Here is a 56,334-nt window from a genome sequence, read left to right as displayed (position 1 = left end):
AGGTAAAAGTAAAGGTCTAGACCTTTATATTACTTTATTAACTTTTTAACTATAAAATTAACTTTTAAGTTATATTTCCTTAGTAACCTTTCCTTAAAGGGTTTATAGTAAAAAAGGTATATTTTTTAAGTTTATATAACTTAATACTAAGTAAAAATTATAAAAAACTAATATTTTATTACTAATAGACCCTAAATTAGAGATAGCCTTACCTTTAGACCTACTAGTTATATTATATTAAAAACTTATATTAAATACTAATTAGGGCCTTACCTATTACTTTTAAAAAACTGCATCTTGTACATAACATTAACTCATTAGAGCTCAAGGCTCGGGGGTATCTTATTATATATAACTCTGTATAGCCTTTCTCTCTCTCTTTCTCCTTTTTATAATAACTTACATATATAATTTATATATATATTAGCAAGGTCATGCTCATTAGGTTGGAGAAAGCTTCATCCCTAACATAAATGTAAAGTACAGATATCAAAACATACTCTCAAATGATGAGACGTGACGTGTTCTTACAAATTTACAATGTCCCCGGTCTTAAGCTGTTCCCAGGCTGTTAGATGAGAGGGAGGGGAAGGAATTTCATCAGTGTCTTATTGAAGTGCACTGCATATTGTTCAGGATCATCGTCATCATGATTGTTCCAGCTTAATCTTCTCTAAAGTAGCAGCAATCATGCCATTTTGACTTGTATGTTGTGCAACCTCTCTGGTTGATTAAAAATGTGACTGGCTTTCGTCACTCGGTCCCCCCATATCAGTACCTGCTACGGGATTTAAACAGTTTGAGTACCATATCCGCGAATTCTCTCAGCAAAGGCCCAGCTCTGAGCCTCGAGCTGCAGACCATCGGTAAGCTCCACTCCCTCCTTTGTGACGACAGCCATCGAGTAAGAGTCCAAACTGCGGGCATCGCGGTAGTATAGAACCTTCATGCATTCCTTGATGATCTTGATAGCCTCCTCCTTCTCCAAGTTCTGAGCAGCCTCCTCGTCGGGAACATGACGACGCATGATAGGCTGGGCTAGCATGGAACCGAAGCCCGTAGCCAGACTGGGGGCACTGTAGGTACTGCCGAGCAAGTCGGCAGCGGCAAGGAATGGCTTGTCATCGTCGTCGAGGCCAGCAACAAGGAGATGGTTCCACAGGGGGTCGAACTTGGAGCGTCGGCGGTAAAGCAGCTTAGCGAGATAGCGGTGCAGGTTTGCGGCATTGAGACGGGGAGCGTCGGGGGATGTGTAGGCCTCGTCGAGGGAGAGGTCGATGAGATGGCGGTCGAGATACTGCATATCGGAAATGTCGCCGCTGAAGCCCACGACCGAGGACTCGGCGAATGAACGGAGTCGCTTGACATCGGTGAATCGGGCCAGAGAGCCGTATGACGCTGGGGAAATTAGCTTCTATTCAGGTATCGGTGCGAGACAACCGACCTAGGTTATCAGCAGCCATGACAACTCCATCCTTGAACTTGACGGCGATGACGGAGGTACCAGTGACGATGGGCTGTTGGGTGTTTTGCTTGGGACCATTATCGGTCATGAAAGAGGCATCGTAGGCACCGTAGACATCGTCTCTGGGCTATTAGAGGTCAGTTTATTGTAATTGGCCATGCTTAAAGGTGTAGTATATGGGAGCACATACACGACCCCAAGCTTGCGGACGGTGATCCATGGTCTATGTAGTTGAATGAGTTGGGAAGAGAGAAATGTCGCAGGTATTCGTTACTCTGGTGAGAGGAAATAAGACCTTCGGTAGTAGAGTACAAATTTCGTCGCCTTCAGTGTTGATGAGTTGATGATGGAGTTGAAAGAACTAATGTTCGTTAGTCCAGCCTTGCTTGACTTGACCTCACTCACTGTCGCGTCCAACGGCAGCCTGTGACCAGCGGATGAGGTGAACGTGGAGGGGCGTTACATAAGCAAACTCTTGGATGATGATTGGTGCAGCGGCCAAGCTGCAAGAGCTGTAGCTCGGGAAGTAGAGAGTACGTAGCGTGCTAGCTATAACGCAAGCGGTTGAAACGTACCACTACCAAGGCAGCTCTCGCATGAAGTTGAGCCCACTCTCGCACCTGCCCACCTGCCCACCTTCCATGGCCGGCACTGGAATTAGAAACTGCCCGCCCGCAAAGCGCAAAACATGAGGCAGGCACTGTCTGTCTACCTTAGGTCAACACCATCAGCCTCATCTCGACTAGGCGAATTCCTCACCGTACACAAACTCAGCCTTGCAGTCAATCGTCGCCGCCACTGTAAATCGCTTCGCTCAAATCAATTCTCTCCAAACCAACCGTAACAAATACCAAAATGCTCACTTCCGTGGGCCGGGCCGCCGTCCGTCGCGTTCAGACAGCCCGCCTTTCTGCTCCCGCTCCCTCTGCCGCTCAATTGCTCTGCCTCCAGTCGGCCGCAAAGACTGCGCTCCCCATTCGAAGCTTCACCGTCTCAGCATGGTCCCCCTCTCCTGCCTCCGGCGATAAGAAGGCCGCCAAGAAGACGACCACCACCACCACTAAGAAGGCTACCCTCACCACCAAATCCAAGTCTAAGGCGACTGATAGCAAGTCCAAGTCCCAGACCAAGGCGAAGCCCAAACCCAAGGCTGCTGCGCCAAAGCCTAAAAAGACCAAGAAGGAAGTTGATCCGGAGAAGGCCAAGAAGCTCGAAATCCGGGAGCTCAAGAAATGGGCGCTCAGAGACAAGCTGGCTATGCTTCCAGCCACCACTTGGACCCTTTTTACGTCCGAGAACCAAGGGAACCTCTCAGGAAGTGGTGGAATCACCCAGCAGATGACTGAGCTGTCTGAGAAGTTCCGTCAACTGAGCGAATCCGAGCATGAAGTGCGTCACGCCCTCCCCCCTCCCTTCATTGCGTGAGCTAACACAAAGCTTAGGACATCCATCGCAGAGCCGCTGCCAATCGCCAGAAGAACCTCGCGACCTATAAAGCTTGGATTGAGACCCATGAGCCGGCGCGTGTTTACTTGGCTAACAAAGCCCGCCGCCGCCTCGCTTTCCTAACTGGCAAGCCTGTCAAGCAAATCGCAGATGAGCGTCTGCCCCTGCGTCCTACAGGCTCTTACTCTCTTTTTCTTGTCGACAACTGGAGCAAAATCCAAGCTGAAACTAGCCAGTCCAAATTCAAAGAAATTGGCGAGTCTTGGAAGGACGTGAACCCTACTGAGAAGGCCCTATATGAGCAGCGCGCCGCTGATTCATCCGTCAAGTACAAGGCCGAGATCGAGAAGCTTGGTGCGCGTGCAAAGGTCATCCAGGAAACTGGACTTGCCTAGGGAACCGAATATCAGGGGCTGCCACTTAGACTAGAGAGAAATTCTATGTACAAAGGACTGTTTCGTGAGTGATCGCTGTTGTGCAAGTTTAGGAATTCAAGGTGTTTATGATCTATTTATGGTATGGTACTGATCATAAAGGCTTGGGGGTTAAGGGAATGGTAACGGGGGCTTTGTCTGGTCTGGTTTTTGTGTATTTTTGTTCTTGCTTGTGTTTGTACCGGATCGTGTAGGGTACGACGGCCCTGGTTAAGACATGACATACCCCAGGCTCAGCTGAGCTGGTAGTCGCTTGGGAATAGTTGATAATCAAAGGCTCGTGTAACGTGTGTTTTGTCTATTCATGCCGCCTCGTAACATCGAAGGACTAAGCTTTGTAGCTCTATCTAGTTGCCATGATTCGCAACCGTTATCTAGACCAAAGAAGCAGGAAAAAGAACCGACAAACGCCTCGCTTATGACACGAATATTCAAGTCCTCCCAGGATGCCAAGTCGAGTGAAATATCCAAACTGAAATGTGGTACGAGCAGTCATCTGACTTATCCCTGCTTCTCATAAGGCGGGATTTCCAGAGCAACTTCACCATCTGCTCCATACCACTTCGCGCCACTTGTCTTGACCTGCCGTCCACTTGCAAGGTACAAAAGCAAGTAAGTATGTTTCGCGACATGACCCCAGCAATATAAGCGTATCCAGTCGTGGGTTTTGTCTCTACGGCACCAGGTTCCCCAGCCCGCCAAACCACTCTTGAGATAATTGGCGAGAAAAACCCAAGCATCAAACCGGACATCTGGGTCCCAGCTACTGCAGTTGATAAGCCAGTATCCTCGTTCGAAGGCTTCGATGTCGCGTTTTGTCGTCGGACGATATCTCGACGACAGTTCACGGGCGAGTTTTGCGAGCTTCTCAGATATCAAATCTGCAGGGTCGATGTCGTCAACTCCCACGGGTGGCGATGGTGGCCGGATTTCCAAGCTACTGCTGACTTGGTCCCCCGGCGAGTTTCTCGTTGACAGAGCTGGCCCTGTATCGCTAGAGCTTCTGACTAAATCACCATGCTCCAAGTGTCCAATCTTGGGCCGTTTTGATAGTGGGGGCTCTGACCCTGCACGAGGCGATAGAGCTGGCGAGTGACTGCTAACTATACTGCCAGAAACATGAGTGACATCTGGGGCCAAATGCTCGAAGGCTATCATCTCTGTATTTGCCGAGGGTATGGGAACCTCTGCTCCTTTGTCTGCTTGTGGCGTCGTAGGTACGATATCTGTGATCTCAGGGGCCTCGAGAGGCCAGGTTTCTTCTTGAATGTGAGGTGGTAGGGAAGAGGGGATTTCGACGCTGGTTCCAAAATCTGGTACCGGAGGACGCTTCTTATGCGCAGTTGGCGACGAATATGGTTCCTGCGATGACTGAGTTCTTCGGACGTAGCTCTGTAGTATACGTGACGGAGAAACGTCCAAGAGCGCAGCATCTGGCATGGGATACGAGTCACTGATTTGACTCGCAGGCGCACACCAGGAGTTGATTGACCCTGAACTAGTATGGTCCGACGAGGGGATCGCACTCCGAGCCAATGCCTCACGCGGCAGACATGGTGATGATCGATTGTCTATAGCTCCTTCGAAACTTAGATCTTGGGATGTGATCTCAAATGATCGTCCAAACGAAGTTGTTACCCTGGTCTGGCTTGGCGATGGCGCCCCTTGATATCTGTCTGGCACACGCTGTTGTTCCTCAACTGTCTGCGGTTCTACCACAGAAAGTTGTGTGCGCACGTGAGGCTCAAAGGCTAGATAAGCTTGGGCAAGTTGTCGATATGAAACATCATCGGTTGACCGACTTGGTGCTGTGATGTGGACAAGAATCTCTACCCCGTCCGAGCTGTTCCTTGCCATAGTTTGAATGCCAGTAAAGCATGTCGACTGCTTCTCGCCCAAAAACACTGTTTCCCAATAGAAAAGGAGAGGAGATGAGCAATCGTGCTGGAGAGTAAAGAAAATGTTGTCCACAAGGTCGATATTGGATGTTGTTTATATCCAAAGTGGTTTAAAATAGCAAGTAAAAGAGAGAGAGCACGAGCCAGGTGAGACAAGGGTGAAGGTATATGGAATGAAGTTGTAGGCGGGTTGAAAAGAGAACAAGAAACAAGAATAGTGGTTATGGTATTCCTGAGGAGTCAGGAAAGGCGAGAGAGTAAAGAGGAAGAAGTGAAGTCTCGTGACACACGATATCGATTCACGCCGTAGACGTACAGAGGTAACTCAGTTGATGAGGCCGCTGAAGATTTAAGGAGCTGATACACTGATTGGTTGCTACAGTAGGCATCTAAAGTTGTGGAGGTGCTACAACCCCCACCATATTCCCATTAGCCTAAGATATCAGCCACACAGAAGAGGACCCCTGCTCTCACCATCAAATTAGCGCTATCCCTACAGTGGCCATACCCCAGGATATTATCAAGAGACTCTCTCGCTCTGGCTTACCCTTCCCACCTCCTCGACTCGTACTGCTACCGCACTCTCACATCATACGCAGGCAGAGCAGACACGCACCACAGACGATGGCTGAAAAGACAAAATCTAGAGGTCCTCTCGGGAGAGTTATCGTCATTGGCGGCAATGGCTTTCTAGGCCATCACATCGTCAACCAGGCCCTGGAGCAATGGACAACCACTGCCATTATCGGCGTCGACTTACGATGCGAGCGCAATCGCAATCCCAAGGCCGAGTACCGGGAATGCGACATCACCGACCCCGAGAGGCTTCTGTCTCTATTCGAGGAGCTCAAGCCCGACGTTGTCATCCACACAGCCTCTCCTGTTGCTGTCAACCCCAATATCGGTCATGATGTGTTCAAGAAGGTCAACGTCGATGGTACACAGGCTGTTGTCGATGCCTGCCAAAAGACGGGTGTCAAGGTTCTTGTGTATACAAGCTCTGCCAGTGTCATCAGCGACAACGTTACTGATCTGCTCAACGCTGACGAGAGGTGGCCTTTGATCCGTGGTGCGGCGCAGACTGAGTACTATTCAGAGACCAAGGTTTGCTCACGCCACATTCATTCAGGTCGTCCAAGACTGTCTCGCTAACAAGGCACTACCTGCAGGCACAAGCAGAGGAGATCGTTCTCAAGGCCAACCGCCAGGAGGGCTGCAAGCTTCTCACGACCTCCATCCGTCCCGCTGGTATCTTTGGCGAAGGCGACGTCCAGACTCTCGCAGGCATTCTCAATGCCTACAAGCGCGGCAAGCACACAATTCAAGTCGGCGCCAACGAGAACCTCTTCGACTTCACCTATGTCGGCAACGTCGCCCATGCCCACCTCCTCGCTGCACAGCTCCTCCTCGCCACCGCTGCCTCTCCCACTATTCCCCTTGATCATGAGCGCGTTGACGGCGAGGCTTTCTTCATTACAAACGACACACCTGTTTACTTCTGGGACTTTGCCCGTGCCATCTGGCGTGCCGCCGGTTATGATAAGGGTACGGAAGGCAATTGGGGTCTCAACCGCGAGGTCGGCATCGCCATCGGCTATATCAGTGAGGTTCTCGCCAACATTCTCGGAAAGACCCCCACTCTCACTCGCAAGTCTATCATTATGAGCTGCATGACCCGCTACTACAACATCAACAAGGCCAAGCGTGCTCTGCGCTACCAGCCTGTCTGGTCCCTGAAGGAGGGCATCGATCGTGGCGTGAACTGGTTCCTCGAGCAGGACAAGGCGGCTGCTGCCGCTGCCGCTGTCAAGGCTTAATTTTACTAGTAATGAGAGAAATGAATAAGAGGGGGCTCCTATCTAAAGGGAGAGAAAGAGGCGAATGTGGTAAAAACTTCATATCAGGTCACGACAGCATATTTCGGCCTAAAATATTCAATATGTGGTATCTTTAATTATATATCGTTTAGTCTACGTACGAAGATTCAGCTTCAAGTACATATTAGACTTGCCCAACAAGACACATCAGCGTGACATGATTCAAGTAGCCGGACGTTCAGTTAGAATATAGTATCTTATAATATCAGCGCCAGATCCCATGGTTTGAATAGAATAATTCTAGTTTTATCCAAGCAGGTAAGACCAAGGTCCAGTCATTCAGTCGTAAGTAAGTATCCAAACGGAACATGCCTAATCTATTGTTCCTATCTCGCTTGTCGTCACTTAAATGCGTGACCAAGATCCCAGAATGAAGCCAACATAAACTAAGGTAGCTTACATCCTCACATCTGACCCAGCACACACGCATGCACTTTTTATTTTGTACGAGGAGTCAATGATCCTCTTCACCTAGATCTCGCCTCGCTTCGCTTCGCCTTGTCCGGTCTCAACACTCCAATGGGAATCAACCCGCTAACATGGTTTACTCCATCCAACTCAGGTATAGAAGAAGGTAGAAAGAGAACCGAAGATAGAAAAAGAAAAAGCAAACATAACAACAACCTCTCTTAGTATCCCCTTTTGTTTCCTAAGAAAAAGGTATAGACCTCCAGCCCTTCCCCTGCCCAAAGAACAAACACTAAACCCAAGAGAAGATGGGATTGGCAGACATGTATCTCTCATGCCATTTAGGTGAAGAGAACATGCATGGCATGAAGTTGAGTGTCGAGAAGGGAATAGTGATAGGAGCGAGATCATCATCTCAGCTTCCCAAAGAAAGAAGAAGAAAACTACCAGGGTTGTCGTGTGGTGTGGTGTAGAAAACGATGAATGCCAAGGGTTCTGTGATTGGTAAAATGCCTTTTTCCCTGTTTGTTCGACAGTTGTATGCTCTGATATAGGTAGCATATATAAGCCTGATGGAAGAAGCGAAGAGGAGCGCCGTCGACTATGCAAATAACTCTCTACTCCCAAATCATACCTCCTGAACTGCATGTAGAATAACGAAACGAAGCTCGGCGCTGGGCGTTTCCGGGCCCAGCTGTAATCAAGAATGTCATTGCAAAAGACAAATATCATGAGTTGCCGGACACACCAAGTCCGCTGCCTTGACGTCCCATACCAGAGTTACGCCATTCTCGCCTCCTGCTGTGCTCGGCGCTATCGAGCTGACTGTCCGACTGGTTGAACTGGTTGACCCCATAAGGCGAAGCATTGCCCAGATCGTTTCGTCCTCGGAATCGCGACGGGGGAGTGCCATGCCCATTGCTGGGGTTAGGCATTGAAGGGTCTTGTATCGTGCGAACAGTGGCTTCACCCTGCCAAACTGCTGGGTCAGTTTCTACTCGCCGAGCTGGTGGTCGGGTGGAGTTATCCTGACGGTTGTAGACCTCGTTTACATCAGCAATAGAAATCTGTCCCCGTCGATCTTGGAATCGCTTCAGAATATCCTTCGTTGTGAGGTCTCCACTGTTGGTAAAGATATAAGGGTCGTTCATGAGACCAAGGATCTCATCGGGAACCTAGAAAAGGTCAACATAATGGCCACCACCCTAGAGAATGCCGATTCTTACCTGGCACATTTCCTCGATATGTGTAATCATCATTTCCACGGCATCAATAACATACATAGCCTCGCTATCTAAAGCAGGTGCCCTATTGGGATTTGTTAGGATATTAGGCGCAATGACGGTGGCAAGATTTCTCGTATCCATCTTAGAACCAAGGTCTTCATCCAGCTGGTGAAACGTTCCAGCCCACTTCAGGAAACTGAACAGAATCTCAAGACAGTCTCGGTGGCTCTTTGGTAGGAGACAGCAGGTCAAGTGCAGGCACCGCTTTCTCTTCTCAGGGTCCGAAATCTTGGCTGCACTGATCCATAGCCTGTATAGCTTGTGAGTCATCAGCGGATCTGGGAGATCTCGCAGGTAACGTTTGAGAAGCGCAGCAAGCTGAACGACGGGCTGCTCCATAAAGTTAACCACGTCACAACCTTCAGCGTTGATGGTATCCACCAGGCCTTGCTGCTTTTTGATGTTACCGTTCTTTCGGAACACGCCCTCAACCGAGAGATCCATCTTACGCATCGACGACACAATGTCATCGATAACAGCTGGGATTCGAAGCGTGCCCGGACCAACACCGTCTGTCGATTCCGCACCATCCCTCTCGATGATTATCTCGAGAGGTACACCGAACACACCTTTTTTCTTGACGTTCTTGCTCTTATCATTCTTAAAGGCTTTTCCGATATTCTTCCAGAAAGTCACCCCCTGTTTACGCGACTCAATGAAGCTCAGTAGTTCATCCAGTGAGAATTCTTGCTCAATCATGGGCTGCATGGTGAGAACGGCAAGATGGCGGACGTTGAAGTACTCGAGACCAGAAAGTTCAGAGAAAAACCTTCGCCCAATTCGCTCTTGCACTGTTTCGGTGCGCTCTCGGTCGGCTGACTGCGTCCGCAGATGACCCTGGTCTGAAGATGATGGATCTAGCGATCGATCTTGAAAGGGCTGTGGTGCTTTCTGCTGCAGATCTCGGGACTGCTCGACAGCAACTATCCGTGAGATATCATCTAAAGTGATACCATCATTTTGTCCAAACATAATGTCGGTCGAGCCTTGTGCACCGTGACCCTGCCCGGCATCACCAGATGAACCTGGGCGAGGGCCCTTGCCATCAGTGTCCATCACTCGAGAGCTTCGGGCTTGTCGAGCACTGGACGACAGGTGCCTATCCAGTCGCGTACTGCGTAGCCTGCGTACATCATTAAGAGTGTTCTCATAAGACGACTCTCGTTTGCTGCCACCGGGTCCACGTGACTGTGAGTCTCCTCCTCTTGACCTCGGGTCACTTCCCTGACCATCGCCTGTACCATATCCGTTATTATCGGTGTCATCTTTGGATCGCGGGAGAGTTCCATTAGCTTTAAGAATATCCAACAGCCGAGCCAATGCGACTCGAAGTAGAAAAACATATTGCTGTAGTTTTGAGACGTGCTCGAGTGGTAAGGCGTTGGCTCCAGCACAGTTGGTGCAATATATCTTTCGATCCAATGCGTTGAGACAAGCCTCTTGTAACGATCGTCCAACATCTCGCCCGCACCTTGTGCACTTAACACAATTCAGGTGCCACCTCAGGTCGCCATTCTTGGCACACTCGTCCTCAACAGACCTGTGGCAAAGAGAGCAGTGGTCAGAGTCGTTGGCAGAGAGCTTTCCGCCGCTTGCAGTCACCGACAGCTGACCGTCATCATTCTTTACTGCGTCAAGGTCGCTCAAATCATCTAGGAACTGGTACAGGCCTGTGGATGCGCTAGCTTCGCGCTCAAGACGGAGGGCACCCTGAAGGCAGATTCGAATTAGAAGCTTGAGATAATGGGCAAGACCTGTGACAAGGGACAGCAGCTCTTGTGTGACACCGAGTTTGTGAGTAGCGTTGTCTTGTGTCTTGGAAAGTAGAGAGAAGAAGGAAACGATCTTCTTGCATAATAATTTGGCTTCCCGCCCGTATGACATCCCTAAGCACAAAGTCAGATCTCGTGCATCTCACATTCAAGTTTTGAGACTGTACCTTTTTCGTTCAAGCCCACCATAGTCTCATCCAGGCGATCTGCTGACTGGAACAATATTTCAACGTGCCAGATAAAGCGCTTGGCAACAAAAACACCCTCAACATATGAGCCATTGCTGACATGAAGCAGCATGTCAGAAATGCAAGCAGCAGAGGACTCTTCGAAGGTCGACAGGACGCTCCATATACGGAACACCTTCTCTTCCATGCGCTCTTCCTCCACACGGATGAGGTCTCTGCCCGCAGCATCGTCCGAACTTTCCAGCGCAGGTCGCGCGTCCGTGGGTTGCGCTAACCGCACATTCCAGAATTTGTGAATCATGTAGCACTCGGGGTGCCAATGCTGGTTTTGGCCATTTCTGAAGATCTCGACGAACTGCTTTAGAATGGCTGTTTGGCAGCCATTGCACTGCTGCGCGAACTGTGTGGAATAATGATAGTGGCAGTAGACGTTTCCGTCATGTTCGTAATAGCTATCCTGAGCGCCGAATATTGTTGAGCATAATGAGCAAGTAAAATGATCGACGTGGTACTTTCGGTCTAGGGCCGTGATATAGGATCCGCGGAGCGCTCCCCCGCACTGGTAGCAAAGGAGGCCAAGTCGACGAAAGTAGTCGGTTTCGCACAGAGGATATTGTCCCCGGCCATTTTCATCTTCGGCAGGGAAGAACTTTGAGGCCACTATCTCCCCGCAATCCTATTAGTCAAAGATTAGTATCTTGCCGTGATCGAGGAGAACAGGGTCGGCCTGGGGGTTCGCACCTGGCACTTGAAGCAATCAAGATGGAATGTTCCATCAAGAGCTCGCACAAACTGACCCGTCAAGGGCTCACCGCACGCCTGGCACGTCCTTGTCTGGCCGCTGGCGGATCTCCCACTTCGACCTCGCGACCTGTTCCGCTCAGCACTTTTGCGGGGCGGCTGGTCCTCAGTCCATCCGGGGGGGTTCGGTGTACCTGGTGCGGAGGCGGGTGGCCGCGGTCGATAGCTGCCGTTGTCGGGTGTGCGAGTTCTGTATATTTGACCACCGTTCTGCCAGTTTGAATCGGCATGCGGGGGCATGTCCTGGGCGTGATAGTCGTGGGAGTGGTCGCCATGGCCGTGGTCGCCATGGCCATGCTCGCCGAGCATGGCGTCGTCGTAGCTCGACGCCATCGTGAAAGCAATGCAGGACGTCGCTATAACACAATTCCCCCTCCTCGCTCCAAACCAGTCAAGCACGAATGGCCTATCGAGACCAAATTTCCAGCGCGGGTCGACAGGCGTTTGCAGCGGTCGGCATCAGCACCAGCTGAGAGAAAAGCAACGACGGCAGCAACAAGGACTTGATCGACCAATTGGCGAAGTCGGGCGACTAATTCAACACGGTGAGATTCTGTATCGTTGGTGGGATGGGAAAGATCGAGCACTATCTGGTGTTCGCGTGACAGTCGAACAATAAGCCCACCCAGCTCGGACTGGGATGATGAAAGGCGACAGGAGGAGCAAGTCGGTGGCAGCGAAGAAGCGATGTAGTGTGGTGCGGCACAAGACAACCAAGACCCGATCGACCTAGTCTAGTTGTACCTTAAGTGAGGCTGGAGCAGGCACTGCACCGTACCTAGGTAGACAGTAAGGCTGAAGCGGAGAAGGGAAAAAAGAGACAATGGAAGAAGATGCGATCGATACAAGCGCGGCGCAGCGCGTCTGCGGCAGCGTGGGATGAAGGAGCGTGGGAGATAAAAGTCGAAGCCTGTCGTGAGAGTGTAAGGTAAGGCATGTAAAGTGAGAGAGGTATGGATACGGTGTATGGAGTAGAATATGGAGGTAGCAGCAGAGCAGGAGGCGCCTGGCGGCAGGGGAGCTGAGGGCAGTTGTGGTGATGGTGGTGGAGAGCCCAGGGCCCAAGGATACCTACTAGACACGCCGTGAAGAGGTACCTCCAGCGTGTGCTGCAATAGGGGATTAGAGGTCAGATACTTTTAGATTGAAGCATTCGACCTGGACATTCAGGACCTTACTATACTTACTACCTTACACATTTCCTACTAGGGGCAAAGGTCGGGTACCAGTGGAGGCAACCTTGGCGGGGGCTATTGGTACAGTGCCTAGATGAGACTGGGCGACAGATTCAACGCCAGATCAGCTCCAAATAAGGGACGGGGCTAACTAAAAATGGTCTCAGGAGGGACAAACTGAGCACTAGTACCTGGGCGACCGGATAGCAGCATCAGCTACGGTCCAACAGATAGTCATGAGATGGACTTGAGATTCGAGCACAAGAGAAGATGAAAAAAGTACTCCGTATCTGGCTCAAAGACCCAGGACCCAGGGTAGTCGAGGAACAAAAGTGCATCGAGTCAATGACAACCGCCAATGCGTGCAGTGCGTGCGTGCAGCAAAGCAAGGGACCGTTGCCTTATGCAGATGCTGGGCTTGACACAGTCCAACGAACGAAAGGTGAGATGCTGGTGGGCTCTAATGGGAGGATGGAGTCCAGGTGGGCCCTGTTTGTATTGGGGGCGTTTGAATACATCGAAATATTAATTTACTGTAATTTCCAGGCGATGAGGATCCACGTCTGAATCCGAGGGACATGAGATTTAGTGAGATCCATTCACACTATAATAAAAATAAACGGTGAATCCATTGTTTCGAATCTTGCTTCCATCCTTCACTTGTTCAGGTGCAGGTTCAGCGACATATATATATATGCATGCATGTCTCCGCCAGCACAGCCCTCGAAGGATTGATACTGGGTCGTTGTTAGGCACTTTTTCTGTACTAATATAAGATATCAAGGCAGTTTCATGCTATTTTCTCCCCCTTCAACCACAGGATGTTTCTCAGACAAAAAGAAGAAGAAAAAGGAGGAGGGGCCAGAAACAACAATTCCATATCGTCAGCAAATATTAGGGTCCATCCCCGAGGATGTCACTCAAGCAACTTTCGTGTGTGTCGTTCTCAATATGGAGTCAGAAATTACAGTGCATGCCTCACCTCTCAAGTCTCAACTAGGTACAGTACCTATGATCCTTGACTCAAAAAGTGACAAGACTGAACCCATGCTTGTCCACTGGGCGTTGCTGGGAATGTCTCCGCCTGAAGTCAGCCTGAGCCTCTGACTGGGAGCTGCAGCACTAGTAGGTAGGTGAAAGGTCAAAGCTGGCCCTGCCTGGGTAATAGACATAGCACGGCTTACTCTATTAGTTAGTCTCTTCAGCACCCAGCACTACTTTGTTTCTCACCATCTGAGGTTATGAGGTCATTCCAGTCCCCAGATTCCCCCTTCGAGCCCGGAAACGAAACAGGCTAACTATCAGCAGAGAGACATAAGAGGGGGAGGAGATTTATCGTCTCACTACGGAGTAGAGGATCGAGGAAGCACAGTCAGATTCCTTCTTTCATAGTACGCTACTGCAAATAACCTTGCCGTGTTGGAAATTGCTCCGATGAAGATCTTATCACGTGTAGTAGGTGTGGAGGAATAGTTGGGGGGCCACGTCCAAGAAACGCCAACACAAGCCATGCACTAGACAACTGTACAGAGAATGTGAAGTCGAATAAGAGGGCTATGTGCGACGGAGGTGGATGGAACTCATGGCAGTCGCCTTGATAGTGTGCGTAGCATCGGTATCTGGAGATTGAGGCCAGTGTCAAAGCGATAAAATGAAATGCTGTGACGCATTACCTACCTATGAATCAAAACACTCTTGTTGTGCTGTGTCGTTTTGCTTACCAGCCTTTGGCTTCACGTTCTGTGTTGCTCGACTGGTATTTTGATACTGAAATAATTAAGTTATACGTATACATGCTACGGCTGATTGCCAGTGATCACAAAATATAATGAAGCCATAAAAACATTCTTGTCGTTTCAAGGTGTACATCAGAAAAAGCCAAGCCACGCATTACTGATGCTCATGCACATACACATAGTCAATCCGATCCTTGAAAAATGCTCCACAAGTTTCCCGTCAACCCCCAGTCTCATGAGCATCATATCAACCCTGGCATCATCCTCGAGGTCTCCAGATGCTGATAGACAAGGCACGTGCAGGTTCGGCTGTGTGTAGCATCTGAAGGAGATTTCCAACATTAGTTATCATCAAACATTTAACAATTCTCAAGCATGCACTAGCTCCTTGAGTCTCTTCTCGATCTTCTGTCGGCCCTCAAGTGTCCTCCAAACCTCATGGGGTGCTCCATCGACGATGTCCCAGTTCTTGAGGTTCTTGGTCAACTTGGTCAGGTCTCGCTGTTTCTTCTCCCATGTATGGCTATCCTTGATGTGCTTGCCGGAGCTAATAACAACAAGCGGCGTATCCTTGTCCTGGATCTGACGGCTGGTCAGCGCATCTCGCCGAGTGAACGAACCAGCGACCAAACTCTCCTGCAGTTTAGCAAAGATGAACTTGCCATTCTGCTGGGCCGATCGTCCGTACACTCGGTCGCGGCTCGTTCGTCCGTGGAAGATGGCACCGGGGATTCGGTCCAGGCCGAGTGGGGAGATGACGCCCCAGAGCCAGAGAACAAATCCTCGGCCGGGAGATGCAACGTCGTCGAGAAGATCCTCATGTAGGGGATCGACGAGGAGCAGACCTTTGATGTGATCCCCGTGGCGGGCGGAGAAGACTCTTGAATAAATCGATCCGATTCCGGCACTTGCGAGGATCCATGGCCCGCTCTCGCCAGCACCAGCCAGTGCCTCACCGAGGGTATCAACCACGAAGCCTGCTGATGATGGAGAGGGTGCGTTATCCGACCAACCGTAGCCAGGTCGATCGGCGAAGCAGTACCGTGAAATGGAACCATTCTTGACGGCGTTATCCGCAAAGCCCCAGAAGTCGTATTCTACGGTTCGTTCGCCGGCTTCGAACAATACGGTGGGGAGATCGTTGCCCTTGGAGTCGGTCTTGTTGCCGTGGCAGTAAACGTGAATGCGATATTTCCCGTTATCAACCGGATACAGCTTTCCTGGGTGTGACACACCGGCGTCGAGGGCTCGTAGGATAATGGTTAGAGTGATAAGGAACACAGCCACTGACATGATGGCGTAGGCGACCGTTGAAATCATGACCGCGGACCATTCGAACAAGGTTCGTCTCGTCTCAGCCCGACCTGTCAAGCGTTCCTCTTCTTCAGCCTTGCCCCATTTGACAGTTCGATCAACCACCAGAGTCCAGAGACTGGTGAGTAGTGCCCAGATGACAGTAGCAGCACCGACCCAGCCCTCTTCATATCGAGTCTTTTGAACGGACAGGATGAGAACCATATCGAGGAGGATAACGCCCTATCTGTAGTGTGAGTAAGCATGGCCAAATGCAGCAGTTCCAATTGTGCAGACTTACGGAGATGAAGATGGCAAGAATCCTGACAGATTTGGATGGCACCTCAAAGAAAAGAAGTGTAAAGATGAGATTCGCAAGTGTCCACGTCGCGAATCCAAAAGCAAACCAAGGACTGCCACGAGTTCCAATGCCAGGGGGCGTCACAAAAGTAGAGACAAGAAGCAGAATCCACCAAACGAGTGCTATCAGGGTGAAAGCAATTGTCAAGTATCGCAAAGCTCGGATGCTCCAGAGGTTATAGGGCGAGACTGCGGGATCATCGGGGGCAAGTAGGCCAGGCTGAGTTGAGTTGACGCGGTTCGGGAGCAGTCGAGTGTGCTCATCTGGCACAGCCTGTTCACCCTCCTCGGGGTCGTTGATACGAGCAGATCCATTTGTACTGTATGGTCGGTCTTCGCTTGAATCTTTTGGGGATGAGAATAGAGGCATTTTAGGAGTGAGAACCTATATTGTTTGTTTCTCAGTTGATGGCTGCTGCTGGTTGAAGGTCTCAGTGTAAGAGTGTAGGTGGGTAAGTGAGAGAAAGGTGTGAATATGGATGCAAATTATCCTGTCAGAAATCAATCGCTAGTGACGCATGCAATACAACATTGACAGAAAAAAGCCCAATTCATTTCTAGACGTCTCTCTAATCTCAAACTTGTCCCTGGGTTCTATATAAACCCATGGACCAGCCAGGTGCTAACGTAAGGTATCCATGATGAAGAGGCTAAAAAGTAGAATACGTCATAGGCCAGCCATTTCAGCTCCCGGATTGAACATGGCCAATCACCATCGTTAATCGCTCACCAGGGAGTACTAGTGCGGACACAAGCTCCGGGAGATAGAGTTTGGAGCTGAAGCTTGGCTTTTCCCCAAAACAATTGCGGTTTAACATGGCCACTTGATCAAGAGTTTTGCGTTTCGGATTGCAAAAACAGGGCAGCAATTGAGTTAGCCATCACTGGAAGGGAGGAAGATCGCAATGATGCGCCATAAAGCGACTTGGTCAAGGTCCTAATTGTGAGGTAGTGAAGGATAGTTCCGTGCATTATTGATCATCACATGCTCCAGATCATATGATAGATAGACTTCTTCTTTACAGCTCCAAGTCAGTATTAAATAATATGTAATCAGTTCTTGGCTGGCCGAATCTTCTCGGCATTTGCCATCTTACAAGTTACCACGCCCCCTGCTGGTGCCCCCAATGACGGTTGTATAACATCATCATAACACAATAATCAAGAATATCTTAAAATAATTTCACTACGAAGTCCACCTATATTTCTGCTCCGTCCATGGCGGCAAAACTTATTAAATTCTTGTTTATGAGACATTCACATCGTTCGTTCATTGAGATGATGGAAAACTAGGAGGTGTCTTTACTCTACCCCGGACGTCTTGGAGTATCACTTCTTGGTCCAGTTCTGTCAATTCAACTCTAGAGTAATAACGATATGAAAGCCATGCGCCTAAAATAATTCATTAAATTTGTATCGTAAGTAGCAAAATGAAAGTGACAATGAGCGCGCCAAAATTATCCATCTTCCCGCAATCGTGACAGGGTATCTCTGTATCTCTCGTTTTTGACCCTATTCCAGGTGAACTTCCCGCATCTACGACGGAGGACATTAACCAGCGTATATATCCTGATCTCCTTATTTCATACATCGTTACACATTACTCCATAACAGACATTGCTTCTGACCTCAAGTGTCCCAAGGAGTAACAGGATTGTATTCCTTGGCACTCGGGACTGTACTGATACTGCTCGATACCGAGTGGGACGCTTGACTGAGACCTGAATATGACTGTGTCTCTTCTCGTTGCTGCCGTGCACGCTCGAGTGCCTTCTCGGGGCTGGGTCCTCGTGTCGAAGTGATGGCGTTGTCGGGTATTTTACCAATAGGCAAATGCAGCTTGAGAGCCGCTTGAGGGTCCTTCATGTCGATATTGTGCCGTCTGTAGGTGTTCTTCTTTTGTTCCCTCATGGCTTGTGCTGATGGCTCAGCCACTGACAACCAATCCTTGACTTGAGTGAACCATCGTGATTTTTCCTTCTTGGACTTTCTCGTGTCTGTTGATGACATGGAAGTTCTTGATCTATCGTTCCCACAGAGAGACGGGTCATATTCAGATTGTGGGTGGCGTGGTATGAAAGCTAACGACCTGGGACTGACAAGTGTCTCTGTGGTTGATCTGGTAGAAGATGACATGATTTGATGTATGGGAGGCTCGTGAGAAGCACCAAGCTGAGTGTATTTCAATAGTCCAGTTGGAAATTTGGTGAATGATATGGATTAGTGGAGGGCCTCTGACATATAGGCCAAGGCGTCGATTGGTTTAAGAGATCCAACAGCCTGTATAGGCCTGCGAAGGGATAATACGCCACCCGGTATTTTCAGGGTATGCCTTGAATAAATGAATATTTTGAAAAGCCAGGCGTATCTAGATTAGGCATAGTCCTCAACCATGTGATGCTGGTGATCTTGGAGATGTCGCCTCTTGAGACCTCGATGTCGCAAGAAGTATTCTTCCCTGGCAGACGACAAGGAGTTCTGAATTCGATACTGACAAATGCAGGAACAGATAGAATAGCTATGATTGTGTGGCCCCAAAGCTTTGGCGTTGGACGTCAACGGCGGTAGTGGCAGGACGGTGCAAGTGCGCGAGTCGTGCAACGCATAAATGGAAGCACTGCCGACGGCAGCTAGAGGATCGCGGGCTGGATGGAATGTAAAAAAGAACTATTACTTCTGGAAGAGGAAGAAACAAGAAAAGGAGCAACGAGAAAAACTATTACAGGGGTTTCTGAGGTTGAGAGAAAGGGTGATATATGATGGATGATGGAGATGTCAGGTCAGAGAGACAGAGGTTATCGTCATAAATCACGGGGTAGAGAGGATTTCAAGTAAGAGTCGAAGAGTCAAATACCCTTCAGCTATCCAAAAGTACTGACCTTGTTCCATGGCATAAGAAAGAAAACCAATAATCAACCTTGGCAGCGTCCAATAGTACAAGCAGAGGTACTTGACGTGCATTACCTTACCCATCCATCCATCCATCTATCCATCCATTCATCCTTGTCACAAGCCTCCAGCGTCACTTCAACTCCATCACACCCTCACAAAGTGGTCTACGATTTCCGATCTTGGTCTAGGTTCTATGTCGAGCTGAAGAGCCAACACGAAAATTGCTCACTTGGGCTACTGATTGGATGAGAGTCGCTATGAAGCCAGGGTCCCTCTCGCGGGACAATGCAACGGCGAGACCTTGAGGCTTGTGGCTTTGTCTTGGTCTCTGCAGTAGTTGGAGCTGTCTCCGAAAGTTTGACGGCGAGTTCAACAGGTGAATTGGCCCTGCTTGAAAAGGATGGGCTAGTGCTAAATGCCGAGGCACCCTTTGTCAATTCCGTTCTTGTTGCGAGGCCGGCTCTTTTGAAAGGCGTCAAAGTGTAGACTATCTTCTCAACACGAGGATACCGGTTTCTTCGTTTTTATATAACGCAAAAGTGTTAAACGCCTCTACTGACGATCATTAACCAGACCGGAAATCTGCAGCATTGTATTCTGCAGCATCTCACGTTGATGTTTTGGGTGGCAGGGTGGCTGGCTGGGCCTCAGATCAAGTGATACAGAAAAAGCAATTAATTATGCGGCCTACGGGTATTCATGGCACTCGACTTGTCGATCAGGTCGTCAAGCTATTGAAAAGTCAACAACCCTCTTGATGAAGCACATGCTGAAGTATGCTAATCATTCACTCAGTACAGTACTTACTACTAAGCTACCCTAGCTCATGATGTTTGCTAACAGAGTTCACTACTGCACGACACCAACGGAACTGTGCTCCGTTAGCTGGAGGCATTTTCGGATTGCTCTACACAGCCCACAGCAGAGTTTATCGTCTTCCGCTTTTATTTCCCATGCCCCTGACTACCAGCAACGTCTTTTACGAAGGCTTGGTAGATGCCGTGTCTCGGTGCACAAAGCCAAAGCCAAAGCCATCTTGGCTGAGCGTCAGGCCGCTAATGCACAAAGGCTGAGATGGCGCTCGAATATCAAGCCAGAAGTCTGACTCTCTCGCTCTTTTTGGACGCGGAAGTATGTCTGAGACCTATTGTGTTCAGAAGCTTTCCGAGAGCTTGGTACAATGGGAGTCGAGACCAAATGATCGACAAATCTCGGTTCGACGTTGAACCTACCTAACAGGCTGGATGACTTGGCTCGCACGCGGGGAGATAGCAACGTCACCCATCTTTAGCCATCTTGGCTGAGCGTGGCAAGAGGCGAAAAGACAAGTGCCCAAGTGCTCAACATGACGCTACCAGATAATGCATACGTCCTTTGACCCCAGGCCATGTTACTCTCATGACAAGCCTTCCCTTCTGACCTCCATGAATGCTCAGACATCCTCTCTTATTCAGTAGTCCCTTGATGCTTTTCTTCTTCTCTGTACTCCGTACACATGTGCTCGTCAACAGTCGAAAAGGGTAAAAATCGCCCCCCACCACACCTCTTCATGGCTGAGACATTGTACCTCTCGAGTCTCGACAGGGAGCAACGATGTATTTCAGCCTCTTAGGGCAGCTTTGTGATGTCAACTCCACTTTAGTGCATACTGGCGCATGATAAGAGCTCGTCATTGTGATTCTGTGAGACCATATCCCTCTGAAGACGCGCGCCCCTGCAGCAAAAGGAGCCGGCTTGTCCCTGTTCATTTGTGTTTGTGCCTTTGGAGAAACGGAAGTGAAGTGAATGTCTCAGATGGCCAAATTACAGTTGGGATGGTCTGTGCTTACTCGCATCGGAGCTGGTGCCAGATCTTGTCCGATCGTTAAATATTTAGGGAGATGTCTACAGGGTTCATCCTAGCCATCCATACCTAGGTATGCATCCATAGGTATCTTTACTGTTTCAAAGCCACTGTGGTCCACTCTTTCACTGATTCACCGAGACACAACCTTACTGAGCTGAGGCTGAGACGCTTGGGAACCTCACGATGCCCTAGTAAATGGAGAAGTCCTGGCGCCTTCTCTGAAAATAAACCTACTTGCCACATTCATGCGCTTAGGTCTCGCTCTGTATCTGTGCATAGTTAGACTGACCTTTTACCCTTGCACGATTCTTCCGAAACAGAAATAGACCGCTACCTATGTATATGCATCTGACGTTACATCCAAAAGCCGCACCTTGCCTTAGCTAGGGGAGGAAAGAAAACACAGGACCTTAACCCTAAGCGAAAAGAATATTTAGGCAAATCTAGCCTAAGTTTAGGGGGCTCTTTTCTAAGTTTATTTTAACACCCTATATCAAGGTCCGGTGTTTTCTTGCTCCCCGAGGCTTAAGTACCTTAGTTAATCAGACTTAGCTGACCCCGCCATAAGCTGCTTCTTCAGAGGGGTCACGACAGCCCGATTACCTTGTTGAGACACCTGACATCCGTTGCATGTCCTGGGCTGCTTTTACCAAGCGTCCCGATTCCGTCCCGTCCCGTCCACTTCTCTTTGCATTTCCCTCATCTTCGGTCCTGTGTCCCACGTCTTTGTTCCTATTGGGCCATTTTCACTTCCTCCTCCGCCGTTGTCCGGAGCTCTCTCCCGTGACGTCTCCGTTCTTCGGTGCCTAGCTCACAATCAACCTGCGCAAGAGCTTACATCTTTGTCAGAGTCAACAAAAGCAATTTCTTCAGCGGCGCAACTCGATCATGCCCGCCCTCACAATCAACACCGACAACCCTCCCAGCAACAATCCTCCTTCTCCGACTCGACCGCCTGTTTCCCCTATCACACCTCCCTTGCGTCCTACCCAACGCCCGGCGACTGAAGCTACAAGCGTAAGCGCAAGCGCCAGCGCTGGCGGTCGTCCAAGCCTTACACATTCACAGCCCGACCAGACTGCGATACCACCGCCTGCACCTCAACCAATAGCCTTTGATTCCAACCCAGACGTCATTGCGCTCAAGTCGGCGATTTCCATTTTACAAATTCAGCGACAGCGTGCTACTGCCGACATACAGGCTCTCAGTCGCGCAAAAGATGAAGCCGTCCAGGACCCTGAAGCTTTCATAAAAGACCTTGTCGCAGGCAAGATTAATGCGCCTGAAAATGATAGCGCTAGCGATAGCGAAGGTGAAGATACAGCGATGAGCGGTCAAGACACCGGCAATCAACAAGACCCCGGTGAAGGGTCCTCCAAGCAGCGCATCGCTACCCAGCCACCAGCATGGACGAATCTTCCCCAGCCGCAAAATGTGGTTCGCTGCCCACCCATCAACTGGTCGCAATACGCTGTGGTCGGTGACTCCCTCGACAAACTTCACAACGAACAAGTCGCACGTCCCAACCAGGGTACACCGGCAACGATAGGCGCAAACGGTATGTACGAATTCAGAGGTGAAGGGAAGCAAGAGAGGTACCAAGGTGTGGCGGCGCCCTATAACCCAACCCAAGAGCGCCTAAACAAGAAGCCCAAGAGTAGGAGGTCATGAGAAATAACGGCACCATGATTTACGAAAGAAATCGCATACACAGATTCTAAATATTGTCTTTTGAGCGGAACCTTGATGCAATGGATACATGTTATTCAAATATTGGCGTTAGAGGATAGATAGATGGCGTTTCATAGAGTGCAAACAATACAACCCGGCACTTTGATTATGCCGATCACTTATTCTGGTGACGGTGTAGTATCTGAACCTCTCAATCAAGCTTGTGTTTGAAGAAAACACCTTCATTGTAGGAAGGTCTGTGGTCTCATAACCCTAAATCAAGAGTGAATGGATAGGCTTTGTGGGACAAGGGAATAGAGTGACTCGGTTGGTATATCATATGTCTGGTAGCCTTGTGTAGATTATGCCACACATGTATCACAACCTGGCCACGGCAAATCAAGTCAACCGCATTTTAGAGAAATGGTCTAATCCTCAGACCATGTCATTTCAATATGAACCACAGGCCCCAACGCCATGTAAAAACAGATCAATGCCCCCGATGTTGACCAGTACGCCCTCGTGATATTTTCATCTAAAATCCTGGTATTAAGCCTGACAGAGCATGTGGGTTACTCTGGGAAGTCCCTGTAGAGGTCGGTTAGCTTGCACATAGAAACGACTGCAGAGTCTTGATTAGGTACTGACTCCATGCTCTGCTGTACGGATCGGCGAAGCCGTCGGTTGTACTTCTTTTTGTCGTCTGGGCTTCCTCCCCAGTACATCTTGGTCGCTTCCGGGTTCACAATTTTGCGTGGGTCATAGGCTGGCTCATCATCTTCAAGGATCGCAAAGATGGCATCAATGTGTGATCGTACATCTTCCCTTTTCATTGGATTTGGAGTGTAGCATGCTGTACCGTCTGCAGCGATGTGGTGGTGAAAGATCTTGGTCTCGAACTTGACACGAGGTTGCTCTTCGGGGAAACGGACGCTGAAGTTCATTTTAATTCTGAACAAACCACCGTCGAGGTTGGTCATAGGACGTCCGAAATAGGTTATGACCCAGACGAAGGGGTTCTCGTTCTCGAGAAAAACGTCATGTGGCATATCGCCTCGTTTGAATACTTCAACAACCTGCTCGAACTGATGCTGAAGATTAACAGCAACAGTTGTCTCCTTCTTCTTAGCTTCCAGGCCCTCCGCGGCCCATCTCTCAGGCTCAGCGTCGATAGCAGCCTTGATGGTGTGCAGGCGGGTTCCGAGCTCGGGATAGTTGAATTTCCCATCCATTGAGTTGTTTCCTGGCGACTCGAACGGCATTCTTGCAAAAGGCTGGTTGGGCTTGGTCTCTGATATGCCTTTTTCGATCGCAGCGAGGTATGATTCGTAATACCAAAGAAAGCGGCGTTTGCACAGGTCTCTGAAAGGCTCGAAGGGGACGGTGGCCTCGTCAATGTCATCATCATCCATGTCATCCGCTCCTGGAAGACTGTGCAACTGGGTGCCACCGGGGTTCATTCCAAGATAGCCTTCCAGACGTTGGATGACACTGATACGTAGTGTCTCGTGTCGAATCTACCAGGGTTAGAGGTTCCCCTGTAATTTGAATTGGCAACAGACCTTTTGAATATAGTCCTTTTGGTTTTTCTTGTCGCTTTCGTCGTTGGCATCCTCGAAGCCCGGTTCGTTTTCGTAGGGGTTAGACGATAGGAGACTTTGGATGGATAATAGGATTGATTCAAGTCCTTGCGCAGATGACCACTCCTCTCCACGCTCCCCACGCCATGTTCTAGCTATTGTCAGTTCAACCCTCTAATCTTTGACACAATTACAATACCCTAGAATTGATCTGACCGTGTTAGCGCATGAGTATAGTGAAGTTGCAATATCTGATTACTTACAGACAGACTTTCCCATTGCTGTATACATTGGGGTTGAAGCGACAACGTCCCCCGTTTGTGGTGATACAAATTACACTCGGGGATCTGGAAGGGTATTCTGTCATCGAATATGAGACTAAGTTTTGTCATAGTAACGGGGGGTGTCTACCTTTGTGGAACCGAATGGCAAACTGTCGAGTTGAGTAAGCCCATCTTTACATAGACAAGGATAAATGCAGCGCCCACGACATACCTCGAAGAACCCAAATTCATAGGGAGTCTCATGGGGACCCATGATCAGGGCCTTTACATTGCGAACATCGATGTCGCGACATGCTACGGCGAGCGCTGTAATAAAAGGTAGTCAGTCGCGTGGTCAGTTTCTTCTTTCGAATGCGTGGTATATGCCATTTGGCAAAAGGCGACATACACAAGTCACAGTTCTTCTGGATGTCACCCAGCTCCTTGGCATAGTGTTAGTATCTCGAAGGTGGGATCGTGAACGAAGGGATGGGAAATGCCAGCGAATGCGGGGCAGCGAACCTTGGAGATGCGAATGATAGACTGGTCCATAGCGCCTCGTATGTTGCAGTCTAAATGTCGATGTTTGAGGACGAGCGCTGACTGCAGAGCGCGACGCACATGGACAAGTTCCTTCCAAGTTTGAGGTTATCGATGTGACGTTTGGGGTGGTGGATGTCAAGTTACTAAGGTAAGGTAAGGTAAGTGAAGTATAACGTAAGGTAATGTAAGGGTAGACGTTGGAGTCTCGAGGTGGGTTGTGTGAGCAGGTATCAATCATTAAGACCGTAGGAGGAAAGTGGGGGAGGCGGGAAGCTCATCGGGGCTAGCAGCACCTATCAACCGACAGCAGAACTTTACGTATTAATACTCTGGTTCTAAAAAGGCGACATTCATTACCTACTATAGTACCAAGGTAAGTAGAGTAACAAAAGGTGGGTATGTATGTTTGTTATGTAAGTATCAAGGAAATGCGGTTGCTATTATTCACTTTGTTCTACTTCTCAGCTATTACGGCCTTTACTACAGCAATCAGGATAAATATTTGTGATTCCCACATCAAGTAAACCTCAATTCAGCACCAACACGACCATAAGTACTTAGATATATTCAGTGTCTTGGATTTTCCTAAACAAGCGTTCCTGATCATCGTCATGTTATAAAAACGAACAGACGTAGAGCGCTCCTGAGATCGTTGCCTGCTGGAACCAGCTTGCCCCTTAACTGTGAGATACCTTATATAATGTATTTGCTGGTCAAGGGTGTGTATCCTGACAAATAACGGGATAAAAGAAGACTCCCATGCTAATTTCCATGTCTAATCCCTTCATTTGGTGTTCTGATTCCCTCTCCCCTCCCTATTCTTCGTAAAGTGAAGCGATAAGTCTGGGTACTTGGTTGATTGCGCTGGGATCGAAATGAGAGTCGGAGAAAACAGTGTATGTAACTATAATGCAAGTATGAGGTTTCTTTTTTTTTCTTTATTTTGTTTCCCCTGTGAAGGAAAATAAATTCGAAATAAATACCCACAAGAAATGCAAAACTGTAAGCAGTAAATGCGTATACACACTTGAGATCCTGAACGCCAACAATTATCATTTACATCGACATCAACTACCTTACCCGGGAGCTCAAAGAGGTGGGCCCAGCGGGCGGGGTGAAGTTAGGCTACCAAGACCCTTGCCTTAGTGCCATGGTTGTGGTTGCCATTAGTGACGCGCTGCGCGTTTCTTCACGCGTAAATTGGTTTCCTTTAGTTCCCATCAAAGGTCGGTGATTTTATATCACCATTTCGCAAACTGTTTCCTCCGCTCTCACCTGCAAGCTCAGCCGCGGGCAGTCCAACAAGCCAGCATATAATTGAATCAAGATGGCTAGCTTTTTCGACCTCAAGGCCAGAAAGGCAGCAGCGGCAGCCAACGGTAACGCTGACCAGAAGCAAGATAAACCTTCAAATGCTCGAACACAACCCTGGGTTGAGAAATAGTACGTGAAACTCGAAATACACCATGCTACTCTAGACTTAACACACCCAGCCGGCCAAAGACCCTCAGCGATGTTACTGCTCAAGATCATACCGTTGATGTGCTCCAACGGACACTGCAGTCCTCCAACGTACAACACCCCCTTGCTCTGAACTGCAAGAAGCTTCAATACTAATACTTCATAGCTCCCTCACATGCTGTTTTACGGGCCTCCCGGGACAGGTAAAACTTCGACAGTTCTGGCACTCGCTAAGGAACTATACGGCCCCGATATGATTAAATCGAGAGTCCTCGAGCTCAATGCCTCTGATGAGCGTGGTATCTCCATCGTCCGAGAAAAGGTCAAGAACTTTGCGCGAATGCAATTGACCAACCCGGCCCCCGGCTACAAGGACAAATACCCTTGCCCTCCTTTCAAGATCATTATCCTCGACGAGGCCGATTCCATGACACAAGATGCCCAAAGCGCACTGCGACGAACCATGGAAACATACAGCAAGATAACTCGATTCTGTCTTATTTGCAATTATGTGACTCGAATTATCGACCCGCTTGCCAGTAGATGTAGCAAATTTCGTTTCAAGAGTCTCGATCAGAGCAATGCAAAGAAGCGACTGGAGGAGATTGCAGAGAAGGAGGGCGTGGCACTCGAGGACGGCGCTGTTGATGCACTCATCAAATGCAGCGAGGGTGATCTTCGAAAAGCCATTACTTTCTTGCAAAGTGCTGCTCGACTAGTCAGCGCTAATGCCCTCGACAAGGAGGCTCAGGGTGACGAGGTGATGGATGTGGACAAGAAGGCGGTCACAGTCAAGATCGTCGAGGATATTGCTGGTGTCATTCCGGACACGACCATCGATGATCTCGTCAAAGCAATACGTCCGAAGAAGTCAGGATCCTCCTACCAGATCATTTCGGATGTTCTTGAGAAGCTAGTTGCAGATGGCTGGAGCGCAGGTCAAGTGGTCAACCAAGTAAGTCTCATCCTTCATATCACTGAACTACTGCTAATAATAACTCCTGTGACAGCTCTACCAAACCTTGACATATGACGAGACGATACCCGATGCACAGAAAAACAAGATTGTGCTGGTTTTCTCAGAAGTTGACAAGCGATTAGTAGATGGAGCAGATGAGCATCTCTCCATTCTCGATCTGTCAGTGAGGATATCGACTATCATGTCGAAGAAGTGAGTTATTGGCTCTGTATCTAGTGTGCTGCATCAAGAAATGAGGGCGGAGTCATGGCTAGAAATGGGTTGGCGTTTTAAACTGGCTCTATATCACCAGACATCTATTGTACTTGTCGCTGTTACTCTAACCCTGAGCTGTGTCTCCCTGACCAATTAATCCGAGGTTACCTTGCAGACTAGACCAGGCATCTTTCGGTTCTGTGATTCTCTTCTCTGTATGCCTTCTCGCCTTGCTTGGGGATTTGGGACCTGCTTCAAGCCAAACGTCATCCCCCGTAGTATCAGCCTGTGTTTCTTCCTCCTCGGCCGCCTCGTCCTGACCCAAAAGCTGGTCAATCTCTTGTAGAGTCTGCATTGAGTTTACCAACGCAAGCTGTCCACCTTCAATCTGCTCCGCCACATTTTCTAGGGTAGTGATCTTGGCCGAATCTGCAGCGAGAACCCAAGGCTGGACCTTGCCTGTCAGACCTGAGCGTTCGTCCGAAGCAAGGAACTCTCCCAGTCCAGACCTCCTCCGAGACGTTGGTGCCACTGAATGAGATGGAAGCAGTTGACTTTCTTCTTCCAAATGACTGAGCGACTGACAGTTATCCTTGATTTCTTTCCCAAGTGTCGTATTTACATGTGCTTTTTGTGTTATCATGGCCCTCTGCTTTTTGGAAAGTGCAAGGAGAGTCTCGATATATGGTGTCAGGAGAAATGTACTTGATGCAGGTTCCGGTTCCTCAACTTGTCGCTTGGTGGAGGAGGGTGCCAGAACAGGAACAGCCGATGACTCAAATCGTTCACCCGCAGAAGCGAGGAGGGACCGCCTCTTTGCAAGATAATTGGCGTACTTCTCTTTGATGATGCTGAGATGATTGTTTATCGTCGCTTGGTCCGCTGTTGATTGGCTATGGCTCTTGGAACCGTCCTCATCCCCACTCTCATCCCCTGATGCCTTGCTCAACTCCGTCTCAATCCAATTGATAAGCTCATTCCTTGTTGTATTAAGAGCATGTAGTCTGATACCATTGCTGATAACATCTGGTATGGTCTGAGCATTTGCCCTCGTTTCTCGAAGTAACTGCTCCTCTCGTCGCAGAAGGAGTTTAGCCCTCAAGACCGTCTTTTCAAGCTGTGTCACTTGCTCTGTTAGGTCCGTCTTCTTAACGCTCTGTTGTGCGACAAGACTGTTCACCACCTCTTTTGGGACACTCGGTAGACTGGTAGCATCGTGAAAAACATCCTCAGGGTCAAGATATTCAGGAGCAGCGGCTGGCTTTTGCATGAGTGAGTCTAGGTGAGTTTGGACGGCTGTAAGTCGCGCTTGTTTCGCCTGGAGCTTAAGAAGTGAGACCTGCTCTTCTAGTAGCTCATTGCTGGATGGGAGCTCTTTGGCTAATGACGAGGAGAGAAGATTAGATTGGGCAGCATCTTCGTAATTTCGACGGGCATCAACATTTGCCTTTAGAGCCTCAATATAATTCTTGTAGATTCCCTTCGAACTTGAATCCAGAGTTACGTCGCGTGTTGGATCTGCCAAAGACACAGGCTGTTTGACTGGACCATCATGAGAACATGTTCCGAGATGGAGAGCCAAAACTCGCCGAATGTAGTTGACTTGTTCTCGTGGCTTGATATATGGATCAAGTGTCTTTTGAAATGTCTCAGCAGTCTCAGAAGAATTTGCCATTGTGAATCATGGTTTGTCGGTGAAGGAATCCCTGGCCTAGGTTTGTTGCTCTGGTCTCGGTGAAAGTAAATAGACGAAATATGTTAGTCCATGGGCAGCGTAGACAGTGAGGTAGGTACTCAAGTGTGGCTAGTAGGTATCCCCCCTGAACCAACAACATGGTCACCACGCAATGAATTGATAATCTTGAATTACTTCTTTACATTGTAACTCGAGTTTATAACGCGAACTCATTCTCTTTGTATCCGTACTCTTGTAAACACTCAAATTCATTTAAGAAGCAGAGATTATGACCTGAGTTCTGGGCCTATAGTTATGCATTTGCGCCACACAAGCTCTTATCCGAACCGGGACTAGCGTAGGGGCCTGCTAGGCTGAGATCCGAAATTTACGATCGCGACTTGAACTTTCAAACCTTTAGACAACTACAAACCTTTTCGAAACGACTGCGCACCAATCGCAGACTACAGCATATTCAGGCAACGGCTATATATCCGATTTAGTCGCGTCGGTGACAAACTGATGGTTATTTAAGTGCCAAGCGCCCTAGTCTTTGTCGAGAACATCGACGTTCTCTATCAATTACAACATAATAATAATCTAGCCATCATGTCCGACGCAAATCGAGATGTGTCGCAGTACAAGTACTCGGCAATGTCGAACCTGGTACTCCAGGCCGATCGTCGATTCGTTACAAGACGAACTGATGAGGCTACTGGTGATCCAGAGTCGCTGGCCGGTCGCTTGAGTATTCGAGATATGGGTGCTCGAGTTGCACGCGATGACGCGCCAAAACCGAAGAAACAGCCTGGACTCCCCGAGATAGAGCGAGGAGGCCTGAGAGAAGGTGAAGATATTCTGGCACGAGAACAGCGTAGACGGAAGGCAGAGGCGCCTCAATTGACAGGTATCCTCGGCGCCAACGAGCTTTTGGTGGAAGGCATCATATACCGACCCCGAACCGCAGCGACACGACAGACTTTCGATCTCATTATTACCCTGATAGCAAAAATCCTGGGCGATGTACCTCACGATGTCGTACGTAGCGCAGCGGATGCCGCCCTGGAATTTCTGAAGGATGATGATATGAAAGATCTGGATAAAAAGAGGGAAATCGACGACATCTTGGGTGTGACACTAAACCCCAAGGAATTTAATGAGTTGGTGAACCTCGGCAAGAAGATCACAGATTACGACGCCCAGGATGAGGACGAGGACACTGCAATGGGTGGTGCCGATGGCGAGGACGCCGAAATAGATGAGCGCCAGGGCGTCGCGGTCGCGTTCGATGAAGACGAAGAGGATGACGAAGGGGGCCTTGTTCATGAAGTCCGTGACGAATCTTCAGAGGATGAAGAGGAAGAGGAAGAGGAAGAGAAGGCAGAGAGTGCTGAAGGCAAGGAAGAAGATGCTGTTGCTGACGTTGGGGATGAGATGATTCTCGACTCGGCGCCTTCAGGTGGCAAACAAAAAGAGAAAGACAAGCATAGCATACCAGCCCAAGACATCGATACATTTTGGCTACAACGGCAAATCGGCACACTATACCCCGACGCTCACGAGCAAAGCGACAAAACAAAGGAGGCTCTGAAGATCCTGTCAGGAGAACCTGGTGAGGATGGCGAGGAAAAGTCCTTACGTGACGTTGAGAATGATCTCATGGAGCTGTTCGACTACGAGCACCATGAGTTGGTTCAGAAGCTTGTTGAGAACAGGGAGAAGGTTTTCTGGCTTACAAGACTAGCACGAACACAGACTCCTGAAGAGCGCGCTGATGTTGAGCGTGAAATGGTCTCAGAGGGTCTTCAATGGATTCTCAATGAACTCAAGGGTAAAGACACTGCCGAGGGCAAGAAGGGGAAGATTGACATCAAGATGGATATTGATGTCCCAGCTTCCTTTGCCGCGGATGGAACCAAGGCTGAACGTGCCGAGGGCCAACTTGTCGGAGGGCTTCAGCCTCGAAAACTCATCAACCTCGATAATCTGGTCTTCGATCAAGGAAATCACCTTATGACAAACCCCAAGGTCCGGCTACCAGAAGGCTCAACCAAGAGGACGTTCAAGGGCTATGAAGAAATTCACATCCCTACTCCTAAGAAACGCAATGAGCCCGGCGATGTCTTAATACCCATTTCTGATATGCCAGAGTGGTCGCGAAACCCCTTCAGTAAGAATCAGTCCTTGAACAAGATTCAGTCCAAGTGCTATCCTTCAGCCTTCGATGATGATGGAAACATGCTTGTTTGTGCTCCTACTGGTAGTGGAAAAACCAATGTTGGTATGCTCGCTATTCTCCGGGAGATTGGAAAGCATCGCAACCCTGAGACCGGCGATATCGATCTAGATGCCTTCAAGATCGTCTGTATCGCTCCTTTGAAGGCTTTAGTTCAGGAACAGGTTGGCAATCTGGGTGGGAGGCTTGAGCCTTATGGTATCCGAGTCGCAGAATTGACAGGTGATCGTCAACTTACCAAGCAACAAATCGCCGAGACGCAGATCATCGTCACAACCCCCGAGAAATGGGACGTCATTACTAGAAAGTCCAATGACTTGACCTACACCAACCTCGTGCGCCTCATCATCATCGACGAAATCCACCTTCTCCATGACGACCGTGGCCCTGTTCTGGAGAGCATTGTTAGCCGAACCATCCGCAAGACTGAACAAACTGGCGAGCCAGTTCGAATTCTTGGTCTTTCTGCCACCCTGCCTAACTACAAAGATGTTGCGAGCTTCTTGCGAGTGGACACGAAGAAGGGTCTCTTTCACTTTGACGGATCTTTCCGACCTTGTCCCCTCCGACAGGAGTTTGTTGGTGTCACTGACCGCAAAGCCATCAAGCAGCTAAAGACAATGAACGACGTCTGTTACAACAAGGTGATCGAGCATGTAGGCACAAACCGTAACCAGATGCTTATCTTTGTGCATTCCCGAAAAGAGACTGCCAAGACTGCTCGCTACATCCGCGATAAGGCTCTTGAATCAGACACAATCAACCAGATCCTTCGTCACGATGCTGGTAGCCGTGAAGTCCTCAACGAAGCGTCTTCCCAGGCAACCGACCAAGACCTCAAGGATATTCTGCCATATGGTTTCGGCATCCACCATGCTGGTATGAGCCGAGCTGACAGAACAGATGTCGAAAATCTTTTTGCACACGGTGCTATCCAGGTCCTGGTGTGTACTGCTACGCTGGCTTGGGGTGTGAACTTGCCTGCCCATACAGTTGTCATCAAGGGAACACAGGTGTACTCCCCCGAGAAGGGTAGCTGGGTTGAGCTCAGCCCTCAAGACGTCCTTCAGATGCTTGGACGTGCTGGCCGACCCCAATACGATACGTATGGAGAAGGTATCATCATTACGACACAGAGTGAAATGCAATACTACCTCTCTCTTCTGAATCAGCAGCTTCCGATTGAGAGTCAGTTTGTCAGCAAGCTGGTGGACAACCTGAATGCCGAAATTGTCCTTGGTAACGTGAGGACTCGTGACGAGGGCGTCGAGTGGTTGGGCTACACATACCTCTTCGTCAGAATGCTTCGTTCGCCTGGACTTTACCAGGTAGGCGCAGAGTACGAAGATGATGCGGCTCTTGAGCAGAAGCGAGTTGACTTGATTCATTCTGCCGCCATGGTTCTGCGAAAGTCAAATCTCACCAAGTATGATGAAAAGACTGGAAAGCTCCAGTCAACTGAGCTTGGTCGTATCGCTTCGCATTATTATATCACATTCGGTTCTATGGAGACTTACAACAACCTCATCCAGCCTTCTATCACCACGATCGAGCTCTTCCGTGTCTTCGCCCTCAGTGCTGAGTTCAAGTATATCCCAGTTCGACAGGATGAGAAGCTTGAGTTGGCTAAGCTGCTGGGCCGAGTCCCAATCCCTGTCAAGGAGAGCATTGAGGAACCCCACGCTAAGATCAATGTCCTCTTGCAGGCATACATCTCGCGCCTCAAGCTCGATGGCCTCGCGCTCATGGCCGACATGGTGTACGTTACGCAATCCGCTGGCCGTATCCTACGCGCTATCTTTGAGATCGCAATGAAGAAGGGATGGGCATCGGTTGCGAAGACTGCTCTGGACCTCTGTAAAATGGCCGAAAAGCGGATGTGGCCAACAATGTCACCTCTTCGACAGTTCCCCTCTTGTCCTCGGGATGTTATCCAGAAGGCTGAGAAAATCGATGTGTCTTGGAGCAGCTACTTTGATCTGGATCCTCCCCGTATGGGTGAGCTTCTTGGCCTTCCTCGAGCCGGCCGTACTGTATGTGGCTTGGTCAACAAGTTCCCGCGAGTTGAAGTCCAGGCTCAAGTTCAGCCTATGACAAGATCGATGCTGCGTGTCGAACTGAGCATCACGCCTAATTTTGAGTGGGACGATTCTATCCATGGCGCTGCAGAGAGCTTTTGGATTATTGTTGAGGATTGCGATGGAGAAGACATACTTTACCACGACACCTTTTTGCTGCGTAAGGAATACGCCGAATCGGAGCAAAATGAGCACATTGTCGACTTCACCGTTCCTATCACAGATCCAATGCCTCCAAACTACTTCGTTTCGGTTATCTCTGACCGATGGATGCATGCTGAGACCAGGCTTCCTGTTCCCTTCCATAAGTTGATCTTGCCTGAGAAGTTCCCTCCTCATACAGAACTTCTTGAGCTTCAACCTCTCCCCGTTTCTGCCCTCAAGGTATCAAGCTATGTTGATCTCTATCCTGCATGGAAGCAGTTCAACAGAATCCAAACGCAGACTTTCAACTCACTGTACAAGTCTGATGCGAATGTGTTTATTGGAGCTCCCACAGGTAGCGGCAAGACTGTTTGTGCCGAATTTGCTCTTCTAAGGCATTGGACAAAGGGCGATGTTGGTCGTGCTGTGTATATTGCTCCCTTCCAAGAACTTGTTGACTCTCGCCTCCAGGATTGGCAGAAAAGGCTCAGCCATCTCCATGGCGGCAAAGAGATAGTGAAGCTTACTGGTGAGATGGCAACAGATCTCAAGCTGTTGGAAAAGGGCGACCTGATCTTGGCAACCCCAACTCAGTGGGATGTGCTATCAAGACAATGGAAGCGACGCAAGAACGTTCAGACAGTCGAACTGTTTATCCCTGACGAGGTCCATCTCCTTGGCAGTTCTCAAGGTTATGTATACGAGACTATTGTCTCTCGTATGCATTACATTCGCACACAGACAGAATTACCCCTGCGAATTGTTGCATTGAGTGTATCGCTGGCGAACGCTCGAGACATTGGTGAATGGATCGATGCAAAGAAGCACGACATCTATAACTTCAGCCCACATGTCCGACCGGTCCCTCTTGAGCTTCACCTCCAGTCATTTACAAATACTCATTTCCCGTCCCTCATGCTTGCCATGGCCAAGCCCACATATCTGGCCATCACACAGATGTCTCCTGACAAGCCTGCCATGATCTTTGTGCCCAGCCGCAAGCAGACTCGTGCAACTGCCCGAGATTTGCTGGCCGCAGCCTTTGCTGACGATGATGAGGACCGTTTTCTTTTTGCTGAGGTAGAGCAAATGAAGCCTCTGCTTGAACGCATCAACGAGGAGGCTCTCGCCGAAGCCCTCTCTCATGGTGTTGGCTACTACCATGAGGCTCTTAGCCAGAGTGATAGGCGAATTGTTAAGCATCTCTACGATAATGGTGCTATCCAGGTGCTTGTTGCTTCACGCGATGTTTGCTGGGAGCTCAACAGCACAGCACATCTCGTCATCGTTATGGGCACACAATACTTTGAAGGTCGAGAGCATCGATATGTCGACTACCCTCTCAGTGAAGTGCTGCACATGTTCGGCAAAGCTCTTAGACCCTCCAAGGACGGCAGAGGCCGAGGCGTCCTCATGCTGCCCCAAGTCAAGCGCGAGTACTACAAGAAGTTCCTAAACGAGGCCCTTCCTGTTGAGTCGCATCTGCACAACTACTTACACGATGTCTTTGTGACAGAGATCAGCACCAAGATGATCGAGTCGGGTGACGATGCGATCAACTGGACTACTTTCACCTACTTCTACCGAAGGTTGCTTGCTAACCCAAGTTATTATAGCTTGACAAGCACAACGCATGAGGGACTCAGCAACTACATGTCTGACTTGGTTGAGACAACTCTCCGTGAGCTCAGCGAATCCAAGATCATTGAGTTTGACGAGGATGACGGATCCGTGGCGCCTCAAAACGCAGCCATGATTGCGGCATACTACAACATTTCCTACATCACGATGCAGACTTTCCTGCTCTCTCTGAGCGCTCGCACAAAGCTCAAAGGTATCATGGAAATCGTCACTTCAGCAACAGAGTTCGAGTCGATCCAGATTCGACGTCACGAGGATGGTCTGTTGCGACGCATTTACGACCGAGTGCCTGTCAAGATGTCTGAGCCAGTTTATGACTCCCCTCATTTCAAAACATTCGTCTTGCTCCAGTCTCACTTCTCTCGTATGCAGCTGCCAATTGATCTTGCAAAGGACCAGGAGATCCTGCTGTCGAGGGTGTTGAGCCTTCTCAGTGCCATGGTCGACATTCTGTCTTCGGAGGGACATCTCAACGCCATGAGTGCTATGGAGATGTCACAGATGATCGTTCAGGCAATGTGGGATCGGGACAGCCCTCTTAAACAGATTCCTCACTTCTCACCGGAGGTTGTGAAGGTGGCTAATGAGTTTGGGTATGTATTGAGTGATGGATTGGACAGACCGTCAGCTAATGTTGTTCGCAGAATCAAGGATATCTTTGATTTCATGGAAGCCATGAACCCGGATGAGAATGCCGATTACAACAAGCTTGTTAAGCGACTTGGCTTGTCACAAAACCAACTGGCACAGGCCGCAAACTTCACAAACGACAAGTATCCTGACCTGGAGCTTGAACATGAGGTTCTTGACGAGGGTGAGATCAGGGCAGGTGAACCGGCCTACCTGAACGTCAAGATTGCTCGCAATTTGGAAGAGGAGGACGGCGATTATGACTCTACCGTACACGCACCATTCTACCCCTCCAAGAAGATGGAGAACTGGTGGCTGGTTGTTGGTGATGAGAAGACCAAGAGCCTCCTGGCGATCAAGCGAGTGACAATCGGGCGGGAACTGAACGTTCGCCTCGAGTACACTGTGCCATCGCCAGGTGAGCATGATCTGAAGCTGTTCCTAATGAGTGATAGTTATGTCGGAGTCGACCAGGAGCGGGAGTTTTCGGTTACAGCAGCCGAGGGCATGGATGTGGATGACGATGAAGAAGACGAGGACGAGGACGAAGACGAGGAGTAGAAGCTCACAGCTCAAAGCTCACTCTGAATTACAATTACCACGGCGACTGCCAGCGATGGCGTTGTACACTATTGAAGACTACGAATGCGGATTTAGGAGATAATAATCGAACTTATCAACTCGGGACCATGACTGAGAATGTGTGCTTTTGAGATGAGTTGTCTGGATACAAGGCGAGTTGTGTGGATGTCTAATAATGCACCACGAGTGAAAGAGGCGCGAGGTGTTGAGATCTAGTGTTCACAACGCCAAACGCGTCTAGAGAGAGCTAGGCCCACGACGTGACATTTGCCGGCAATTGGGCAGTGAAGATGGTGAGAAAAGAGACTACGGACGCGTCCCTCCGATAGTCTTGTATACCAGGGCGTCGAATCAGCGTCGACTACGCGCTGGGCCTTTGATGTCGTGTGTGAGAGGGAGAGAGCCTGGGGTTGGGGATGACGCCGCCCGCAGCGCAAATGCCAGATGGCCATCACGTGACCGATGCCTTGGTGACGTTTGAAAGTGCTTCTGTTTCCCTTGCAAAAGCCCAGTCCAGTCCCAGTCCCAGTCCAGCCCATCAACTCGCACCAGCGTTTTTTCCTCGTCAACCCCAACATCGCGGCACAACTCGAAGAGGCGCTCATCATCATCAATTGCGCAAATCATCACCAACACATCATCGCCATCGCTCTACGAACCTTGCGCTCCATTGACACGCGCAATACAGCATCCGCTACGCGTTCGCCCGTCTTTTGCGAGCTGGAATTCTTCTTCTAGCTCCTGTGATTTGTGGCAAGCGAAAACATTATCACCGCTACTGCCATGGCCGACCAGATTAACGAGAAGCCTGAGGTTGAGGCAACTGCTCCCGGCGCGCAGGAAGTTCCTGCCGCAGAGAAGCCCACTGAGCCATCATCGATCGGAAACGAGGCCGCAAAGGCCGATGGCGAGGCAAACAAGGAAGATACAAAGACCGCTGAGGGTAAGTTATGATTACGAAGCGTTTGCTATTCATTGCGCACTCGATCGCATTGCCATGGAAATCGCGCTTTGATATCTCGTGTGCTCTGTCGCTCAGGCGCGTCCTTCCCTTTGTCAGATCCATGCTGACCACATCGCGCAACAGAAACCAAACAAGCCGGAAACTCAGAGAAACCCGCCGAAGATAAAGACGCGGCCGAAGCACCAAAGGAGGACTCAAAGCCCACCGAGGAGGGTGCAGATACCGAAATGAAGGACGCGACTGAGGCCCCGGCTGCCGGGGAGACCAAGGCCGAGAACTCCGCTCCATCTGCCGATGGTGAGACAGCAACCGAAAACGCCGCCACCGAGTCTGCCTCAGTAAAGGCGAAGAACAATAGACGAAAGTCGACTGGTGGTGCCAGCCGCAAGAGCCTGAGCAAGAAGGCCTCCAAGGCGCGTCTCACGCATTTGGACGCCAAGCCCGGAGACCACTTCTTGGTCAAGCTCAAAGGTTTTCCCGCTTGGCCTGCCATCATTTGCGATGAATCAATGCTGCCACAAGCTCTGGTCGATAGCCGCCCTGTAGCTGCTGCGCGACCTGATGGCTCCTATACCGAGGCATATGCTGATGGTGGCAAACGTGTCAACGACAGAACCTTCCCAGTCATGTATCTTCATACGAATGAATTGTAAGTTGCATCTCACCAACTGTTTCCGACCATCGCTAATCTGACCACAGTGGCTGGGTACCCAATACTGGACTTACAGAGCTTACTCCTGAAAAGGCCAGAGAGACCATCACCGAGAAAATGCGCAAGGATTTGAAGGAAGCATTCTCGCTCGCTGCCGAACACAACTCCATCGAACACTACAAAGACGTGCTTAAACAATTTCAAGATGAACTGCTTGCCAAGCAGCAAGCTGCTGCGACACCCAAGAAGAGCAAGAAGGGCAAGGCCAAAGCTGCTGACGAAGACGTCGAGATGGAAGACGCCGACGATGCTTCAGAGAAGTCCAAGTCCAAGAAGCGCAAGGCTGAGGATGATGCCAGTGTAATTCTTCCAACACGGTCTTGCTGATTCATTTTGCTAACAAAACCGCTAGACACCACAACGGCCCGAATCCGTTAAGAAACCTAAGATTAAGCTCAATACATCAACGCCTAAGGCTGCTGCTAATGGCACTCCCAAGGCCAAAGAGGAATCTGCTGCCAAAGCCAAGGTCAAGGTCAAGAAGTCGTCTGATAAGAAGGCTGAGACCACCAAGAAGGCCAAGATGACGCCCGAGGAGCGAAGACACCACAAAGAGGTGAGATAAATACAAGTATTCTTTTTAGACCGATTAATTTACTGACAACTTTGCAGAAGGAAGTTTTATATCTCCGTCATAAGCTTCAACGAGGTCTCCTCACCAGAGATCAGCAACCCCAGGAATCAGAAATGGAGCACATGTCCGAATACGTCACCATGTTGGAGAATTTGAAGGATCTTGAGGTGTCCATCATTCGTGCGACCAAGATCAACAAGGTCCTCAAAGCTATTCTCAAATTGGAATCGATCCCCCGTGAGGACGACTTCCATTTCAAGGACCGTTCCAAGGTTCTTCTGGACCAGTGGACTCAGCTACTGGCTACTGAAAATGCCACCCCTGCTCCCGATGCCACCAACGGCGTCAATGGCAAGTCGGAAGCCAAGCCAGATGACAAGAAGGACGATAGTGGCAAGGAGACTACTGAAGAGCCAAAACCTGAGGCGACAAAGACGGAAGAAGCCAAGACTGAGAAGCCCGAGGAGACCGAGGAGGAGAAGATTGCGGAAACACCACAAGCATCAGCGCCAGAAGAGAAGAAGGACGAGGCAAGTTGAAAATAAGCCCTCTTGTTACGAGCCTGATTAACCGAAAAACAAGACCGTCGCTCCACCCGAGCCTGTTGAAGCTGCAGCCTAAGTCAGGGGTCAGCGCAGGGTGGTTTAGAACAATTTGTTTCATGGCGTCACGGTTATGGTCCACAAACAATGGTCTTTTTTCCCGATTTTCTGCTTTTTCCTATGCTTTTCTTTCACAATTATGGTAAAAGTGACTTCGTCGCGTTGCGTCTTTTCGGTATCTGTATGAATATCTGCCAAATCTGGCGGCAGGGGTGCGCCATGACTCTCTGGAGTCATAATGATCTCAGGAGTGACGGAGGCAAGAAACATTTTTTTGGAGGGACTGTACAAAGGGCAAAATCAACAATACTGGGTCAGGGGGCTCGCTTTACGTGGGTTTCTATAAACCAGATTGGACAGGAGACGAGCATGGTATGGATGTCAAGACGGCATATGGAGCGGGTGGCAAAGGAAGCGAAGGAAGCTCAAAGAATGAGATGATGGCCTTCGAGAGGAGGCATATGAGAATGAGAATTTGGGGAGCAATAGCATACAGATGATGAATGGGACAAAAGAATTAGAAGCATTCTATATAAACTGTCTTGTTTGTTTGCAATGAATAGTATAGGAACCCGCGCAGATCGTACATATAAGTCATTGTCTCCCTACTTAGGTATGTATGTATGTATGGACACGATCTTGCCCCCTGGTTGTCAGGATACAGTGCGCAGTACAGTGCTAGTATGTTCACATACTGTCTAAAACGCGTTGACCATTCACCCTCGATCCAAGCTCAGGAGCTTCTTCATCCTTCAAGATCCAATAGCTTTTGCAGCATAAAACCGTTGATCATGGCCCGTGAAGTAGTCAACCAGGATACATATAGCCAAGAGGATCATCAGGTAACTTGAACTCTTATCATGAGACTTGTGCAATGCCTTTCACTAACTCGGTCAATAGGTCGCATATATCTTCAACCCTGAAGACGACGGGACACGCCAAAAGCCAGCTAAGAGGAGAAGAAGATCTAAGCAGGGCCAGGAATCTGCAGAAATAGTGAAAGACTCATCAGTTTTTGTACCTCTTCTCAATGGAGCTGAGAAACCCGAACTCGTCAAATTAAGGGAGAGATTGTTCCAGGAGAGCTGGGCCAAGATTGATGAACGGATCGAGGTGAGTGAAGGAAACTTATTCACCAGATGTATCACTCACATAAATCAGAGAATACTCAAAACTTCAAATATCGAGACTCTCAATCAAGTCAGCGAGTTTGCCAAAGACGCGGTGACAGAATCGTAAGAGTCGTACTCCTGATATACCTGCAACCCCTAATATTTGGATAGTGGGGATAGAATCCCTTCAGCATTCATCATAACAGGGCCCAACATCGCATCACAAGATCTGCTCTTCCAACAACTATCGGAGACACTTCAGCAAACAACAACGAGCAAGTTTGTTGGCTTGCGGTCATCAGAGGCATCGACGCTGAAAGCCACTTTGAAGAAGATTATTCGAGATGTCACAGCCAAAGCCTCCACTGACGAGGAGGATGACCTTGAAGTCAGTGATGGTCGAGAGGTAAGTTGTCTGCATTTTCACAGAACAATTAATGCTCATTCTCTACAGGGACGAAGGTATCTCGACTATGATCTTGGTGCACTGTATGCATTCATCAGGCCTCAAAATGTAGAGCATGTGTTTGTCGCCTTTCAAGACAGTGAAGGTTTCGACAGCAGTTTATTATCGGATTTGATCATTCTCTTCAAGTACGTCTCTGTCTCGGACACTCCATTCACTGCTGCTAACACGTAAACAAGCTCTTGGCGCCCTCGTATACCATTTACTCTCCTCTTTGGTATCGCCACATCAGTCGAGCTTCTCCAAGCCAGACTACTCAAGGCCTCCTGTCAGCAAATTTATGGAGCGCAATTTGATGTGATTCAGACCTCGGCCATTCTCGAGACAGTCTTTAAAACAGCGGTAGCAACATCTGATGCTCCCGTAGTACTGGGGGCATCGCTCATCCGCAGCCTGCTTGATCGTCAGCACGACCAGGTTTCAGGCATTCAGACATTCACCATGTCATTGAAGGTGAGCTTCGAACAGACAATATGAACAAGTCTCATATCAGCTAACAAATGACAGTACGCTTATATGTGTCATTTCTATGCGAATCCGCTCAGCGTTCTCGAGCATACCGCATCGTTGCAAGCTGAGCATATCGAGGCCATTCGGCATACTGATTCTTTCAGGGAAAATGTTGAGCAGGCAGTAGAATCTGGCATCTTGGATAATGTGCAATACGCCAAAGATTTGCTCGAGAAGGACGATTTTCTTGTTACGCGAGTTCAAGATAGTCTAGCCCGTCGTCAAGAGTCGGTTGAGGATTTCTTGCGGTCACTTCGTATTCTCGGAGAAACAGAATCGCAAGACATTGAGTTCTCAAGAGCATACGTGGAAGCCTTGGATGAGGGCGTTTCAATCACTGAGGACTCTAGAGCTATTGAGTCGGTACGGCGTATGGATGTCAGCGAGCTGCTGGTCATGCTTCGCAAGGTTGTATCAATCTTGCAGGAAGGGGACCGCGGCGTACTTCTCGGTCCAGCATCGAAGCAAACGGACGTTGAATTCCGAGATGCACTGACAAGGCAACTTGTCAATCTGGAAGAGCTACAATCAAGGGCAGAAGAGCAAGGGATTATACTACGGAGCAAGTACAGCGGACAGAGCAAAGTGATGCGCACAACTGTGATTGCACAAAGAGTTCAATTGAGTCAAGACTCGGCTGCACTTACGGATGAAGACAAGCAACTTACTCAAGCCGTCGACGACATCACGGGGCTATTAATCAGGCATGTTCAGTTTGTCAGACCCAGGTCTCTTTTGTTGTCGGAGAGCTGGTTATACGATTCCCGAGCTCCTTCGCGAGACGTGTTCGTGCCTCGACCACGGGCAGTTCTAGAACGCAGCCTCACCAGGCCGCACGACTATTTGTCATGTTCATGCTGCAAGCCAGGGGATGGGGAAACGCCGGCCACTCTGCCGGCCACGGCGCTCTTATACCGTCTATACACAGAGACTGGGAGCCTCATCAACGTGGCAGATCTCTGGGCAGCATTCTCAGCGCTTGTAAGCGAGGAGGAAACAGACGAACGCAAGTCGCTGGTAATGTTTTACCGTGCGCTGGCGGAGCTGAGGGCTTTGGGATTCGTCAAAGCAAGCAAGAAGAAAACGGACCACATTGCCAAGCTGAAGTGGCTCTGAGGATGGAGAATTACGATTGCATTGGTCGACAAAGTTTGAGAAAGAGAGACATGGTGAGAAGATTGAAGTCTGCAACCGCCAAATGGGGATGGTCCTTTGTATTTGAGGGGATGAGACGGGATTGGGTTTTTTTTTTTTGTGGGGGGGGGGGGGGGAGAGGGGGGTTTGAGATGGGAACCGAGGTCGAGCCCAATGGCTACTGAGAGACCTAGTGAGAGAAAAGGTGTCGTCAGTCTAAGACATTGAAGAAACTAAGACACGAGGTGGCTGGGAACCAAGAGCGAGTGAGACTATGAGTCCTAGGGAGTTTGAGTGTATGAGAGTGATTGAGATAGAGAGTGAGAGAGAGAGTGTGTGGGAGTGAAAGTGGAGGGTGAAAGGTCAAGTCAGTCATGGTTACAGCCAACGCAGCAAAATCCAAGACATGCAGGTAGAGACTCAGACAGGCATGATTAGACGCCGGGAGCGGAGGGAACTGCATAGAACAAAGCATCATGTGAATGAACGATAACGGTGAAGGGCTATAATGAGGTCTCAGTTGGTCAAGCTACTATACCTACCTACGTAAGGTATCTACCTACCTACCTACTCTACGTACACTTACACTCAAGGGATTGCCATTATAATCAATCAATCAATGGAAACAATGGACCAAAATTGGTAGGGAGAGGAAGAAAGAAAGAAGAAATAAAAAAAGAGTAGCGGTAAAGAGCCTGTAACTAACTATGTATCTCATTGTCTTGCTTTTGAGTCATGACCAACTAATGGCTCCAAGTCACATTCCACTCCATCCGCGCTCACTGTTGGTATCTCTTGTTCCCATAGACATAGCGCCTCGGACCAACCCAATTGCGTCTAACGCAGGTCGAATCGAGTTATTGTTTGTTGGAGACTCTTGCATGTCTCAGAGGCGGCCACGCCAAAGCCAGAGTTAAACCCTGGAGCTCAAACCGGTTCAAGGCCCTAAGCTGGTCGATTTCAGGCAGTCAAAGAAGCCTTTACCCAGAACAGCATCTCGTCTGGGTACTCTCCTCGCCTGGGGCTTGGGCTTGGGCTTGGGCTTGGGCTCAGAGTCGGGGGGTGTGTGGGTTAGATGCCTAGGTAGAGATATCAGAGAAACGTTATTAGCTGCTCAGTCGAGCTGGGCTGTTCACTCACTGGGCAAGGCCCTGTTCCAAGGCCAATCGAACGGCTTCGGTCACAAAGACCCTTCAACTGGCTGTTCGCGATCTTAGCCTTGCTTTTAGTTCCCAGACCCAAGGACCCAAAGACCCAAAGGGCGGGGAGGGATCTTGCTTTAGTATCAATCAAGAAAGAAAGAGAGGTCATGATCTTGTTTCAACTAGAAAAGTCTCATCCATAGCATGCATGCGTGCACGCACGCATGCATAGCCTCTTGTCTGTTATATATCCCTTCCCGCCCTCTGCTCTTCTGTCCGCCTCTGTTCCTCTGAATAACCAAAGCTGGACCTCCCCGCGGATCAAGGAATTGACTACGAAACTCAAACAAGAGTCTGTGTTGTCACTCCTTCATTCAGCAATTCATTCATTCATTCATTCATTTACTTAACTTAACTTAACTTCCGGTAAAGACAGCTTGGTTCGCTTCGCTTGTCGATAGCCAACCCCGCCAAAGCCAATCCGTCCACCATCGCATCACGTATGATCTTGTGATCGTTGATCATAGAGACCCAAGACCAAGAAATATTCTTAATCAGAAACTGAATCTGAATCTGAATCTTGCAGAGAATAAGAGATTGGGCTGTCTTGACCTCTTGACTACTACTACTACTACTACTACTACTACTACCACTACAAATACTCGATACATCATTGCTCCCAGACACTCAATCTCTTGTCTTCTTCTCTTCTTCCAACACTCGCCATCGTCACCACTTACAACAACCGTCAGAATGATGCGAGGAGAGATCCCTTCACGGCATCACAGGGCCCTTGGCCAGCGAAGACTCGCAAAGAACCCAAATCTCCAACGAAAACTGGAACAGATGGCTCTTCCACTTGCACCTCTTGTCCAGCTCACCACTGGCGCTGTCCATCCTTCTTTTCCCACCACCGTCCTCAACTTTTGGCTCCTCACCGACGAGCAGCTGGAGTCTCTTGCGCATTTCTACCACCAGAGGACGCCATCGCCTTGGACAAATCAGTACCCCTGCCCTGTCACCTGGAGATCTGATCTGCCTCTTGAGGAGAAGCGACGCAAGATGGGCAAGTTTATCGGTCTTCGGGGCTGCGAATCTCCAATCCTTCTCAAGACAGAGGAGGAGATCCTAGCAGAGGCACGAAAGGCGAGGCTTGCAGCCGAAGAGGATCTTTGGAGGCGAAAGCACTTTTCCTAATGCAACCAGCAGTCCGAGGCCCCCGGTGTTATCTGTGATTAATAATGGGGGGACAGTCTGCTTTCAATCTTTTGGGGGGAGGGGTTATTGGATTTACTGATACAGGCAGGCGTTTTGCATATCCTTTCTGCGTCCTTTCTGCGTGTTCTCTGCATTCCTGTTACTGCATATTGGGTCGGTCGCATTGCTAGACATGGCCACTAGCCAGCGTGCATCACTGCATTTTCAAGGGATCAAGGCGAGGTGAAAGAGCCTAAACATATATATCAATAGAGAAGAAGCCCATGCTACTATTTTCAAAAATAAAAAATATCAACCCTCAACGCCGCTGGTGTGGATTTCCCTCCCGTCTTCCCATGCACGCGCCATGAAGAGTGTGCGCCTTGCAACAAAGTGACATGTGGTATACTACAACCAACATTTGAAGAGGTACCTAGGTCCGGAACCATGTGTATATATACCTATAAAGACACCTCCAATCCCATATTCTTGTAACCCACACAAGACATGTCCAAACTGTCTATTTCTTGCCCTTCTTCTTCGAAGGCGTGTCAACCATCACGGCATCCTCCTCACTGGCAGTCTTGGCAGAAGAGCTCTGCTCAGAGCCGTCGAGCTCCTTCATGAACTCTGACTGGATCTGTCCTCGGCGCTTCTCCCACCACTGCTTCTCTGACTCGGCTTGGGCGAGGATCTCTTCGATTGAGCTGCGCATGGTAGCATTGGCCGTCATTTCGTGCGCGGATTGGAAGATGGACTGGCCCCAGTTTGGTGCGAGAGCGTTGGCCTATAGTTGGTTGTCAATGCTATGTTTATCTCTTGCAATCGCACTGCTCCGGCTATCATACCTCTGTCACGACATCTCTGAGCTCCTCCTCCATCTCCTTCTCGGCGCGCTGGAATCGCTGCCACAGATCATCGCCCACACTGCCTCGTTGCAGCAGAGAACCACATGCTTGCTTCGCAGACTTGATCTGGATCAGACGACGGATATCTTCGACGGCGCGACGCAAAAGGGCAGCTCGTAGGACGCTTTCGGGAATCTTGGGGCCCTTTTCGGAGCCGTCCTCGAGGTGTAGCAGGGACAGGTAGACGTTGCGCTGGAGGTGAGGGCCGAACCACGGAGCCAAGTTGGCGCTCTCAGCTTTGGCATGTCAGCATATTCATCAGTTTGGCGATCTGTTTCTGTGGCATACCAGCTTTTCTTTTTCGGTAGATTGTCGAGAATGTCATGAGTGCGCTGCCGAGGACGAGAACATAGGCAAAGGGGAGGGCAAGGCCCTTCCAATCGATGTTGAACATGACGAACGATGAAAGTTGCAAAAAGTAGAATACGAGATCGTCCGTGATGTAATTAAAAAGAAAACGAGTGTAAAGAAAGAAGTCGAGCCGGCCGTGACTTGGGTTTTGGTTTGTATGAGTCGAGTCCCACGTATAGACAGACACGAATGCAATAAGGTATAATACCTAAAGGAACTGTCCAATTGGTGGTGGTGTGGCGTAGATTCAACTTTAGGCCAGATTACGCTTCGGCTCCTAACAAGTGGCTCCCGGGATTGTGGCTGGTGCATATGCCAAAGTACTGTATGCTGCCAGGCGCACGGGATGGGCCCTGGATTTTACTGCGGTGCGACGTCACTCGAGCATTAGATAAGCAATCGCAGGCACCGCTAGATGACGCTGTGCTCGAGTTAGCAGAGGTACATGGTTTCCTGTGAGCCACCTTAGGTAAGATACGTACCGAGTCCAGAGCTACCACCGCTCAACTTCACTTTCTTCATGCTCTTGATTCATTGCGTTTCAGCTCCAACTTCTAGGCTCTTCTTTTTCGTTCCCACTCATCTCCCAGCTGTTCTCTTTCTATAGACTCTCTCTCTCTCTCTCTCTCTCTCTCTCTCTCTCTACAAATCGAGAATATTCAACCTCCAAACGCACCAAAGAGAGCACTAAACACCCCACCATACACCATACGCCATACGCCATCATAGCGACAGCTCTTGAGATATCCTTCACCATGTTGCTGCGACTCCGCGGTCCCGATGGCATGGCCCGTCTGAATGTCGAGCCCACAACTACCTTTGGAGATCTGGGAAAGCTGGTCTGTTGTCTCGGAGCCCGCACCCAGCTGTCTGTGCTAACTCTAGCCCTTCTAGCTGCTCGATCAACTACCCAAGACCGTTAATCCCAAAACTATAGCTCTATCGAACGCACCGAACGGGGGAGAGTCAAAACGCCTAGGGGACATCATCAACTTCAAAGTTGGTCAGATTGGCCTCAAGTTAGTCGCCCTCATGACCTCTCAAGGATCAGCCAAACTAACCTCGAACATAGGCACGGCGATCTCATCTTTCTCACCTACCAACATGCCGACGCTGCCAACGGTGACGCACCCGAAATCTCTAACACATCTGCCAGGCTTAACGGAAAACCCGTCCTACCGACCGAAGACCTCCCCATCAACCCCAAACCCGAAAGGATCGCCAGGCCGTGGGAAGTAATTCGCCAATCCGCCTTGGACGACCGATTAGACCGACAGGATGGCAAGATCCCCCGAGGCATCGATCGCATGTGTCGCCATGGTCCCAAGGGCATGTGTGACTACTGCCAACCCCTCGATCCTTTCAACCCTGGATATCTCGCGGAGAAGAAGATCAAATACCTGTCCTTCCACTCGTACCTACGAAAGATCAATGCTGCGACCAACAAGCCCGAGCTAGGCGCTTCATACATTCCTCCCCTGGTTGAGCCCTACTATCGAGTCAGGCATGAGTGCCCTTCTGGCCACCCCCCTTGGCCTGAGGGTATCTGCACCAAGTGCCAGCCCAGCGCCATTACTCTCCAGCCTCAACAATTCCGAATGGTCGATCATGTCGAGTTCTCTTCGCCTGCTATTATCGACACCTTTATTGACACCTGGCGAAAGACCGGATCGCAACGTCTAGGTTATCTCTACGGAAAATACACCGAGTACACTGAAGTCCCGCTCGGTGTTAAGGCTGTCGTGGAAGCCATCTATGAACCTCCGCAGGTTGATGAGCTCGATGGCATCACAGTGAACGCCTGGGAGTCGCAAAAGGAGGTCGACAGGGTCGCCAAGCAGTGCGGCCTAGAGCCCGTCGGAGTGATCTGGACTGACCTGCTGGATGCTGGCAACGGCGATGGCACAGTGGTTTGCAAACGCCACGCCGACTCTTACTTCTTGTCCTCCCTCGAGATTTGCTTTTCTTCGAGGTTGCAAGCTCAGTACCCCAAACCCTCCAAGTGGAGTGACACAGGCAGCTTTGGTTCAAATTTTGTCACATGTATCATCACCGGTAATGAGCAGGGCGAGATTTCCATCTCCTCCTACCAGATGTCCAACGAGTCTGTGGAAATGGTTCGTGCTGACATTGTTGAGCCGTCAGCTGACCCTAATGTCATGCTTGTACGCGATGAGGAGGAAGACGACGGGTCTGTGAGTCGCACAAGATATATCCCCGAAGTTTTCTACCGCAGGGTCAACGAATACGGCGCCAACGTCCAGGAGAACGCCAAACCATCATTCCCCGTCGAGTATCTGTTTGTCACGCTGACCCACGGTTTCCCTGCGGACCCTAAGCCTATGTTCACTCAGCAAGGCTTCCCCATCGAGAACAGAGAATATGTCGGAGAGAGCCAAGAGCATTCTGCTCTGTCCAAGTTTGTCAAGCAATCACCTGGCCAGAAGCCCACGGGCCAGGAGGTCTCCAACTTTCACCTTCTCTGCTTCATTCACCAGATGGGCATCCTCTCCAAGGTGCGCTTGTTTTTGACATGTATGAAGAAAGCTACTGACAGGCTTCATAGGACGAAGAAACCCTGCTCTGCCGCGTAGCGAGCCAGCACGATCTCGCCGATACATTCCAGCTCCGTTCTACCGAGGGTTGGCAAACCCTTAAGGCCATCCTTCAATCGACTGGTGAGAGAATCCCCAAACGTCAGCGGGAGGAGGACGGTGCCCCCTCGCCCTCTTCCTCCTCCTCCTCTTCTTTTCAAAATTCCATTCGCGACTCGGGAGAACCCCTTGCTAAGCGATTTGCTGCCTTCAGGCTAAACGAGCGCTGGACCAAGTCCGCCAATCCACCGCCGCCCTAGTCAACAAAGAGGTATTGGGTACAAGGGAAGAATAGTAGGGGGGTCAGATAGAGGCTTAGATGAGACGTGGAACCCAAATAGTGGTGGGGCTGGATTCGGTTTTCTTGCTAGATATTTTCTTAACTTCCTTCATGTGGAAGATGATATTGCATGTATAGCCTGAGGCGGCGTTAAGGACAGGTATCGGAGCATATAGGCAATGCTTTCATTGGGGTGACTCCCTCAACTTGAATCAAAATATTTATGCATGTTTGCATGTGCTTTGCCGCGATTTTACTGAATGATGCCCATCATGTTGGCGCTTCAAGAGTGCAAAGAGCGAAGTTGCGATCACAGTCAGCTTGATTCCAGCCAAGGGGATTGCAACTTGGGAAAATAATCATCATGGTTAGGACGTATTCCAGTTACGATGATTACACTGCTGTGTCAAATAACTTCACAAATACCACAAAGTCAGGAGAAAGATGTTTAATTTATGCTCACTTTAGATACATAACTTGAGTAAAGGATGTCATGAACTTGTCATATTTGTAGAATTGACTACTAATATTATCATAAAGGTTTATCACACACACACTCGAATAACTCCCAAATCCACCCCTTTTCCAATCACAAAAACGCCAGTTATAATTTACAGGGGCTTTCCACCGATGAAGTCGGACCATCGGCGGACTTCAGCGGGGATGCCTTCAGGGCGGGGCAGCTTCTCGCTCATGCACTGAGCAAAGAGGATAGCGGTTTGAGGCTCCATGAACAGGGGGACGCCGAAATCGACGGCATTTCGGCGCATAACATAGTCGACGTCCAGCGTGGTCTTGCCTCGGGTCTGGGCCAGGTTGAAGCATCCACGGATGTCGTACTTCTTGAAAACCTCACGGAGGGCACGCTTGTCCTCCTTGGGGAATTCGATAACCTCGACCTCGACCTTGGTCTTGGACTTGTTCTCGATGAACTCCTTAACCTCGGGACTAGCGGCGTACAGCTTGTAGCCAAGAGGGGCAACATAGTCGACGACCTGGGTAAGCCATGGCTTGGAGACATTTCCACCGAAGAGGAGACCCTCGCCAGGCTCGGGCATGCGGAAGTTCATGGTGGACTGGAGAGAGGTCCAGTAGGCCTCAATGAGATCCTTACCGAAGCAGGCAATCTCACCGGTGGAAGCCATCTCAACACCGAGGAAAGGGTCGGCACCAGCGAGACGGGTCCAGGAGAACTGAGGAACCTTGGTAGCAACATAGTCGCGCTTCTCAGCCATGGGGTCAGACTTGGCAGGAACCTGCTTGCCGACGAGGGCCTTGGTAGCAACATCGATGAAGTTGGTTCCAAGGACCTTGCTGACGAAGGGGAAAGATCGAGAGGCGCGAAGGTTGCACTCAATGACCTTGAGAAGGGGCTCGCCACCCTCGGGGTTCTCGGCCTTGATGATTTGCATGTTGAAGGGGCCGCTGATCTTCCAGGCTGCGGCAACCTTGACAGCAATCTCCTTGACACGCTCCATGGTGTTGCTATCGAGGTTGGCAGGGGGGAGAACCAGAGTGGCGTCACCGGAGTGAACACCGGCTTGCTCAACGTGCTCGGAGACAGCATGAATGATGAGCTCGCCGTTGGAAGAGACACCGTCAACATCGATCTCTTGGGCACCCTCAATGAACTTGGTGATGACAACGGGGTGGTCGGGAGAGACATTGCTGGCAGCCTCGAGCTTGTCCTTGAGATCTTCCTGGCTTGAGATCACAGTCATGGCAGCGCCGGACAGGACGTAACTAGGGCGGACGAGAACGGGATAGCCAACCTCCTCGGCGAACTCCTCAGCAGCCTTGACGGAAGTAAGCTCCTTCCAGGCAGGCTGGTCGACACCAATGCTGTCAAGGATCTCAGAGAACTTCTGACGATCCTCTGCCTTGTCAATATCCCTGGGGTCAGTTCCAAGGACATTGGCTCCGCCAGTCTCCTGGAGCTTGAGGGCAATGTTCTGGGGAAGCTGGCCACCGACGGACACAACGACACCCTTGGAATTCTCAAGCTCGTAGATATCCATAACACGCTCATAGCTCAACTCTTCGAAATACAGCTTATCAGCCGAGTCGAAGTCTGTGCTCATTGTTTCTGGGTTATACTATCATCAAATATTAGTCTAAGCCCATTAAAATGATTGTAGAAGTTATGAGGAGTTTTAGGATGATGTTTGAAAAGCTCCGGCTCGAAGTGGGGCCGTGTTGACGGCGACACCGCATAAGGAAGAAACGCCTGATTGGGATGAAAGGGAGAATGTAAACTTACGTTAATCATGATGGTCTTCTCGCCCATCTGCTGGAGAGCCTGAGTGGCGCTGACAGCACACCAATCGAACTCGACGGAGCTACCAATTCGGTAAACACCGCTACCAAGGACAATAGTACCGTTGTCCTCGAAAGTGACATCGTGAGTAGAGCCGTTGTAGGTGGTGTAGAGGTAGTTGGTGTTGGCGGGGAACTCGGCGGCCAGGGTGTCGATCTTCTTGACCCAGGGTCGGATGCCGAAGCTGAGACGGTAGGCTCGGACCTCGTCCTCGGTGCTCTTGACGGCCATGGCGATCTGTCGGTCGGAGAAACCCATCTTCTTGGCCTTGAGGACCTGATCTTTCTTCAGGTTCTGAAGACCACCAGCCTGCTCAAGCTCCCGGGTACAGTCGACGATGTTCTGCAGCTTGTGGAGAAACCACTTGTCAATCTTGGTCAGCTCGTGGACCTTGTCAACAGAGTAATTCTCGTGAAGCATGGCCTGGCCAACAGCGAGCCATCGGCGGTCCGTAGGGTTCTGGAGCTCAAAGTCGAGGTCCTCGAACTTGTCACCCTGGAAGCCAACAAATCGGGGGTCAACCTGACGAATGGCCTTCTGGAAAGACTCCTCAAAGGTTCGGCCGATAGCCATGACCTCACCAACAGACTTCATAGCACTGCCGATGTCGCGCTTGACGTGCTGGAATTTGGAGAGATCCCATCGGGGAATCTTAGTGACGATGTAGTCGAGGGAAGGCTCGAAGTTGGCAGTGGTGGTCTTGGTGACAGCGTTGGGGAGCTCGGGAAGGGTGTGTCCAAGACCGATCTTTGCAGCAGTGTACGCGAGAGGATATCCGGTAGCCTTGGAGGCCAGGGCAGAGGATCGGGAAAGACGGGCGTTGACCTCAATAACACGGTAGTCGAGACCATCAGGCTGGAGAGCGTACTGGACGTTACACTCGCCAACAACACCAAGATGTCGAACAATCTTGATGGCAGCGCTTCGAAGCATGTGATACTCCTCATCGCTCAGGGTCTGACTAGGCGCAACTACAATGGAGTCACCAGTGTGGATGCCAAGAGGATCGAAGTTCTCCATGTTGCACACAGTGATACAGTTGTTGTTGGCGTCACGAACGACCTCGTACTCGACTTCCTTCCAGCCCTTGAGCGACTTCTCGACAAGGATCTGAGGAGAGAGGGTAAGAGATCGAGCGGCCATGTTGCGGAGCTCCTCCTCGTTGTTGGCGAAACCGGAACCCAGGCCACCTAGAGCATAGGCAGCACGGACAATGATGGGGTATCCGACGGTCTCGGCGGCTTCGAGAGCCTCCTCGATAGTGCCGACGGCAATCGACTTGGCAATGGGGATGTTAATCTCATCCAGAGCCCTGGCGAAGAGGTCACGATCCTCGCTCAGTTCCAGAGTTCGGACACTGGTGCCGAGGACCTTGACGCCATATTTTTCAAAGAGGCCGAGTCGCTGCATCTCAACGCCGAGGTTGAGAGCAGTCTGACCACCGAATGACAGGAAGATGCCGTCGGGCTTCTCCTTCTCGATGACATAGGAGACATACTCGGGGGTAACGGGGAGGTAGTAGACCTCGTCAGCCAGACTGTGGTTGGTCTGGATGGTAGCGATATTGGGATTGATGAGGACAGAAGCAACGCCGGCTTCCTTGAGGGCCTTGAGAGCCTGAGCACCTATATTTCGAGTGTGTTAATTTTGAATGTTGGAAAATGAGTTTTGGTGGTGAGTCGCAAGTTGTCGGGGAGATAGATGTGCGTCACTGCATAATATTGGGTATGCTAACCTGAGTAGTCGAACTCTCCGGCCTGTCCAATGGCAAGACCACCACTTCCAATGACAAGGACCTTCTTGACATCAACGGTCTGGTGAGGCTTGATAACTCCACTGTCGAGGTAGGCCTTGGGGTTGGGTGCATCCTGGACAGCGGCGGAGCTGTAGGCACGCATAACCTTGAGGGTGCCCAGGCGCTTCGAGTTGGCGGGGCGGGCAGAGGCGATTGAGACTCGGCATGATGCAGATGCAGATGCTGAGAGAGGGCTCACGGAGGAGAATGAGCGAGAGGGCAAAGCTCGCGGGACCCTGCGTCCATGACGGAGCAGGGCCGGAGCTCGACCAGCGAGAGTGGTTGCCAGGTTGAAGTTGAGAGGCATTGCAGCGGATAATTTGCACGTATCAATGCGTAAGTTGAACCGTCCCGCTGGCGAGGTTGCCCTTCTGTATCCCGAATCAAGCGTCTAGGATATGTCGATGTATGGGAAGGACACAAGAGACTGTGACTCTGTTGGAACTGGTTTCTAGAGGAGGGGGGCGGCGGAGGGGGGATAAGTAGGGCGGCCTGTCGTGAAGAAAAATGGCGGTACGGCTGATAAGATAAGAAGAACCTCCGAAAATTATTCTCTGGTTTTGGTGTGACTCTACAAAAAGTTGTGCTGGACTGGGTTGTGACGCAGCTCAGCCCAGGAACAGGACAGGAACAGCTAACAAAAGTAGCTCCATACCACTTCAATGGTGGATAGATGCCTCCGATTGCTATCTAACTTGTCTGCCCCAACATTTTGGCCGTAAATGAGAAAATTTACCAAGATTCGATAGAGATCGTCCCTCACTAGTGGCTTGTTCAAGGGTCTTTCGTGGAGAATCCAAGGCACGAGTTGTCTAACACGCAGCTTTGATGCATTCCGTCGTCCCGTTTTGGCCCTGACAATCAGGACTTCTCTTATCAATTTTTGTGTATCTTGTTGAGTATATCCCACACTGAACTGTACCTGCAGCCAGATACCGAACATCATCACCTCACAGCTTATCATTCTTGCTGAGCTCCCCGGATCAAGCCCAGCTAAGCTTTATGGGTCCGGTTACGGCGACCCTTCAAGTACATACCTACAAAGAAACAAACAAGGATCACACCAGAGCAACGGTTGTAAGCAGCAAGGAAAATGATTCTACTGGTGCTCACAGACATCTGGAAGAGGTGTCAAGTTCTTGTTGACCCATTGAAAAGAAGTAAAACAGCCAATGCGGTGTAGTATTCTCCCATGCTAATGATGAAATGCCCCGACATCGCCGTCCACTTTGGTGGCATCGGCGGAATCAGCGGAGATATGTACCGCTTATGCCGCCGCTACTGTGCGCTTTGGCGGTGATAGGGCCGCTGGCGGAGTTTTTTTTCTGAGTCATGCGAGGTTCTGAATTTCATCGACTGCCAAGTAATGAGTCCGATATACGGTTGTGAATTACCAAATGTAAGTCCTCTTACTCTCAAATTTACAGCAATGGTACTATATCGGCTATATCAAGCTGCTGATTAGTATATAATGTCTATCGATACTAAGCAGGGGGACATAAGAGGTGCATTTAGACTTTACAAGAGCTAGGTACGGGAACACGCAATGAACCCACAGGATCCGCTCACAATGCGATGCGATGCGATACTCCGATAGACACTGAACAACTCGATCGTCAAAAAAGGCATCGAGACTGGCACACAAATGTCGGGATCCCGAATCCGCCGCTGATAACGTTATGTTTGACCCAACACGACAAAACATGTCATCTCATTAACTTCTATCATATCCAACTATCATAACTTACCCTATATCATTCGCTAACATGCTATTGGCCAATGTGACCACGTTCCTAAGTACCTACTAATCCAGCAAAATGATCTCAACAAAACTCGGCACCTGCAAGAGTAAATTGACAACAGAAAATGATTCATGGCTTTAAAATGGGGGAGGCAATGGATCTCCGAGACAATAACTGAGAGTTTCACAGCTGCATAACTATAAACTTAACTTTTCTTGGGAGCCACAGAGTAACCATGACGTTCATCATAAATGTTCAACTATAAGCAGTGAACTCAGTTAATTGAGGACAAAGTTATCACCAATACCAACCAATATCGACATAATTCAGCTTCAAAGAATCTTCCAAATATTTACTGAGTAATGCCGCCGACACAGTTTCAATGCATCCAATAGTGAAGACACTGGCAAACTTAGGTGTGCACCAAGAACATGAAACCAAGATCAGTATACCCAATAAGTGGACAAGATGTATCAGACAAAGTTTTTTATTCTATACTTTGGTTGACGTGTCTATGCCTCGGAACCACACAAGCTTTGTTGACGTGATATGAGGAGATCAAAGCCAAACTTATTCCAAGTCTTGGAGTCATATATAAGTAAGCTGCGCAGCATTTCTTGAGCAAACCCTGTTTGTTTTCTGGCCATGAACCATACCCAGCACATACAACACCCACGCGCTGACCAGAATGGAAATCAATATCTTCATAGTGCTGACCTGGTTCTTGGCCGGAGCTGTCTTCGCTTCACCATTGGTGAAACATAACAAAACTGAAGCACTGAGCAAAAAGCTCAAAGGTACCGACTTGCCTCGCCTTGAGCCCATTGATCGTCATAGGGACTATCATATATTTCCTCTTGAACCTGGTCTGCTTGCAGCTCCAGCAACCATAAACACCCCCTCCGTGGCTAGACGCATCATACAAAAGAGACCTGATACCGAAGAGAACGAGCCACAATTTAGCCAGATTCGCCAGTCTGGCAACAAGACCAAACATGAGCATAAGCTCCCAAAGCCCGACGGCTACATAGAAGTGTCGCTCGACAAGATGGAATATTCTGAGCATGAGAAGACTTTTACTGAGGGGCTTCTTAAAACCCTCAATAAAACTCTGGAACAGACCGAGAAACAAAATCCCACTGGTCATACTCAAATTATCGAAAACCCCAAGATGGTGCCATCCATATGGCGTGACTCTGTCAAGTCACACACTGAAGAAGATAAAGACGAGGACAAGGAACACGAGGAAGACGAAAGTGAGAGTGAGAGTGACAGCGACGACGAGGAAGATGCCAAAAAGGGTATTAAGAAAGTATCCAGAATGATCCAGAAGCGAGACGACGACAAGAAGGAGGAGGAGGAGGAGGAGGAGGAGGAGG

At 49.6% G+C, this 56,334-nt stretch overlaps 19 protein-coding genes across 19 annotated transcripts; 10 read left to right on the top strand and 9 right to left on the bottom strand.

Annotated features, from left to right (window-relative positions):
* Positions 1-790: 790 nt before the first annotated feature.
* Positions 791-1,685, bottom strand: FSUBG_10130 (20S proteasome subunit beta 7; the record flags this gene model as incomplete). Its single annotated transcript, XM_036674678.1, has 3 exons — positions 791-1,398; positions 1,445-1,592; positions 1,656-1,685. The coding sequence occupies 3 exons, from the start codon at positions 1,683-1,685 to the stop codon at positions 791-793; spliced, it is 786 nt and encodes a 261-aa protein (XP_036534399.1).
* A 635-nt stretch (positions 1,686-2,320) lies between these two features.
* On the top strand, positions 2,321-3,306 carry FSUBG_10129 (hmg box; the record flags this gene model as incomplete). Its single annotated transcript, XM_036674676.1, has 2 exons — positions 2,321-2,854; positions 2,908-3,306. The coding sequence occupies 2 exons, from the start codon at positions 2,321-2,323 to the stop codon at positions 3,304-3,306; spliced, it is 933 nt and encodes a 310-aa protein (XP_036534398.1).
* Positions 3,307-3,846: 540 nt separating this feature from the next.
* FSUBG_10128 (uncharacterized protein) lies at positions 3,847-5,202 on the bottom strand (the record flags this gene model as incomplete). The annotated part of the gene is made up of 1 exon (XM_036674675.1): positions 3,847-5,202. One exon carries the CDS (start codon positions 5,200-5,202, stop codon positions 3,847-3,849), a length of 1,356 nt encoding a protein of 451 aa, XP_036534397.1.
* Positions 5,203-5,867: 665 nt separating this feature from the next.
* FSUBG_10127 (sterol-4alpha-carboxylate 3-dehydrogenase (decarboxylating)) lies at positions 5,868-7,060 on the top strand (the record flags this gene model as incomplete). The annotated part of the gene is made up of 2 exons (XM_036674674.1): positions 5,868-6,347; positions 6,413-7,060. The coding sequence occupies 2 exons, from the start codon at positions 5,868-5,870 to the stop codon at positions 7,058-7,060; spliced, it is 1,128 nt and encodes a 375-aa protein (XP_036534396.1).
* A 1,196-nt stretch (positions 7,061-8,256) lies between these two features.
* FSUBG_10126 (Rho-type GTPase-activating 1) lies at positions 8,257-11,908 on the bottom strand (the record flags this gene model as incomplete). The annotated part of the gene is made up of 4 exons (XM_036674673.1): positions 8,257-8,703; positions 8,755-10,700; positions 10,754-11,450; positions 11,516-11,908. 4 exons carry the CDS (start codon positions 11,906-11,908, stop codon positions 8,257-8,259), a joined length of 3,483 nt encoding a protein of 1,160 aa, XP_036534395.1.
* A 2,947-nt stretch (positions 11,909-14,855) lies between these two features.
* Positions 14,856-16,509, bottom strand: FSUBG_10125 (mitochondrial integral membrane protein; the record flags this gene model as incomplete). Its single annotated transcript, XM_036674672.1, has 2 exons — positions 14,856-16,022; positions 16,081-16,509. The coding sequence occupies 2 exons, from the start codon at positions 16,507-16,509 to the stop codon at positions 14,856-14,858; spliced, it is 1,596 nt and encodes a 531-aa protein (XP_036534394.1).
* A 1,259-nt stretch (positions 16,510-17,768) lies between these two features.
* On the bottom strand, positions 17,769-18,275 carry FSUBG_10124 (uncharacterized protein; the record flags this gene model as incomplete). Its single annotated transcript, XM_036674671.1, has 1 exon — positions 17,769-18,275. One exon carries the CDS (start codon positions 18,273-18,275, stop codon positions 17,769-17,771), a length of 507 nt encoding a protein of 168 aa, XP_036534393.1.
* A 3,490-nt stretch (positions 18,276-21,765) lies between these two features.
* FSUBG_10123 (uncharacterized protein) lies at positions 21,766-22,548 on the top strand (the record flags this gene model as incomplete). Its single annotated transcript, XM_036674670.1, has 1 exon — positions 21,766-22,548. One exon carries the CDS (start codon positions 21,766-21,768, stop codon positions 22,546-22,548), a length of 783 nt encoding a protein of 260 aa, XP_036534392.1.
* A 572-nt stretch (positions 22,549-23,120) lies between these two features.
* Positions 23,121-24,943, bottom strand: FSUBG_10122 (ubiquitin-conjugating enzyme; the record flags this gene model as incomplete). The annotated part of the gene is made up of 9 exons (XM_036674669.1): positions 23,121-23,136; positions 23,197-24,065; positions 24,111-24,279; positions 24,328-24,339; positions 24,392-24,488; positions 24,540-24,561; positions 24,624-24,718; positions 24,801-24,834; positions 24,914-24,943. The coding sequence occupies 9 exons, from the start codon at positions 24,941-24,943 to the stop codon at positions 23,121-23,123; spliced, it is 1,344 nt and encodes a 447-aa protein (XP_036534391.1).
* A 1,318-nt stretch (positions 24,944-26,261) lies between these two features.
* FSUBG_10121 (replication factor C subunit 2) lies at positions 26,262-27,570 on the top strand (the record flags this gene model as incomplete). The annotated part of the gene is made up of 4 exons (XM_036674668.1): positions 26,262-26,377; positions 26,428-26,506; positions 26,562-27,350; positions 27,406-27,570. The coding sequence occupies 4 exons, from the start codon at positions 26,262-26,264 to the stop codon at positions 27,568-27,570; spliced, it is 1,149 nt and encodes a 382-aa protein (XP_036534390.1).
* A 123-nt stretch (positions 27,571-27,693) lies between these two features.
* Positions 27,694-29,244, bottom strand: FSUBG_10120 (uncharacterized protein; the record flags this gene model as incomplete). Its single annotated transcript, XM_036674667.1, has 1 exon — positions 27,694-29,244. One exon carries the CDS (start codon positions 29,242-29,244, stop codon positions 27,694-27,696), a length of 1,551 nt encoding a protein of 516 aa, XP_036534389.1.
* Positions 29,245-29,853: 609 nt separating this feature from the next.
* Positions 29,854-36,534, top strand: FSUBG_10119 (ATP dependent RNA helicase; the record flags this gene model as incomplete). Its single annotated transcript, XM_036674665.1, has 2 exons — positions 29,854-35,936; positions 35,988-36,534. 2 exons carry the CDS (start codon positions 29,854-29,856, stop codon positions 36,532-36,534), a joined length of 6,630 nt encoding a protein of 2,209 aa, XP_036534388.1.
* An 804-nt stretch (positions 36,535-37,338) lies between these two features.
* Positions 37,339-39,344, top strand: FSUBG_10118 (PWWP domain protein; the record flags this gene model as incomplete). Its single annotated transcript, XM_036674664.1, has 5 exons — positions 37,339-37,498; positions 37,643-38,168; positions 38,219-38,531; positions 38,584-38,787; positions 38,844-39,344. The coding sequence occupies 5 exons, from the start codon at positions 37,339-37,341 to the stop codon at positions 39,342-39,344; spliced, it is 1,704 nt and encodes a 567-aa protein (XP_036534387.1).
* Positions 39,345-40,198: 854 nt separating this feature from the next.
* FSUBG_10117 (origin recognition complex subunit 3) lies at positions 40,199-42,611 on the top strand (the record flags this gene model as incomplete). Its single annotated transcript, XM_036674663.1, has 7 exons — positions 40,199-40,249; positions 40,308-40,520; positions 40,569-40,642; positions 40,691-40,925; positions 40,974-41,113; positions 41,165-41,438; positions 41,493-42,611. 7 exons carry the CDS (start codon positions 40,199-40,201, stop codon positions 42,609-42,611), a joined length of 2,106 nt encoding a protein of 701 aa, XP_036534386.1.
* A 1,913-nt stretch (positions 42,612-44,524) lies between these two features.
* On the top strand, positions 44,525-44,968 carry FSUBG_10116 (uncharacterized protein; the record flags this gene model as incomplete). Its single annotated transcript, XM_036674662.1, has 1 exon — positions 44,525-44,968. One exon carries the CDS (start codon positions 44,525-44,527, stop codon positions 44,966-44,968), a length of 444 nt encoding a protein of 147 aa, XP_036534385.1.
* Positions 44,969-45,488: 520 nt separating this feature from the next.
* Positions 45,489-46,270, bottom strand: FSUBG_10115 (endoplasmic reticulum translocation complex chain SEC66; the record flags this gene model as incomplete). Its single annotated transcript, XM_036674661.1, has 3 exons — positions 45,489-45,755; positions 45,817-46,112; positions 46,165-46,270. The coding sequence occupies 3 exons, from the start codon at positions 46,268-46,270 to the stop codon at positions 45,489-45,491; spliced, it is 669 nt and encodes a 222-aa protein (XP_036534384.1).
* A 712-nt stretch (positions 46,271-46,982) lies between these two features.
* FSUBG_10114 (nuclear localization 4) lies at positions 46,983-49,081 on the top strand (the record flags this gene model as incomplete). The annotated part of the gene is made up of 4 exons (XM_036674660.1): positions 46,983-47,066; positions 47,122-47,246; positions 47,300-48,743; positions 48,794-49,081. The coding sequence occupies 4 exons, from the start codon at positions 46,983-46,985 to the stop codon at positions 49,079-49,081; spliced, it is 1,941 nt and encodes a 646-aa protein (XP_036534383.1).
* Positions 49,082-49,712: 631 nt separating this feature from the next.
* Positions 49,713-53,520, bottom strand: FSUBG_10113 (carbamoyl-phosphate synthase arginine-specific large chain; the record flags this gene model as incomplete). Its single annotated transcript, XM_036674659.1, has 3 exons — positions 49,713-51,197; positions 51,362-53,043; positions 53,154-53,520. The coding sequence occupies 3 exons, from the start codon at positions 53,518-53,520 to the stop codon at positions 49,713-49,715; spliced, it is 3,534 nt and encodes a 1,177-aa protein (XP_036534382.1).
* Positions 53,521-55,643: 2,123 nt separating this feature from the next.
* Positions 55,644-56,334, top strand: FSUBG_10112 (uncharacterized protein; the record flags this gene model as incomplete). Its single annotated transcript, XM_036674658.1, has 1 exon — positions 55,644-56,334. A coding segment is annotated over one exon (691 nt), but the record flags the coding sequence as incomplete, so codon positions are not given.

Source organism: Fusarium subglutinans (genome assembly GCF_013396075.1).
Source record: "Fusarium subglutinans strain NRRL 66333 chromosome Unknown NRRL66333_c0000169, whole genome shotgun sequence".
Taxonomy (NCBI): Eukaryota; Fungi; Ascomycota; class Sordariomycetes; order Hypocreales; family Nectriaceae; genus Fusarium; species Fusarium subglutinans.
This window is presented reverse-complemented; position numbering and strand designations above follow the sequence as displayed.